A 72,089-nucleotide genomic window follows, 5' to 3' on the forward strand; every position below is an offset into this window, starting at 1 on the left:
AGGATTGCACTGCCAGTTTCCAAATAACAAAATATGATATACTGCATTCTAATACTGTTAAAAGAGCCCCATGGCGCAGAGTGGTAAAGCTGCAGTACTGCAGTTGGAGCCCTCTGCTCATGACCTGAGTTTGAAAGCTGGTTCAGGTAGCCGGCTCCAGGTTGACTCAGCCTTCCATCCTTCCGAGGTTGGTAAAATGAGTACCCAGCTTGCTAGGGGGGAAGTGTAGATGACTGGGGAAGGCAATGGCAAACCACCCCATAAAAAGTCTGCCATGAAAACATTGTGAAAGCAACGTCACCCCAGAGTCGAAAACAACTGGTGCTTGCACAGGGGACTACCTTTACCTTTTTAATACAGTTAAAGGACTTTTATTTTAACAGAAACTGCAGCAACTGTGATTTCCAAGGGAAATCAGGGTGGAATGCTTAAAAACAAACTCACTCCTGATGACCAGTTCCCAGCTGCATTACCCCTGATGGAGAAAGTTTTCAAACACCCTTTTTTCCCCCTCAGTGGTGGTAAAAGCAGGTTGGAGGGAGCAATTGTTGGTAAGAAAGGAACAGCATCACACAGGGCTAAATATTGCCTCAACCACAAGTTCCCCCGGAAATCACAGCCATAGCAGCTGCACCTGTTTCAGGCTTCAAGGCAAATGGCATATCCTGGCCTCTCCCACCAGCCAACTACCAATTTGGCCACCTCTGCCTCCTCCACTTAAACACCCAACTATCACAGAAATTATATTACGCACAAGGCAAGAAAGTTATAGCCCTTCTTCTGGAACTCTGAAAAATGTGAGAGGATCAGTTTGCCACTGATCAGCCTTACTTTCATCAACATATTTGGTGACAATAAAACTAGATTCCAGCCAGCTGGATGCAAGTCCAGTAACAACTCAGAGATCAACAAGGTGTGAACTTTCAAGAATCAAAGATCCCTTCATCAGATAGATAGCTCATACCCCCCCAATAAATCTTGTTCATCTTTATGCTGCTGCTGGACTTGAATCTACCTGTTCTACTCCAGACCAACATGACTAGCCTCTGAAACTAAGCACAAACAGAAAAATACTCTAAATAAAATGTTTAGTATAATAACAGCATGAATTTTATCATGCTGTTTTTTCCCCATCAGGAACTATTAAACCCACTAGGTAGAAGAGACTAACAACCTAGTGATTTCTTTCCCTTTCAGATTCATTTGAACTCCGTGTCTGCTTGTACATCGAATGTGCCACGTCAGCTGTAATTACTTTACCGGTGTGCTAGTTATGATCGATATAGCAGACAGCCAATGAACGTAACAAGTAGCACTTGACATTATAAACACTCTTGACATTCTAGCTTTGGCATTTAGCTCTTTTACATCTGTTCTCTGCAATGTAGTAATGAATTGAAACTTAGACATTTCTATTTATTCAGTATGGGGACATTAATATACCACAGTCTATTTCAGTATTTTTACAATTGACGAAAAAACTCACTGTAGAAAGGAAGGAGGCACAAAGGAATCAAATAAATAGATGCTGCATAGCCACAGTGTGTGTTCCATAGAAATAAAAGAGATTGTACTCTACGAGGAAAGCTTTGGAGTCTTCTAAGTACTTCTTGAGTTTTTTGCAAAACTCTGACAGACAGGCATGGTACTAGCTGTGTCACTCATCACTTGATTCAAATATATATGGCCTTTTAAAAAATTACCTAGAAAAATCAGCACTGAAAGCAAGAAATAGGAAAAAAGGTGGTTAACTAATAAAAAGGTTACAAGGGTGCATTTACAATTTATAGCTCATGGAATTATTTATATTAGTGTTTACATCTTAATCTGAAGCAGGTTTGTTTTCCCCTATGAACAAGAAGTTTTCAGCATGGAAACAGATTGTCAGTTGTTACAGCAGAATGAACAGTTGTAAGGTAAATGGGTGGTTAAAAGTGTCATTCAAAACTCTGAAACATACCTTTTACTGAGTAATTATTTTAGAACATAAAGTAACCTGGAAGATAAGGCTAGTGCTCTATCTACTCCAGCATCTTGTTTCACATAGTGGCCAACCATGGAGGGCATAGATGCCACCCCAATATTGCCTTTTATCAGTGACTTTCAGAGGTTTAGTACCTCTGGATGTGGAAGTTCTCTTTAGTCCTCATGGTTAGTAGCCATTGATGGACATATCCTTAAAGAATCTCCTTTAAAAACATCTGTGCTATTGGTTATTACTACACCCATTAGCAGTGAATTCCACAATTTAGTTATCCACTGAGCAAGGAAGCACTTCCTTTTGTCCGTTTTAAATCTGTTTCATCAACCTGTAATGTTCAGAAATCCATTTCATGTATATATTAGTTCCAGGATACTAGAATCTAGAGCAGTTCCAGTCCAGACTTTACTCAAGTCCCTAAATAAGCTAACTAGAGGAACTGCCTTGTGTTCTTTCATTAATTTCTTCTGAATAAAGTTATTGTATGTTGATTAAAAAGTCTATCAGCATCTTTCTGGATGATTGCGGCATCTTACAGTGGCAACAAAATACAAACTTACATTGAGCACTGAAGGGATTTTGAGAAACAAGCAGCCTACCTCAGAGAAAGAAGTCTCTTCACAATCAAGCACTGATTTAGGTACTCCCTCATAGAAAAAAAAATAAATCCAGTGTTTTCTTTTAAACAAGAAACAGACTGCCATGGCTCCACTTCCTATGTTCCTTTCTTTTGATGGCCATGATTCCCACACAATTCTAGGATTTCACTGGCCTAAATGGATCCAGAATCTACAAATCCTGTTCTGGGCTATGGATATAGTCTGTGATAACAGAAAGTATGAAGGAGCTAATGTAAACCAGCATGAGTGGTTAAGAGTAGCAGACTTTAATCTGGAGAACTGGATTTGATTCCCCACACCTCCACACGAAGCCTGCTGGGTGACCTTGAGCCAGCCACATTTCTCATAGAACTCTCTCAGCCCCACCTACCTTACAAGGTGCCTGTTGTGGGGAGAGAAAGGGAATGTGTTAACAAGCCACTTTCAGACTCCTAAAGGTAGAGAAAAGCAGGGTATAAAAACCTACTCTTCTTCTTTTTACATATCATACTATTCTCAAAGCCATGACACTACAGAGGAGTCCAGAAGACACAGATGCATTCCACTGTTGGTATTTGACACTGTGTAGATTAACTAAAACCTACCCTAAAATCTCTAAAATGTGTTGGAAATGCCAAGATAAACCAGATACTTTCTTCCACCTATGGTGGCTTTGTAAAAGGGTTAGTGTTTTTTGGAGGAAAATACATGAATTACTTCAAAAGATATTGAAAACAATACCATTTACTCCTGAACTGTATGGTACAGCAAGTAACTGAAAAAGAGAATCAACACTTAGTGATACATATGATTACTGCAGCCAGAATTCTTTACGCAACACACTGGAAGGAAAATAAGACACCTACAATGGATGAAATACTAAGACTTTAGATATAGCTGAATTAGATGTATTAATGGCTTTAATAAATGGGAAATCTAGACAAGAAGCCTTCCAGAAATGGAACAAGTTATATGATTGGTTGCAATTGAACTAAATGAGAACATAATTAAATGTACTGTTGCAATATTAGGATCAAATGATTGAACATATGGGAGATATAAGTGCAAACTCACAGATTAAGTTAACCATGGAATTTAGTCACCTCTTTCCTCTGAATGTATACATGTTTAAATATGTAATCACATATGGTTTATGAATATTTGTTTAATTTGTTCTTTTCATCCTGTTTGTATCTAAACAACTAATAAAGTTAAATATCCTAGAGAGGGGGACAGAAGACACAGATGCAGATCCCTGTCTGCAGCATGTAATTACAATGACCCAGAATGAACCGCGGAATGCTTTTCTTCATATGTTAGACAATTTCACACTTGATACCCAAGCCATCTTAAAGTCTTTTGTTTTATTTTTTTGCCATTTGACATGAATTGACAATCACCAACATGAACCTGCTACTATGAGGAACCAGGGTTCTTATTTCCCTGAGTCTATGGGTACAAATCAAAAATACGCAGAGCAGTTTAAAGATTACCTTATTACTTAGCATTCTAGCAAGTATTCTGGAAGGGCAATAATTTGGTTTCTAGAACAGTGGCATATATAATGACAGTTTAGCATATTTCTTAGTTATAGTAAAGCAGCTGAAGTAAGGTTTTGTTTAAAGGAGGGAAGGGCTGTCATGTTCAGGGTTTTTTTTTCATTTTTTATATTAATTCCAGGATACTAGAATCTGGAGCTATATTAGTCCAGGTTTCACACATGTCTCTAGATAAGCTAGCTCATAGCTAGAGTAACTGCTATGAAGGACTCTGGTAGGCCTTGTGTTCATTCATTTCTCCTGAATAAAGTTACCATATGCTGATTTAAAAGACCATCAAGCATTTTCTTGGATGATTGCAGCATCTTATACAATCTCACTGGCTGACCCCAAATTCTACTATTGGGAGAGAGGGAAACTTCATTACCACTTTCCCCACCTAATGCATGGCTTGATGAACCTCTATTTCAATGATGTACTTTTGTTAAAAAACAAACAAACCCTACAACATCGCTATTTTCAACTTCTATTTTTCCTGCCTCTCAGGAAGGATGCAAGGAAAAGTGAAGATATGGGAGTTACCAGGAGGAGGGAATGAGGAAACATTGTGGAGAATACAGAGAGAAGTGAGGTAACTTCCCATAAGTCCTTACAGGTTTTCCATAGCTTAACTGGGCCTGGCAAATGGCACCACACAACTAGGCCATAGCTTTCCTTGGGAGAGGCTGCTAGGGGGAGGGAAGAAGGGAAAGCTGAATACAGGGGTCAAATAAAGATAAACTGGAGGGTAGGTAGGAAGGAAAGCAGGAAAATGGGAGAGGGATGGGTGCTTTCAAAGAAGAAAAAAGGAAATCATATGGGAAGGGAAAATGAGACTCCCCTGCCCCACAAGACCTTGCAGGCCCCCATTTATTAGAACCTACTTTTCTACAAAAAAGTTATCCTCCCCAGCCATGCAGCAAGCTGGGTGTGGTGATGGAAAATGCCATCAAGTTGTCAATTTATGGACTCCTTGTGGGGTTTTCAAGGCAAGAGACATTCAGAGATGGTTTGCCACTGCCTGACTGCATCACAATTGAGGTCTTCCTCCTATCTGAACACTAGCCAGGGCTGGCCCTGATTAACTTCTGAGATCTTATATGATTGGGCTAGTCTGGGCTATCCAGGTCAAGGGACAGCAAGCTGGGTACAGCCATGAATTCAAGAAGTTCTGGAATCCTCCATTGGTGTTGAAAGGAGCCATACATACAAAGGAAGGGGAAAACAAAGTGTTGTGAACAAGCAGTGGTTTAGAATCTTTAAGGTTCCTGACACAAGCCCTGAATATAGTTAGCTACCACACAATTCTGAAAGGAGTCTCAAGTACAGTTGAATTTCTCCATTGTCATGCCAACTCAATCACTGGAGACCAGGTAATTAAATTCATTTCTTAGCACCTTCGTATTTTACTATCTCCTTTAGATTCATTACATTAATTATTGTTGCCTGTCATCTCAGCAATCTGTTTTCCATCTCCTCTGTCATATTTATTACACCACCAACAGTTAGCAGAGAGGATCTACACTAAAGAAGCCTGTCCTGTACCCATGGCTTTCTGGTCTTCCTATAGTGAGATTCCCAGTCTAAATCCAGTTAAAGTTAGTAATAAGCAGAGGTTTGGGATACATCCTTATCTGCCAAATACCTTGTTATTATGGCTTTTTTTTTCTCCCGTTGTAGCATATAACATGACAAAATTATGGTCCCCCACTTGCTGAAGACACAGGTTTTTAGAAGGCTCTGCAACACCATACTTTTTTGCCACTAACCTTAATACAATGCAAGTGTAGTGAAACATGTTTTATGCCCTAAACACACATATGTGATCACAATCCTTGCTAAGCACAGTTGTTCACCCTTCCATTGGATGTCTCAGCCATTCCGAAGTGCACAGCAGCATATACAGGCATCGTGTAATTTCATGGGAGAAAGAAATCTACAAGGCATTTTGGCTTCATTGAAGTACTCACATTTTTTAGCCTCTATATGGATGAAGTGATAAGAAACACAGCTATCCTAAAACTGGTAAATCTAGGCTATCATCTATTTCCTTAACAACAAAATCATAAAAGGCCTTGTAAAGCCCAAGAAGGCTGGAAATCAATATTTCCCCTTGGCTATCAGTCACTTCAGTGACCCACTACAACTTCATTTTAGAGTTCTTTTACATATTTCTCCCATGCACACCAACTGCAGAAGTAGGACTGAATAGCAAATTATCAAAGATTTCAGGTTTTTACGGCTGGTAACATCATTAGGGTTTGTAGAATCTTTCGGGCTCAAGTGCCGTGTTCTACTGGAGAAAGTTTTCCTTCCAGATGTTTCGTTCTCAGCTGCGGAGAACATCCTCAGTGGCGTTGCAGCCAGAGCAGGCGCTCTGACCTTCTTGGCTGCTGTGCATCGAGTGGGGCCAGGGCTGCTGGAGAGCTGCTATTTCTAGGCTGGAGGGGGTGTGGTGAAAGGGCAATTGGTTTGTGGATGTGCCCATTGTTTGGTGGGGCTTCCTGGAAGGGTAGTGATAAGGAAACTCCGCAGCTGAGAACGAAACGTCTGGAAGGAAAACTTTCTCCAGTAGAACACGGCACTTGAGCCTGAAAGATTCTACAAACCCTAATGAATAGCAAATTAATTGGCATGTCTGAATTCAATCAAATTGTGTTTCCTTAAAAAAACCCAACCTACAACAGTGTGTGCATTCTTCAGCAAATCTACATCAATCTGCATAAGAATTTTCTTTTCTGGAACAGAATCTCCTTCCACATTTATATTAAGGTTATCAGAAATAGTATGCACCAAAATGTCATACTACTATTGTATATAGTTTGTGATGCAAAAATTGGTATTATTGCCGTATTACAGTTTGTGATGCAGGCTTGGTAGTGTTTTAATATATTTGTGTTATTTCATTATGTTGTGAGCTGCTCTGAGAACTTTCAGTGTGAGGGGTAGGAGATAAACCACACATGCAAAGTAAATTGTGCCCCAGACAACTAAGCACTCCTGCCCTAACTCTTCTAGCAGTGCAGAACTCAAGCGGAGATGAATATCATTGCCAGAAAAATAAGGAAAGCAAAACATTCAGTGACTGGCAGAACAACCTGCGATCAGAGAGTACAATTTGTATTACTATGTATAGTGAAAATGTGCAAATACCATGAAACTAGCGACATCAGGAAATCCTCTGTATTCTCCCCCTTCCCCCAATAAATTCCCCTACCTGCTTATTTTTTCGAGATAAATCCCCTCTTTTCGGAGAAAGTTACCTTTCCTCCTTTAAAAAAAAATTCCATCATTAAATTGGGAAAAACTAACAAGCCTATTTTTTGTTATTCTTTCAGAGTATTCTGCAGCAGTTTTTCTCTGGGCAAGCATCCAGTCTAAGATTCATGATCAGAAATCCAATAAGAATTCTCAGACTGAGTTGCTGGGTGACATTGTACTCTTTCTTCCCAGCCTCGTTAGGAGCCTGTTTGAGAACTAGAGAAGCGAGAACCGGAACTTACTGAACTAGCCAGTCAGGCCAGACGTTCCCCTAAAAAACGGTATTTGGAATTCTCTGCTGTCTCTGATTGGACGCTTTGCATAAAGCGACGTCAGTAGCCACCTATCGGAACGTGGAACACGGAATACGGTCGTGTTAGATTGGGAGGGCGCTAAATTTGAATTGCACTACAAAGTTTCCGCCCGTCCTGCTCTGCGTGGAAAGAAGGAGCCTAGGCCTGTCTTCGATGGCGATGCGAGATGGCAGGGGAGCGGGAATATGTGGGCAAGAAAAGCGTGACGGGCGCCACCGACATTCACGGCGGAAAGAGGAGCTGGACGGGCGGCGCCGGTACAAATCCCGCGACTCTGAGAGCAGCTTCAGTTTCATGAACGAGATCCTCAAGAGAAGCTCCTATCTCTTTGACTTGTCCATCAACAGCATTGTGGAGAAGGTGAGCTCGGGGTGGTCGGAGCGAGGCTCATCTCTCAGTGAACGAAGGGGGAAACTGCAGACTCCGCCCTGAACGCCTTGGAGGAAGGAAGGCCGGGGGAAATGGGGGAGGGGACTCACACGGCTCCATGGAGGCTTAAGGGGTTTGAGGCCTTTCTGAGAAACGCGAAGATGGGAGGTCTCTTACAAATCCGATGCACCTCGGTCGTCTTTCGTTCTGTGGGCATCTGACGTACTCTTACTTAGAAGCGCATGCAGGAAATGCTGCTAATGAAAGGCTTATTATATGAGTAGAATCCTATTTTGAGCTGGTTTTTGTGCTTTTACTTTCTGACTAGATTGCTGCCCTTTTAAAGAGCTGGGTGACGTGCAATAGAGTCGTAGTGTCAAAGAATCATAAGAGTTGGAAGAGACCTCCAGCGTCGTCTAGTCCAGCCCCCTGCACAATGCAGAAGATTCACACATACCTCCCCCCACATACACATCCAGTGATCTCTGTTCCATGTCCAGAAGATGGCAAAAGATCTGCAGGAACCCTAGCCAAACTGGACTGGAGAAAATTGCTTCGTGACCTCAATAGATTATTGTCCCCCCTCCCCTTTGCAAAGGTTTGGGGAGGAAGGAACTGCACCTGATGAGTTTCGTCTCCTATACAGCTGTTAAGGATGTAGGAATTCCACAGTAAGGGGTAGGGGAAAGAGATCTGGAGGCATGATCATGGCTTGGTGTGTAGTTTTGCCTAGTTTGGCTCTTTGCAGCGCAAACTAGTATTATTCTAAGTAGACCTTACTACACAGGTGCTTTTGGTGTGAAGAAACCCATCAGGACTAGAATTTTTACTGAAGTTGTGGTTTCTGTGTAGTGTGTATCAGTATTCCCTCTAAGCTGAGTTAGTGTAAGCTAGCTTTTCTAGCTTCAGTTTTCTAACTTCCAGCTGACACATTTTTTTTCTTAGTTCAGGAGGGGAATGGCCCCAAACTAATTTATGTAGTAGCTCACAACTTTAATGCCAGTAGCTCACAAAGTAGAATTTTTGCTCACAAGACTCCATAGCTTAGAGGGAGCATTGGTGTGCATTATAGTTTGCCTCTGAAAAGCTTTATCTTGTCCTGAGCTCATGTGAAAACATCTCTATCTCTTAAACTAGTACAACTTTCCCTTTGAAGATGATAAGCTTGTCTCCATCGAATCACTGATGTATGATACGCCTGATGGTAAGATTTTTATTACTAACTTCTCGCATTTAATTTGCTTTTTAAACTTTACATACTGTGGGAATGTTAGGAAGTGTGTGTGCCACTACAGAAGGGTAGCCATATGGCTTTCTGGGTTATTCCCATGCTGGCCATTCTAAAAATCACATTCATCACATATCTGCATCTCTTTGCAGCAGCTGAGAAAAAAATGGAAGAGAAATCAAATTCAATATGAATTTGAAAAGAAATGCCAGAACAAGCTCTCTTTGGACATTTCATTCTGATTATCAAGGCTTAGTGTTCAGTTGAAAATTATCAACGGCTACAATTATCTACATAAGTGGTAGTTCTTGCCCCATTCCTAGAACTTCATTTTCATATTAGCAGACAGAGGAGTCCTCAACACCTTTGTAGCCACAGAGTTCCTTAGTGTTTCTGAAACTGAAAAACACTTCTTAGTAAATCATTATTATTCCTCTGTCAATCCTAAGCCTTTTGCGCCAACTTGGTTTACAATGTATAGTTTCTCCAGTAGTAGAAAAACAATTGCCCTTCTTTCTCTAAATTCTCTACTACATGAAGAGGAGGAGTTGGATTTATACCCTGCCCTTCACTTGTAGTCGTAGAGCAGCTTATACTCTTCTTCCCTTACTCTCCCTGCAACACACCTTGTGAGGTAGGTGGGGCTGAGAGAGTTCCAACAGAACTGTCTTGAGAGAACAGCTCTGAGGGAACTGTGACTGACTCAAGGACATCCAGATGGCTGCATGTGGAGGAGTGGGGAATCAAACCCGGTTCTCGCAATTAAGGGGCCACTACTCTTAACCAAACTGGTTCTCTGGACAAATTAAATGACCCACATCTAACAAAGCACCAGATTGTCTATGAAGCTATGAATATGCCAGCTACAAAACCACCTTGCCTAGTGAATGATATATAACCAGAATGAAAATTACTAACTTCAAGACTAAGCAGAGCTTTAAGACCTTAGGTTCCAGCCCAGTTCTTCCAGCAATGGAAGAGAAAACTAAGCTGTAGGGACAGAGTCCTTCTATGGCTGAGAGGGAAAACTGCTGCTGTCTGGTCCAGCAGTACAAAGTGGAAGAGCCTATTGTGGCCATTCTCAATATTTGACTGTCAGTATAGAATGGCAGTTCTACATATTGTTTACTGTGTAGGTGTGAGCAGGACCATGTTGTCAGACTACAGGATTTTCAGTCAGAAAGAACAGAAAAGTATATATAACAAAAATGCTTTTTTGATTCCTAGGTCAATGTGATTATCTACCTATCTAAAAAATAGTTCTCTAGACTCTGTCATACATTAGTTTGGCCAGGATATAGAAGTCTGAATGAGAGCATGTAGGTAGGAGCATGCTTTATTCTTTGCAACTGGAGAAGGGCTTTAGTTTACCTCTCATTGTAGTAGTATTCCCAAGTGTAGCCCTTTACATTTTATACTATTTCCCACATAAATGAATGTTGTATAACTTCAAACTGCAGTCCTGCATATATTTTGTCTGTTTCTTGCATAAATTTCAGTTGGAGTTATAGCTCTTTCCAGAGGACATCAAGGCCCTGTGGAATCTTATGCAATTCTGCAGGGCCTGTAAGGCAGAGATGTTCCACCAGACTTTTGATTGAGGACAGCAACAACTGGTATCTTTCCTTTCCTTCCTAGAGACCTAGTTTGGGGTAGTGGTTAAGTGTGCAGACTCTTATCTGGGAGAACCGGGTTTGATTCCCCACTCCTCCACTTGCACCTGCTGGAATGGCCTTGGGTTAGCCATATCTCTGGCAGAGGTTGTCCTTGAAAGGGCAGCTGCTATGAGAGCTCTTTCAGCCCCACCCACCTCACAGGGTGTCTGTTGTGGGGGGGAGGAGATATAAGAGATTGTAAGCTGCTCTGAGTCTCTGATTCAGAGAGAAGGGTGGGGTATAAATCTGCAATTCTTCTTCTTCTCCCCAGAATTTCTTTCTCCCTTCCCTTCCCACCCATATGCTGCAGAAATCTGGACAAAGAACAAAATCATCAGGACACCATTAGGGTGTTAGAAATCTATTGTTTTAATTTGTATTGTTGCATTTCTAATATCCACATTCTATTTTTATTTGTTGTCCAGAGCCTGGCTTAGGCTGGGATGGGGCAATTCAGTAAATCAAAATAATAATTGCTATAATAAAAATAGTTATTATAACAATAACAGTTAAGCTAAAATCAGTATGCTTAATCAAAATGTTTATTCTGAGAAACTTCTAAGCAGGGCTTTTTTTCTGGTAAAAGAGGTGCTGGAACACTCAAGAGGGAAATGAAGGAGAAACACATGGGTGACCCTCATGAACTTCTAAACATTTTTTGTGAATTTTATTTCTGTGAAGAGGTTCTGGTACTCCATTCTACTGCATTCTCCCAGAAAAAAGCCCTGCTTCTATGTATGTTTCATAATTATTCTTCTCTTATTCTAGGTCCAAAAGCTTGGGGTGAAGAGTCTGAAGAAGAAAACATAAGTGACTCAGATAAGGCATCCAAAAATGTTTGTTTTGTAATTTGTGCATTTTTATGTTTACAATGATCAGGCAATGTTATTTTCTGTTAATTGAACTGATTACAGTAAAGCTAGAAATTGTGGTTGAATACTTGTGTTGATTGCAGTAAGACTAAAAATATGATCCTGATTGAAGAATCTACTTTCTTTTCCTTGGTTTTTTTGTTAACCTCAAGTTTCGGTCCAGGTAAAATAGGTAGCAAAATGAGCTATCTAAAATGATCCAACAGTTATGTAGCCTAAACTATTATTCTGTCTAGTTAAATGTGTGTGTCTATATTAGGACTTTTTTGTAGCAGGAACTCATTTGCATATTAGGCCACACACCCCTGATGTAGCCAATCCTCCAAGAGCTTTCAGGGCTCTTCTTACAGGGCCTCCTGTAAGCTCCAGGAGAGAGAGAGATACTTAATGTTAAGTACTTTAGAGAGGCAAACAGCTGAAAGTTTAGCACGCAAATGCTTAATGATAAGTATTTTAAAGAGGCAAACATAGCAGAAAGTCTACCATTGTCCAATGTGTCTTTAGATGTGTCAAAATTATCAGAATCTGTGATGTTTTTAAATTTTATTCCTACAATAATTACTCTTGCTTTAATTTCTCCCCTCCCCTGAAACTTTAAGTTACCTGAGGAAGAACAGTCCATGAACTCATATGAAGAGAATCCATCTGGTACAGGTAAGGTGAGTTTGGAAGGTGAGAAGAACCTAATCTGCTTAGTTAAGGATTGCCACCTAAATTATATATGCACCTGCCAGCCTTTTCTTGAAAGAGAACAGCTTTAGAGCAAATGATTACAGTAACACTGGAGGGATGGTAGAAAGTGACTTTTTAATTGGGGGGGGGGTGTAATTGGTCTCTCAAATGATCCCCTACCTGTGAAGAATATACATGACTGACTTGTTTCATCTGTCGCTGTCTCTCTTTCTGAAAATTTTTATCTAGCTATATTTCGGCATGTTGTTTATTTATAACACTTCATCTCCCATTATTTTGGGTCCCCTTTGTCCTACACTGAGGGTAGGATAGAAAAAGCAACTGTTTTTAGTTCCAGCACTTCACCTTTGGGGACAATTATCTATTGGAGTCGTTAAAACACTTATTTAGAAGTGTAGCTTGTCCTAGAGATTAGTACAGTAATCCCCCAATGAGGGGCCATGGCACTTGACAGATGTTTTTCCTGGTGCCTACTTGATACTTGAGTCTTAATGATAAAATCCAAGGGTTTTCTGTATAACGGAAAAAAAATCAGAGAGATACTATCACCTGTTTACCTGGCAAATTGCTGAGCTCATCATGGGCATGCATCACAGCTGTGAGCCCCTGGCTTAGCCATAAACAAGACTTTTACACTGCTGGACATAGAAACTTCTTTCATGGGCACACAGGGATCAATACCTTCCCCTTTCCCATGAAACTGAAACCAAACAGCCCTTTTTCTCTGAAGCTGATCTAATATACCACCTTCCCTCCACCTCCTCAGGGGATTCACTAGAAGAACCCATGAAGCACCACTCTTGTCTGTGCAGGGCGTACTCACTGAAGCAGTTGTCTCTTTTGTAGGAAGATGCATGTCTTGGAACATTTTATGATTTAACTCTTTTGGCAGCCTTGTTGTTATGACACCTGCAACCTCTTCCTGGTTAGGAAGTCCTAGATTAGTAAAATAAACCCACAGACAGAAATGTAATTTCCTTTGGGAAAATACAATATTACATGAAATGCATTTTCTGAAAGCTTTGCAGGGGCTGTCCTCCCCAAATATATAAGGTTAAAACAATTAAGCATGGCTTATGAAAAACAATACCTTTGTTATGCTGACTGAATTTTTTTCTTTAATTTTGATTTGCAGATTTCAAAAACAATTCTGAGATGTTATCCATTAAAAAATATTTGGAAAATATGCACCTCAAGGTAACATTTCAACATAAATAGGTATTTAACTTATAATATACTGAATTTAAATATTTTGGTATAAAAAGAAAGAAACTAAACCCTTGCTTAGAGCCCAGGGAACTGGCAAAACCATTATATGAAATATAATTTATCAATACGCCAGAGTACTATTCTGTTGATTATTAAAGCTTTCACTAACACTCCACAAAAAATGTTGCCTTGCCGCTTCTGAGATTCAGTGTGTATGGTGGTTAGAATGTCAATCTAGCATAATCTCCATTCTGCTTTGGGAGCTTGCTAGGTAACTTTGGACCGGCCACATACTCAACCTACCTACCTCACATGGTTGTTTGGAGGATTGGGTTCCTAAAGGCAGGGTATAAATGAAGTAAATAAACAAAAAGAGTAGGTGAACAGTGCAATCTTAAAACAGATTTACACCCTTCTAAACCTACTGACTCTGTTGGTCTTTGAAAGTTGTAAATGTAGGATTGGCCTGGGAATGTTTGGAACACATTCACTAGTGTATATGTGTCCCTGGCCCAAAAAGCATCTGGCTGTCCTCAACCAGAACCAAGGCTTTCTCAGCCCTGGCTCCAGCCTGGAGGAATACTCTGCCAGCTGAGATCCAAGCCCTGTGGGATTTAATGCAGTTCCATAGGGCCTGTAAAATGGGAGTTGTTCCACCAGGAGGGGGAACAGGAAGGGGACCAATTGCTTAACCTGGTGCAGATGGTAGAATGCTAGTTTAGCTACATTTGTGCCTTGAGCCTCCACTGACAAGGAGGCATCCATGATCCCACCCAGACTCTTGATGGCCAGCACCAGTGTTAAAGGCACACTGTCAAGAGCCAGGAGATGGCACTAACCCTGCATCCCCCGGCCCAGCCACAGGAGCTCAGTCTTAGCTAGATTTAGTGTCAGCCGACTCTTGTTAATAATTTATTATCTATTAATTTTGGTTTGTTTTTTTTTCAAAAGGAAAATATTCATCTTGTCCGCCATTCTGGAGTTGAAATGGACATGCTAGTGAATGACAGTGCCTACACTGCAAATGCACAGGTTATAATAAATCTCTCCTTCACACTGGTCTAAAGTTCTATGAATGTTCCTGTTTGCCTGCACATGCCCAGTAGTTACAAGTCTCCCTACTTTTTTCAGTAGTGAGATATTACATGTTTGTGAATGCTCAATTGAGTCACAGTAACTTGAGCACAATAGCATGCCTCTCTTTATTTTTAAAATATTCCATCCCTTTGTGGGAGCCTACAAAAATATTAACCATATAATATTTGCGATGGAAACACCTTCAAAATCAGTACTAAAGCCACATACACAAATAGCAGTAGCAATTAAAAAACTAGATAAAAAGCAGAACCTGGATACAAATAATACTATTAAAAGCATAATAGTTCACCTGCCACTTAGATGTTGATAGTGAGGGTGCTTTGCAAAGAAGCTCCAAACCCTGAGTGCTGCCATGGAAAGCTCCTTTCCAAGTAATCACTTGCTTTGCCTTAGACGGCAGGGATATGTTGTAAAGGTCTTTGTGAAGATGAACAGATTGCTTATGGAGAAGGCAGCTATTCAGTGTTTGGTGCTTTAAAGATGTATATGCAGTTCCCCAAAGTAGAAGGTAATAAAGATATTTTAATGATTAGTTCAGTTTTATCACTGCACTTTGCACCATCTGAGTTCCTGTGCTTACAAGAAACTACTATATTTCTGAACTGGCTAAGGTTGCATTTAGTTCTCATTTATGCATCCTCCAGCCCCATTTTTAAATAAGTATAGTATTTGACAAATGTACTGGTTTGGCAAGTATCTGGTAGTAAAATATAAGTGTATTTCAAATTAAAGCATAATTTTTTTTGTTGGTCCTTTACAAATACTTAAGCTCTTCACTGTTTCCTTTGGTGGTTTTTGGCTTAGGTTTTAAAACAAAGATCAAAGAATGTCCGTGAAGAATCTTCTTTTCAAGAGCTGGTGAATGAATCCTTCCATGGTGAGCATCATGGCAAATCATAAATATTTTACTGCAAAAGTACTTAAAAAGGAGGTTAACAGCTCGTCTAATTACTAGATAAGGCTGACAGAGGTGTAACTATGCAATCTGATGAGGACAAATATTTTCAAATTGACTGACTGGCTACAACATATTGATAAAGTTCTCAGCTGCAATATCATCAGACCCAATTAATTAGTATTCTAAGTAAGTTCCTAGTTTTCACTGATTCATTAATGGTTAGTATAAGTGCAGGAAAATGTCTGCTTAGGATCCTGCAAACAGAAATCCAAACAACAAGAGTTAACCCTGTAACCCAATTTTATTAGTTATGGAATTCAAACATTAACAACTGTTGCTTTTTGCTTCTCAGTACACCAGTATTTTGGACCAGTTTTTTATTCTTTCAAGTGGATGCAAGCTTGATCTTATTCCCAATAAGTCCATGGCATGGCTTAATTCCTTTGCTTTGTGGAAGGTTGTATGTTATGTACTCCTAGAGCTTCTCCCATATTCCTTGTCCTTTCACATACACATAAGCATTTTTTAAATAATAATTGAAAAAAGAACTAGAAATATTCAGTACAATAAAACAATGTAGGATAAATGTTAATGGCTCCATTTAGTGTTGATATCTTTTCCTATCATTTTTATAGACTGATTTCTTTGTATATTTAGTTTGAGGCTTTGCTAACTGCATTGACGGACTGTCTGGGTGTGTGTGCACAGTGTCAAATGTCTGCTGGCAAGACGGTCCTATGATCCTTGTCAGACACACCCTGGCTAATGAGGTGAAATCTATTAGTACAAGTGGTTCCCAGCAAACAATCTAACTCTGTATTAGAGACATGTTAAATTCACCTAGAAGTGGGACTTTATTTACTTAAAAGGCTAATCATTTGGGAGTAGAAATGGGCCAGAATGTTCTGTTGACCCTTGATCCAGTTACTAGTTGATGCTTGCAATGTTGTAACTATCTAGTTGGCCCCTTTTCCTTCTGCTTATAAAAAAGTTCTGTGAACGCAGAACAGTATGTTTAGCAATGCTACACATGCCTTGACATGACACATTAAAGGATACAAAAATTATATAGTAAGATCCTAGTTTCAGTAAGCTTGACATAGTAGTATAGACCACAGTCCCTAATAATTTATTCAAAGTAACTTAGTGACTAATTTAGAACAGCAGAATTCTATTGCCTGCATAGAAGAACTGTCTTGAATAATTCAGTTTTGCATAGTTTGTGGAAAGCCAGGAGAGTGGGAACCTTCCTGACCTTAGGTGGACCAGTCCATAAAGTAGGAGCCACAATGGAAAAGGAACATGTGTAAGGGAAGTTTTGGTTTTACCCATCTGCAGGTAGACATGTGCAGCAGACCTTGCTCAGATATGTGAAACTGTCATGGCAGTGCATAGAGGGAGAGGCAGTCTCACAAATATGAGTGTCCAAGACCATGAAAGGCTTTTTATATAAGAGCCAGTTTGGTGTAGTGGTTTAGTGTGTGGACTCTTATTTGGGAGAACCGGGTTTGCTTCCCCACTCCTCTACATTCAACTGCTGGAAGTGACCTTGGGTCAGTCATCTCTGTCAGAGCTATTCTCTCAAGAGCAGTTTCTATCAGAGCTCTCTCAGCCCCACCCATCTCACAGTGTGTCTGTTGTGAGGAGTGGAACGGAAAGAAGATTGTAAGCTGCTCTGAGACTCCCTTGGGTAGTGAAGGGTGGGGTATAAATCCAGTCTCTTCTTTTTCTAATAGCCAATACATTAAATTGAGTCCAGTAACTGATCAGCAACCAGTGGGGTAATTGTAGAATATGCATGCTCCATCTAGCTCCCAGTAATAGCTGAGCTGTGGTGTTCTGCACCAACTAAAGCTTCTGAATTGATTTTGAGGGAAGATCCAAATACAGTGCATTACAATAGTCTGATCTGGATGCTACTGTGGCATAGATCCAGGTTGCTAGATCAACCATGCTACTGTGGCATAGATCCAGGTTGCTAGATCAACCATATTAAGGTAATGGGCTATCTTACAGTCTAGGCTGAATTGGGAGAAAGCCTTTTTTGCAACTACATTAACTGCTGTATTTTTACCATACTTCAACTGGATTTCCTATGCTGCCCAATCAGGAGCTATTTGTATCCTCAATCAGGGCCTGAACAGAAAGCCTTTCATTACTTGGTCATGACCTGGTGCAATATTTCCAGTTATATATAAGGTTGCAGGCTTCCTGCAAGTGCTAGCTACACTGTATTCCTGGCTTCTTAGAATAGAAGTAGGAAAGTAAGCAAGCCTCTACCCCACCGTTCTCTCTGTATTGATCCCCAAAGAGTTAGATTAAAACACTTATCAGTAATTGTGCTTATGCCCCCTCACCCTTTTACGGTTTAGTAAAGTAAACTCTCCAAGTGGTTTTTTAAATGATAATATTCTAGATAATTTAAAATGATTATGCTTACTGTCAATGCAATAAGAGATTGTTGTGATCAAGACAAATCATCAGGATGATGGGTGTTTAGTATTCTGCAATGATTGAAAGAAGCTTTGTCTCAGAGGAAGTTGTATTTTACATTCTTGGTAGATGAGCAATTTATACTCTCTTACTCCTAATAGCTGAATTGCATAGACTGACATTAATTTGAGCCAGTGTAGTGCAGAGAATGGACGGTTTATATGTACAAGATGTATGCTCAGATCCCTCTTGTCTATGAAGTGCTAAATGACCATGGGCAAGCAAGTAATAGGCTTTCAGTCTAGCTCAGCAGCCACATATGGCTCTTTCACACATATTGTGTGGCTCTCAAAGCCCCCACCGCCCCATCAGCTGCTTTGGAGAAGGCATTTTTTCTCTTTAAATCACTTTGCCAAGCCAGCCAGCAGCTTGGAGAATGCATTTAAAGTTGCTTTCTTTTCACCTTTATCTTCCCTCCCTTCCATCTATTTTCCTTCCTTCCTTGTCTTGTGGTTCTGAACATCTGATGTTCATGTCTTGTGGCTTTCAAACATATGATGTTTATTCTATGTGGCTCTGGCCACCCCTGTTCCATCTCGAATCTCAGAGCTGAAATTGAAATGAAGAAGCCAAGTCCCTGGCTTGGAACAAAGGGAGATCCTTGTGTGAGCAGAAGGGTCTGCTGTTTATAGTGTGTGCAGGGATGTGATTTCCACAGCCTTCTTCCTTGAGCTCTAGGAGCATCCCCTCCCCCCGAAGAGGTTTGATATGAAATACCTACAGAAGATGGTATGCTTTGTCACTATGAAGTGGTTAGAAGTTATTCTGTATTTTATTATACTTTGGTAGATACAGGACTCTTTCTAGCAGGAGCTCCTTTGCATATTAGGCCATGCCCCCCTGATGTAATCAGTCCTCCAAGAGCTTAGAGGGCTCTTCGTACAGGGCCTACTGTAAGCTCCAGGATGATTGGCTACATCAGGGGAGCATGGCCTAATATGCAGAAGAGCTCCTGCTAGAAAAAGAGCCCTGGGTAGATATATCAAGATAATATGCCATGGTTTTATGTATTGTTACTAATCCTTCATTTGGTCTGGTAGGTTATCATGCTGTGGTTCCAAGGAAGCAAGGGCATAATGAGCATTCTGAATCTACGTCTTTCCAGTTATACAACTCTACTGGTATGGATTCAGCAGATGAGATAGTTGCATCTGGAAATCTTTCCCTATGGAAGAGTGAAAAAACTGGCTGTGATAGCTTTTTGGAAACTTATGAGTCTGCAGATGAACATTGTTCTTGGAATAATATTACCATAGCTGACTTGTATCCAGAAATGGTTATGAATCTTAGCCGGCTTATGCATAAAATGCCCCATAAAGCCTTTTCGCATTATCATATCAAACGGTATGGATACTGGCGCCCCCAAAAAACAAAGTTTAACACAGCTATTGAGAGAGTGAGGAAATGCAAGCCGTTAAAACACAATTGTGTCCTGGCAATTACAAAAGAAAATGAGAAGTGTAAATTGCCCATGGAGAGAGGTGGAAGTAATAGACTTTTAGGACATGGCAACAATCAAATGCATCATACATTGCTCAGTGAATCTAGTGCAACATCTCCTGCATACCATAATGCAGATGAAATAAAAATGGACTCTTCTGATACTGAAGATTACTCCTATGTTGAGAGAGCTGGACAAAATGGTACAGGGGCTACCATTTTTCCTAACTATCTTTCTGGAAGAAAAATATTTCATCTTAAAAGTCCATCTTGGATCCCTTCATCTTCAGAGCGTGCAAGAAAGGGTCAGCATTTTGAAGAGCATTCTGCTGATTGGCCTGATGATCCAGGAAGAACATTTGATCTGACAGAAGGAGATGAAACTGGGGTAGCAAAGATTACATCATTCAAGGCTCCATCGTACTTAAACTTACCTTTGAATAGTACCACAAATCTACATTTGCAAGCAAACAAATCTTCTCCAGTGAAATCTCCATGTAGGTTATTCAGAAATCATGAGATGAAAATTTCCCCTAGAACTGGTTTGCTTCAGCGAAGTCAGTCTTTTTCACAGTTTCTTGTTGATCACAGTCGCATTAAAGTTCAGCAAAAATCTGAAGATGCATTTGAAAAGATGTACAAAGAACTTTGTTGTCCACAGTTGCAGAAATCGTTTAAATCTTCAAACACATACACAAACCCAACACAGTCTGGTGACAAGTTTTTAAAATCTAAATTGATTGCCTGGACAGGGTTTCATCAGAAACATAACAAGTCTGGAAATATGTATGTTAGATCATGTTCTAAAGAATTTCCAAAGATCTCTATATTTCTGAGAGCTGCAAGATTAAAGAAATATGAAGGAGTGCAGGTATCAGACACTGTAAATGCCCTAGTCAATTCTCCTGTACGAACTCTATCTACAGTTGCCAGAACTAAAAGAACAGCAAATTTTTCTAATGAAGATTTTCTGTCTTCCCCTGTAAAAAGACTAAAAAATATATCTGAGAGTCTTTCTTCTAGAGTACACCAGAAACTACCTGACTGGGAGAATATTAATCTTGATAAAAATGGCATGACTCTCACATTGCATTCTCCTACTTCAAGCAATTGGCTTTCAAAAAAAGTAGTAAGTAAACTATGATCTCTGAATTATACAAAAAGTATTTCAACTTGAATCCTTCCTTACAGACTTGTGTTCTTTCAGTGACTGAGAAAGTGACTGACTATTTGAGTCTTCATCTATTACCATGGCTTAACTACTCTGCATGTTTACCTATATAAGCCTCACTGAACACAGCAATTGAATCTTGGCTGCTAGTAGCTGAGTGGATGTTCCTTTTACATTCATATGTTGGCTTGCAGTTAAATAACTAAATAGAATTTACTGCAGCACAGGAGAAAATAATATTTTTTATTTTACCCACATCTTTTGGCAAAATATTATTATGAATATTGCATATAAAAATGAAAAAAAGGTATATTGATAAGAGAACAAAAGCTCGCTGACCTCTGAATTTATAGTAATGCCTCACTTTAATACTTGATACTCAATTTTCAGAATTCTGGATTCCGTGTTTCTTCAAATCATACCTTTGTGGTTGGACCAAGCACTTACATGCATGGTAGGTTTTTAAAAACATTTATTTTTGTGATATTCAGTAAGTATCCTCTATGAAGCAAGTCAGATAGTTCTCTGCAGTTTTGACAGAGAAGACATTTTTCCATCATCTTAACTCAGTCATATCTTGATGGCTTTTAAAATGGCCAGTCAGTAAACCTTAGTTTTGAAGTATTTGGATGTGTTTGAGAGGAGGAGTAACATAACAATAACATCAAATTATTTCCCAGGGCAGGAACTGCGAGTGATTATTCTGTGCTTTTTCCCAGATCCTTCCTTCCTTTCTCTCTCTTTCTTTCTGTTCATTTCATACATAATGAATACTTTAAGAAAAACTAGATTTGGATAGCAGGCCAGTGAATACTGATTTTTAAATATTTTTATGTGTATTGATGAAACTGGAAAAACTAAATTTAATTTTCATTAATATTGTTCATCTTTAATAGTTTGATCCATTCATTTTATATTATATTCATTTTATGTTTTAAAATATACTAAACTATTAAATTGTTAGAAGTCATCGCATATGATTGTATAAACTTATACTGTGTAATCTGCTTCAAATCTTAATCAGACTAAATACGTTCTATAAATTAAAAAGAGCTTTAACCTGAACCTGGTATTCAGTTTGACATTTTCAAAGAAATTTGAACTTCTTCAAGGTAGCAAATTGTTGAACAATAAAAGTGAATCAACAAACACAAGTGAATTTCCAGTTTCAGAAACTGTAAGTTGTGTTTGAGCCACACAAATGAAGCAGCTCCCTGTCTTTTCGTCTAGCTGATTGATCTGAGTGTAGTTTATGCAATTTAATATAGTGAATCAAGTTTAAAAAAATCATTTTCAGCACAGGCGTAGTGGGGTTTCAAAGATGATAGCAACAAGCCAACAGTTTTTTTGAGTGCTCAGGAGGTTCATCAACAGCTCTTTCTGTTCAGGCATTGGCATAGCACTACGTCAATTACCAGGTATACATACTAGAATGGCAAGGAAAATAGAACCCCCTATGGAGTTGCTTAGTGTATTTTAAAAAGAGAAGACACAACTTGTACATATAGTTCATCATATCAAAGAGAAACAGAAATTCTGTGTTTGTGTTTAACCTGGTAGGTACCAAGGGAGAGAGATGGCAAGTGCGACAGCAAGGGAGAACATAAGAGAAGCCATGCTAGATCAGGCCAATGGCCCATCCAGTCCAACACTGTGTCACACAGTGGCCAAAAAGACTTGGTGCCATCAGGAGGTCCATAAGTGGGTCCAAGACCCTAAAAACCCTCCCACTGTCCCCCCCTCGAAGCACCAAGAATTCAGAGCATCACTACCCCAGACAGAGAGTTACATCAATAGACTGTGGATAATAGCCGCTGATGGATGTCTGCTCCATATGTTTATCCAATCCCCTCTTGAAGCGATCTATGCTTGCAGCCACCACCACCTCCTGTGGCAGTGAATTCCATGTATTAATCATCCTTTGGGTGAAGAAGTACTTCCTTTTATCATTTCTAACCTGACTGCTCAGCAATTTTGTTGAGTGTCCATGAGTTCTTGTATTGTGAGAAAGGGAGAAAAGTACTTTTTTTCTCTACCTTCTCTATCCCAAGCATAATCTTGTAAACCTCGATTATGTCACCCCCTCAGTTGACATTTCTCTAAACTAAAGAACCCTAAGCATTTTAACCATTCTTCATAGGGAAAGTGTTCCAACCCTTTAATCATTCTAGTTGCCCTTTTCTGAACTTTTTCCAATGCTTTAATATCCTTTTTGAGGTTTGGTGACCAGAATTGTACACACTACTCCAAATGAGGCCTCACCATAGATTTATACAAGGGCATCATGATACTGGCTGATTTGTTTTCAATTTCCTTCCTAATAATCTCCAGCATAGCCTTTTTTATTGCAGATGCACACTGTCTTTACATTTTCAGTGAATCATCTACCATGACCCCAAGATGTCTCTGTTGGTCAATCACCAACAGTTCACACCCCATCAACTTGTATTTATTGTTAGGACTTTTGGCCTCAATGTGCATTACTTTGCACTTGGCCACGTTGAACCTCATTTGCCACGTTGACACCCACTCGCCCAGCCTCGACAGATCCTTTTGGAGTGCCTCACAATCCTCTGGTTCTCTTCACTCTGAACAATTTAGTGTCATATGTAAACTTAGTCACTTCACTGCTTACCCAACTCCAAATATGAATGTTTTGTAAGAGTGCTATAAAGTTCATATTTGTGTTTGGCATTAGTTTATATCATTACAGTGTAGAAGTCTTTTTGAGTAGATATCCATAAGATGACAGCATCTTAAGCTTGTTTTGAGGTTCTAGCAGAGGAGTGCAGCTGTTGTATACCCTTGACTGAAGAACAGTACACTCCTATCTGGGTTTGCCCCCCTAGATCGGAATAAAGAGTCAGACACAAAGTTTTTGGTATAATTATGGGCCACTTTATTCATCATAATACTCCCAATGGCAAGGGCACCCAAAAGCGCGGCCTGGTCAGGGCTAGGGGTCTCAGCAGACCGCTCTCCTGCCATTAACGGGCGAGAGACCCAGCCCCCAGCCAGAGTTGTGAGACACAGCTCCCGCCAGGCCAGCCCAGCAGGGAGGTCCGCATCAGAGGGCCCAACCACCAGACGCGCGTTTCAAAGGAAGGCACCCTTTAGTCGAGCCTCCTGGACGGTCTGCATTTTCCACAACCCGGGTCACCCAACCCAAGGTTGCCTATGCCAGACCCCAAAAACTCCCCAAAAGGGGGGGGGGGGGTTGCTTCGTGGTCCTCCCCTGCTGCAAAATACCCAAACCCAGTAAAACCTGCCACCACTAAGGCGAAGTCTCTACTTAGGGCTTAGCACCCACCGGGAGGTCCAAAGCCACCTGCAACCCTTGCCGTAAATCTCTCAAGAAAAGCATATTACCCTTTTCTGAGAGATGTTCCTCCCTATAAAGGTCAGGAAACTCAGAAGAGATATCCAGATGGGGCAAAAAGTGACCCAACCCACCTTCAAGAGCCTTCCTAATTTCCTTGTTGGCTTTGTAGCGAGCCCTCTCAATAGCAGCAGGGTCCCAAGCACTATGCCACACAAGGCGAGGAATCATGGCGGAACACACTATTGTGGTTTCCGGCCATCACTCCTTGATATACTGAAAATCATCACAGGCCTGCCAGACTAACACCTTGCCTTTAATTAGCCCGAGAATATTTAAAACCTGCGGAAGCAGGCCTAAGCCACCCTGACATAACAAAGGCAGCAGGCCTGGCCACTGAAGGCCCCAGCGCCCCCACCACTCAATACAAACATGATGGCTGAGCCCCAGCTGAGAGCCGACCGAGGTTCTCTGTGCCTGATGTGCCGCCCCAAACACATGACTGTGGCCACAGACGAGAACTCGGCTCCTCTGGCCAGGAACAACAGCATCTAAAAAGAAAAAAAAAGTCAAACAAGAACAGAAACATAACCAATAACAAATCCAGTAACCAGCTAACCTAGGGACTGAGCAGAGGTCGAACATAATATTTGTAAGCCGAAGAACGCCAATGGCCCAAACGCTGAATGGAGGAAGCAGGATACCCCAGGGCAGCAGCAGTAGAAGCTGCACCAATCCTAAAAGAGTGGGTACCAAACTGCACCCCCGATAACCCCAGCTTATCTAAAGCCCGAGACGTCACAGCCCAAAACTGGTGCTTAGCAAGAGGACTACCATTGCTGTGACAAAACAAGAACCCCTCACCAGGCCCCTGAACTGCCAAATAAGCAGCCACAGCAGAAACCGGGCACAACTCCAACTCAGAGCAGGCACCCAATTCCAGCACCTTTCCTTTTTGACCCTGATCAGTCTTAGACCGACGGATGGTAATGATAACCTTACCCACCCCCAACCTCAGGTCACTTAATAACAAAGCCTTACCAGAAACAACGTTTCTGGACCCTGCCACAAGCTCACTGACTCTAAGAGCCCCGAAAATGGCAATTAAGAACGCAGCATGAAACAAAGCGGCCTCAAACATTGAAGCACACACTGAGCCCCAAACGCCCTTCAGGCCCCTCAGAATCAAAGGGGAAATAGGCTTCCGTGTATCGGGCCGAGAACCAACTTCCCTGGCCCACCCTTCCAGCATCTTTCAAAGACGAAAATCAGCTGTGTCTTCCCTATAACCCAGCGCCTTGCTAGCAAACGTCAACCCAGCCAGGCACCCCCTAATAGATCGCATGGCCAGTCCCTTACCATGTAGGGAAACACAGCAGTGGAGCAGCTGCTCCACCAGGAGGGGCCAAACATTGCGATACCCTACCTCAGCCCTAAAGTCCTCAAACTGCCGCACAGCACGCTCATAAGACTTCCTGGTGCTGGGCGCAATGGCTAGACCTATCGCTCTGCAGGCTTCGGCTCTCCAATCAGCCATAACTCCTGGGGCATTGGCGCCGGTTATTGATCGGCATCCGGGGCCAACTGATGAAACCTCTCCATCTGTTTGCGAGAGAGAGCGTCAGCTACCCCATTATTTACCCCCAGGACATGCTTGGCCAAAAAAAATATGTTCAGCCGCAGACAACGCAGAGTGAAGGCCCTCACCAACCTCATAACCCGCTGCGATTTGGATGAAAGGGAATTAATGACATGGACTACAGCCATATTATTGCACCAAAAATGAACTGTGCAGTTGGCCATATCCTTCCCCCACAGCCAAACCGCAACTAAAATAGGAAAGAACTCTAGAAACGTAAGGTCCCGGTTCACACCTACCTGTACCCAGGAGTCCGGCCAACCATCCGCGCACCAATGTCCGTGGAAATAGACTCCAAAACCCAAGGACCCAGCAGCATCAGACATGACCTGGAGCTCGACCTCAAGCCTCATGTCCTCTCTACAAAACGAGACCCCAATGAAGGACTCCAAAAACTCCCACCAAACTCGCAAATCATCCCTCATGCTGCTGGTAACCCGCGTTCTATGCTGAGGCAAACGGAGGCCTGCCATAGCCTCACATAGCCTACGAAGGAAGGCCCTCCCTGGAGCAACCACTTTGCAAGCGAAATTAAGATGGCCAGCTAGTTGCTGCAACTCAAGCAGGGTGGCCTTCCGCTTATTAAGAAAAGAATGAATCCTACTCCTTAAATCTGTTATTTTTTGCAAAGGGATCCTAGACAACTGCACTGGAGTATCCAGCTCGATCCCCAAAAAGATCAGTTTCTGAGCTAGACCCTCCGTTTTCTCCTCGGCCAAAGGGACCCCAGGTTCCACAGCCAGCTCCATAAAACCAGACAGCTGCAGAGCACAACGCCCTGTCCCCACAGGACCCACAAAAAGGTAGTCGTCTAAATAATGAACTACATCCTGCAAACCCACATTTTTGCGCACAGCCCATTCCAAGAATGTGCTGAAACACTCAAAAGCTGAACACGATATAGAGCAGCCCATTGGCAATGCTCTGTCCATGTAAATTTGGCCCTCAAAGGCAAAGCCCAAGAGCTCAAAATCCGCTGGATGAACTGGCAACAGACGAAACGCAGATTTAATATCGCATTTCGCCAACTCTGCCCCCACCCCACAAACCTCCAGGACTTCATGCCATTTTGGTATCCTATAAACACAAGCTTTCTGGCTTTGGGACCTCCCTTTCTCCTCTTATCCAGAGGGATGTTCACCCAAGCCTTTGAGCCAAATATCCTTAGGTGATCCAGGGATGGCTTCCTCCCATACAAAACCCTGTAGGGTATATCGTCTATAGCCTCTGTCCATAAACGGTTGGAAATATAACAGGACACCTTTAAGGCTTCACCCCAGTATGCCTGCCTTAGCCCACTATCTTGCAACAAAGCATGGCAAATACCCTGGAGTACTCCACCTCTCCGTTCCACAATCCCATTTTCCCACGGAGAGGAAACATTGGCCACCCTGTGCTCTACACACATACGGTACTGTGTTAAGAACAAGTCTGGGAAACAAGCCAACAAAAGATAAGGCAAGTGCTCAGTCTGGGCAGAGAGCTAACTGAGGAGATATGGTCAGTCTGGGCAGAGTGCCAACTGATAACAATGTGCTTGCAGGTTAATTGGCAAGCGGAGAAAAATGTGTGTGTGTCCAGGAAGAATGGAAGTAACTGAACTGTAATGTATATATGGGCACTAATGTATCAATGTACTGATGAAGAAATAATCAATATGTGTATGCAATGTTGTGATGGATGGATGTCAGCACCGCTATAACCTGAGGAGGGGTGTCACTATTATGTGTAAACAGACAGCTTATAGCATGTGCTGCAAAACAGAAAGTAGATCTGAAGGCTTAGATGATCTACCTGACAGCAGGTGGCTGGCTGCCAGAAGTCTTACATCAGCCAGCAGAGTCAGCATGACACAGCAAGTTGCTGATTGGCTGTCCCATGTATAAATGTACAGAGCAACAGTGGTGATTGTGGGTTTATGGAGTTGGAGTTGCAGCGGAGCATATTGTCAGTCAGGAGAGTGAGTTGGTGTAAATAAATGTATATAGTGGTTTTACAGCTACTGTGTACAGCCTTCATTCTTGCGTCGCTAAGCATCACCCTCTGGGTCTCTCTACGCGCATCGACAGGCCTGCCCTGCAGGTGAAGCCTGCCCCCACGGCCAAGCAGACCCTGTAAAGGCCTGCGGAAACTCACCAGTCTTACCAGTAAATCCTGTAGGCACCAAAGATCCAGTTGCTCCGTACGACGGGCCCATCCGAACCACTGAGATCAGGAAAGAGTGCACCAGACCTGCCCTCAAGCATAGACAATCTGGTCAATATGTTAGCTTGGATTGCCCTTTTGGTTGCCCTTTCTCCCACAACCGAGGCAAACCAGATGCTTCCTCCAGTGCTCTAATCCTCTGAACAATATTTGCATTAACCACCTCGTTGCCTTCATCATCAGACAACGAGAGTAGGGGTGGAGGTTTCTTGGCAGGGGCCTTAGAGGCCTTTGGTGCAGGCTGTTTGCCTTTTGACTTACCTGCTCCTTTTTTACCTGCCATCCTGCCCCATAAATAACTACACCACTTAACGGGCCCCTAATCCTGATAAGGCAGACCCACAAAATGGCTGCCCCAGAGGGCCTACTTAAAATGGCCGCCTTCCCCTGAAGGAAGGAGACCCAAAATGGCTGCTTACCACTAGGAGGAAATTTATTTTTAAAAAATGGCTGCCGCCTTATGAGGCTGCAAGAGCCTCAAACCTCACAAAAAACACGGCTCCCAAGGGGTGAAAAAAACAAAAACAACCCCCAAACTACCAAGGCTCCCACCAGAAAAAAGGTACAGCCCCCACACACCACACAGCTCTCCAGGGAAAAGGATAAAATAGCCCCCAAAAGTACCACACGGCTCACCAAGGGGAACACCCAAGAAACGACCCCCAAAATACCTCCCTTTAAAAAGCTTAAGGACTCTCCAACCGGCACAGCTCCCTCAGGGAATAAAGACAGCCCCCTGACTCAAGGCAGGAGCCTCATCAGCTCCCGCGGCGAAAGGAATCCCAACCAGGCCAATAAACAGCCCCCAAACCAGCCGGCTAAAAGCAATCCCCCCGGGATACAGCCTGTCACACTGAAGGATGCAGTCCCCGAAAGCCTTCTGGACTCCTCGCCACCCCGACGCTCCTCTTCAGCCCGCACACGACGCCAGGACCCGAAACACCGAAGACCAACGCACCCCGCAGGCCTCTCCAACGGAGCGTCCAAACACGCTCCCTGCCAGGCCCAACACAAAAAACAGACTGCTGAGAAGAGCAGAGGCTTGGCCGTTAACAGCACCAAGCTCCGCCCCCTCCATTTCGCGCCCAAACGGGCCAACAGAAATCCTCTCTTCCCTCACCAAGGAAGCAAACATTGCTATTGCAGCCTAGCTGCAAGCAATCCATAGGGTTAGGGACTATCCTATCTGGGATAGTTATCCTCTTCCACTGAGCATGCAGCTTTGGGAGGGAAGCACATGGAGTGGTGAAGGAGGTAGGGTTGACTTATCCTGAGTCATAGAAGGGAAAAGAAGATGATAATTGCAAAAGTGCTTCTCTGCAAGCCATAGAGCAAGTACCAGTGCTATACAAGCAAAATGTCTGTAAAGAGACACTGTGGCAGCTTGCTAAACAGAACATTTCTAATAATTATCCCTCTTGATTTCTTTTCAATCTTTATGATGATCAAAAGATCATCTTAATCAGCTCCTTTCTAAAACAGAAACTTTTAAAGCTTCCTTTGTAACCATGAAAGTCACATTCAACTCTATAAATGGAAGCTGTGAACAAAGATCTCCAAGAAAAATCTATATTGTTGTCTGCCACTACTAATTAAATACTTAAATGTATATACTTCTGCAAAGGTAAAAAAATTACACTGGTTTTCCCACTGATAGTACTAAAGCTTGAGGCACTAAACAAGGTTGTATACTTGTCCCTTTCCATTTCACTTTCTCTATGAATGCTGTAATTATGGCAATCCAGTAACAGATATTTTTCCCTCTGCTGTTAGTCTTTATGGTACTACGGTATTCTATTATGTGATTACTACATATTCTGAACAGACACATACTAACTGTTGCTATAATACAAATAGATTGGTTTGAATACTAAGACCTCTTGTAAATAGAGGGAGTTCATGGAACAGCTCCCCCCCCCCCCTCCTCATAGGCACCTCTGTCCAAAAGCTGATTCTTAAGGTTAGGGCCCTTTGAAAGAGTAGAATACGCATGAAAATCTGTAGTATGAAGGGATAATTGGAAGAAATCCTTATGTTTATAGAACAACTTATATAAAAGGAGAGTGAGGGTAATGATTTCCACCGGTTTCCTCAGTTTCCATCCCAATCTGCCCTATCAGGGCAGAGTCCCTGAAGAGGACAGAGATTCCATTAACACCTTTTGTTCAAGGACACAAAGTAATTGAACCAAACACTGCATAACTGCAGTATATAAGTTCTGTTGATTTATATAGAAAGCACGGTTGTAACTTTTCTTTTTGAAGTCAATGCGTATTAAAGTTATTTAATCATTTTGATTGATTAAGTAATGCTAAATGATCCTAAGGAGAACTAACTCTAGGAGTTAGAGTGAAATTGCCCCTCTAGGACTTAGTTCTCTGCAGAAGCATTTAGCACTAAGATCCCTTAGGGACTGTGCCTGATTAGAATGACTGCAGTTATTTTGGATGCAAGCCTTGTGGATTAGTGGAATTTAAGATAAGATAGTAAGAACTATGCCAGGTTTGTAATGCTTCACTTAAAGATAATTGATTTACCCAGGTTTGATTTTATGTAAAGTGAGTTTCAACTAGTTGATTGTTGGAGGGTCACAGATTCAGCTTTTACAAGTTAAATGTAAATCTGAATGTTTGTTTGTAACATTCCCTTTTAAACTATTAAATCATTTTTATCCATCCTGTTGAGACATAAAGAGTACAACTTGGCTTACATTAGTCCTCTGTGCATTTTGTGTTGTCTCTCTTATCCTTTATTTAGAAAATGTACATGCTTCCTTTCCAGAGATCTGCTTGAGGCTGTTCACAAAGTAAAACATGATAAAACCATTAAAATTAACACACCATTAGAAACCAGCCATTGAACGCAACTGGAGCATAAACACAGTGTAAAACATTTAGAGTCTAAATTGATCCATGCAAAAAAAGTCCTCATGCGAGTAGACTGTAAAAAAAAAAATTAAAAGCTGACTCCCCTAGTTAAAAAGCAGTATTCTAGCCTGATGCCTAAAAGAGAGCATTGCAGGTTCTAGAAAGCCTCAGGGGGAGAAAGCATTCCACAGGTAGTATACTACCATTCAAAAACCCTGTCCCTGGTTCCTGCCTTTAAAGGAAGGGGCACACATACACCCTCATCTTTAGAGAAGATGCCCAGGGGCTGAGATTGTGATGAAGATCTTAATTGGTGATCTGGACAGAATGGGAGAAGATAGCCCTAAACCATTTAGGGCAGGGGAGTCAAACTAATTTGTTATGAGGGCTGGATCTGGCATACATGAAACCTTGTTGGGCTGGGCCATGTGTGTCATACAATGTAATGTCAGGTAGCAGAAATATAAAAGGGCACAGGCAAACACAGTTAATATTTTTTAAAAAACTTAAAATATGCTTAAAAGATTAGTACTCTTGCAATATTTTGTTTATTTAACAATATCTGATAACTGACACCTCTTACTCTGAATTATTGCATCAAAATCTAGAGACAATGTCTGTGCCGTAGCAATCTTGAGTGTGCTGTTCAGGTGTTGTTCAGATGTGTGTCCGTAAGTTGCAAACCTACTTTTGATTTATTGACATTAATTACAGAAATTTCATGGTCAATGCTTTGAGCCTAAGACTGAGGGGAAAATAATGAAGTGGCTGGTCAGTGTGAGCTTTTGTACATGTTGCTTCATGTGCTGGTCAGACAATGGAGAAAATAGAGGCTTTGCTGTGTAGCTGCTGTGCGATTGAGCAAGCCTGACAAAGCAAGCTGCCATGCAGAAGGATGTCACAATGTATACAGCACCACGGAGGAGAGACTAAGCTTCTCTTTCTCTCTTGCTTCCATGCAGAAGGAAGCAAGAGAGAAAGAGAAGTAAACAGATGACAGTGAGTTTCTTGGGGGCCTGATCCAGCCCTCAGGCTGTACGTTAGACATCTCTGATTTAGGGCCTTGAAGGTGAGAACTACTGCTATGAATCATGCCCAGAAACCGACAGAAAGCCAGTGCAGATCTTTCTGCATAGGGGTGTATAGCAGGGATGGCCAAACCATGGCCAGTGCAGATCTTTCTGTGTAGGACGTATAGCAGGGATGACCAAACATGGTTCTTTCACAAATATTGCATGACTGTCGAAGCCCCACTGCCCTGTCGGCTGGCTTGGAGAATGCATTTAAAGTTAAAATTGTTTTCTTTCCACCTCTCCCTCCTTCCCCCATCTATTTTCCTTCCTTCCTTGTAGCTCTCAAACATCTGACGTTTATTCTATGTGGCTCTTATATTAAACAAGTTTGGCCAACCCTGGTGTATACATTCTTTGCATTTAGCTCTGACAGTAGATTGGCTGCAGTATTTTGAACCAACTAGAGTTGCGTACAAAGTTCCTAGTGGGGTACCTCTTTATTCACATCTACTGTTTTCACAGAATCCGGGATTGCAGATGACTATGAATATATTCCCAAGTTGTTGCAGAGTTGTGATGATCTCAAAAGAATACAAAACTGTTCAAGAGGGTAAGCGACATCTAAATATATTGTAGTATCCATTTGATGTTTTCCTTTATTTAAGAATTTAAGGGTGGAGGAATATTAAATAGCACATCTATAAATTGCAGTTGGATAGAAGCAGTAAGTTGAGGAAGGCTCAAGCCAGGTTCTCAAAAAGAAGGGGTGGGGTTGAGCAGGAATGCACAGGAACGCAGTTCCGGCTGGCTTGGTGTCAGGGGGTATGACCTAATATGCAAATAAGTTCCTGATGAGCTTTTTCTACAAAAAAAGCCCTGCCAATAAGTATTTGCAGTAGGTGTGCTAAAAAAAAAAACGGAAGGTGGTGGTAGTAGGATGAGCATGTGAAGAGGTAGAAAAGAAACTTACTGTGTGATAAAAATGTCATGGAAATATGTACTCAGCATCCTATAAAATGTCAAGAAACTAGATATGATTTAATAGCAGTTTTTACATTCTCTTGGTGTTTACAACCTCTTGGAAGTTCTGGGGCAGTAAACTTCTGAATATTAGTGTCAGGAAGGAAAACATCAGGGGAAGGCCTGAGCCCCTATGCAGTTGTTGGACCTCCAGAAGGCTGGCCACTGTGTGATGCTGGACTAGATTGACCACTGGTCCGATACAGCAAGGCTGCTCCTATGTTCTTATAAACTTGAGGGCATTGCTGCAATTGGGCTTCCAAAGGGGAGCAAGTGTGATTGATCACTGCCACATTCTACAGTTTATTGTTAATGATCTTCTTTACTGCTGTTATATTTATTAAGTGCCAGCTTCATAGATCATAGAAACACTTTTGATACTGTGGGCAAAATTGGGAAAACTATCTATGGATGAATACTTTTATATCTTATTTGTCAATTTTATGACCATCCACCAGCCAATTAGGTGTGGCCCTTCAGGATGACTGACTGATGCATTTTGGCCCCTCTGTTATTCGGTTTATATATTAATGATCTTAATTCTTTTTTTGTACAAGAGGATTGCCACTCGCCTTATCTCACAATGGTGAAGTTGCCAGTTCTGTATGTAGATGACGCTGGCTTGGTGTCTAGATCCAGAATGGGTCTGCATAAACTTATCTCTCTCTTTTCTAAAAACTACTGTAGGGAAGGTTTGATAAGTAACATAGCAAAGTCTAAGGTAGTTATCTTTAGTAGAAAACAGAAAGTAAGGGATTGCAAATGGACTGTGACTGGTCTGCCTATGCAACAGGTTGCTCAGCTTAAATACTTGGAAGTATTGTTTAGTGCTAATATTTCGTGGAGAACTCATGTGGCATTGGCAATAAGATCTGCAAACAGGATTGGGAAAGCAATTGCCAGATTCTTTTATACCTCAAGGGGAAAATATGTCCCTTCAGCCCTCAGAGTATTTAACTCTATGTAGCTGGCCATATGTTATATACAGCTGTTGTATGGATAGAGGCTGTTACTGAGGATATTGATCAACCACTGATTAACGTCCTTTGTGGTATACTACAGGGCCCCAAATGTGTGGCCAATATTGTTCTAAGAGCTGAAGTGAGTGAAGTCTCTTACGAAGTTAGCGGATGGAGCAGGTCTTTAATTTAAGGATCCTGCAGTCAGATCCAGAGCTAAGGCTGCTTGGTCTTATTAAATTAGACAATTGTAAGAGGAACTTGGATCAATTAATTATTGATAAAGCTAATATGTCTAGGAATTTCAATAGAATTGTTGGGGAGAGTTAAATTTCCATGAGCTAAAACATCTGATTGAAATTCATTGGAAACATCTGGATTATAAAAATATGACGATATGCTCAAGAAGAGTTTGCTCAGCCTTCACGATTGGCATTCCCCTACCAGTTAGCATCCCAATGTATTTTTGCAATTTAACATATCCTAAGTATAGATGTGTCTTTGTGTTGGTGTGTCCTAGTGCTTACTAGTCTTGACAAGTAGATACACTAGTATTCTGTATTGAGAGAGAACATGTAATTGCGACCTTAATCACATTGAATCCATTGACCACATACTTTTAAGTTGCCCTAAATTTTTAAAACTTAGACAAGAACTGATGTTCTCCCTACTTTATAAGGACTCTGCTTCTCCAACTTCTGAGACTGCTAGGCTACTGAGCAATGTAGGTGGTCACATATAGGATCACTAGACTTTTGGGTACCATAGAAACATGAGAACGTTCTTTAAAAACTGCATAAACCCTACCATATTCTACTGGGGAGATTCCATTGTGTGGATAGCTTTCCATTAGTTGTTGAAACATAAACTCTCAGTGACTGTTCGGGATCACTGGGTTGAAAGAAAGAACAGTCGTAGAAAAGAAACACCTTGAGGACATGACAATCTATGGAAGAAGGCGTTGTTTCTGAATCTGGTCCTCAGATTCAGTTAATTTTTACCATGAGTCATTAAGCAGTAGAAATCACTGTGAGGGGTAGGAGGTGTCTGTTATGGAGAATGTGATGTTTTTAACATGCAAGTATTGAAATGAATGCCTTGGTAGTCAGCTGCAGCTTATTTTGATATCTCAATGCTGTGCATATCACTATTGGTCCAAGATGGCCTGATAGCTTCACTCGATGACGATAACACTGCTTCTGCTTATTTGGGAATTTCTTCATGGCAGAATCCCAAAAGATAAAAGGTTGGTTTGAAGGCAGGACATAAGAGATGATTATGTCATCAGCCTTATTGCATCACACAACCCAGTATCCTGTTTCTCAGTGACCAGCCAGATACTCTCACAATGCCCACAAGTAGGGTGTAAAGTCAGCCTTTCCCTGCTGTTGCATTCCAACAATTGCTGTTAGTGGTTTATTCAATTATTAACCCCCTTTTCCCCCCCAAACACATGGCTCAGGACTGTTAAAAGAGTTGCCTTACTTAGGTGGAAGAATTAGTTTTACTTTGGTATCACATCAAAATGGCCATTGTTGTTTTATATACAATTATGTTGATCTACTGCAGCCAAAATTACTCTTACTGAGCAACAAGAATCCTGGACTCTCAAGGCATATAGTATCTGCGTTTGCTCTGACTGCAGCTAGAATTTGTCGAGGCTCTAGGGTTGTATCTTAATGTAGCCGTAATAGTTCTAAAATTATTAGTTTTGATGTTCTGCTTGAACACTTGCTTATGGTAGTCTTTGTATGTGATATGCAATGGATTTAATTTTTGTATGGATATGACCTGGATAGCCCAGGCTAGCTTGATCTTGTCAGATCTCAGAAGCGAAACAGGCTCAGACCAAGTTAGTATTTGTATGGGAGGCTACCAAGGAATACTAGGGTTGCCAACCAGAAGTAAACCACATCTCTTGTATTGTTAACCTACAGGGTCACCATAAGTCAGCTGTGACTTAATGGCAAAAAGGCGGAGGGGTGGGTATGAAATGCCATGCCGGTTCATTAATGCATGATTAATGTCTGAGGTATTCAGGAGAAATGTTTTATTCTGGTCTCCACTGTGAAATTGTTTTTAGCTGCTGTTGTATTTTGAGATGATCTGAACAAATGTTCTCTTATATGCTCTTATAGCATGTGTTTAATATCTATTCTTCATTTCTAGGGTTTCCAAAAAGCTCAACTATAATGAAGAGAGAGTGAGAGATGCATATATGGAAGAATTTGTACGCAAAAAATACCAAGGATCATTTTCAGAAGAATGTGGAGATAAAATTTCATGATAGAGGAGGAAGATATTAAAGTTACAGCCTTCCTTTTGGAAACACACTTCTGGAACCCAGTTTGCTTCTAACAGATCCAAGAGACCATTTTCTTGAAGATGCATCAGATCTGAGGACTATTGCATATATGAAGCAAATGTCATTTTTGAGGACTTAAAAATGTATTCTTAATGTGCGTTTAACACCATGTTTAATGTATATACTACTACTCTGCTTTGGGAATGAGCCATTGTTGAAAATAAATGATTTGGAAAAATCTAAATCATTGCTTAGCAAATTTGGTCTTAATGTCCTAAATGCACATATCTAGTGCTTGGCACTTTTATATTATATTGCGTAATAAACCTTTTTATATGGCTGTGTTCTAGAAGCTACTCAATTATTACAAAAAAAATGACCAAATGATGCATAATATATGGTTTTGTTAAATACATTGTAAGTGTCCATATTGGTTTATATAAGGGCAATGGCATGCCTTGATGATATATAACAGTGAGTTTTAAACTTTTGCTTTCAAAATTTCTAGCAAGATTAAGACATCAAGGAAATGTCTAAAAGGTGCAACTCAGGCCATGTTTGTTTGGCTTTAAATAACTGTATTTTAAAAGAAGCTACAAGGTGTTTAATATTGGGCAGTGTCTGATTCCAGAATTCTAATTATGAAATGGTTATTTACCTAGGAATCTTCCAGAGAAAGTTCAATAGTACCTCTGCCAAAAACTTTGAGACCATAGTGTTAGGAGACACAGTATTCTATGACTCATTTGGCTTTTAATCAAATCAGTCTTCATGTTATTTACCCTAATAAATTAGAAGGACTTACAATGTTATAAAAATCCATGAATATACAGAAATTTCCCATTTTTTCAATGATATTTGATTCTGACATTTCTGTAATCCCTTGTTCATCAATATGGTAGATCAAGTTTGGCATTGGTTTCAACTTAATATTTGTCAACATTGCTTGTGGTATTTATTGTTAAGAAGTTTGGGTTTGTACTTTGAAAGGTTTGTTAAAACTTCCCTCTTTGTTAATAAGTGCATTTATTTTGGGTATGAACAGGAAGGGAAAAGCCATAAGGATTTTCTCAAACTGAGCATAGAGGACGACAGCTAGCAGATGTAGAAAGTCTTATTTGTTTGTAAATGCTGGTTATGTTCTTTTAAAAGTGCTTTAAACTTCTGTAGACTCTTTTCCTTGTTTGCCTCTATTTTGCAACCCTGTTTCCTACTTTTTCTACAGAGAAAACAGCAAACAAGCTTACTAGTATACATTACTAGTGTGCTTTACTTGTGTGCCTTGACTAACTGTCTATGGGGGTGGCATTACACATCCTTTTTTAACTTTGTAGTGCACATCATCCAGCATAAGAATACTGGACAAGATTGGGACATTGAATTCTTGGCCACTGCTTTTACTCTTGAATTGTTTTCCTCTTCCCAAAGCAGGGTCTCTGGACCATGTCTGTAACATCTACTTTAAAAGAAAAAATGTGGGTGTTGGTACTTGCCCTTTTCCTTCTGGATTCATATTGTACTCTTGGATTGCAAAAGGGAAGTAACTGAGCTGTGCAAATGTGGGGTGGAGACAAAATGAGTCTTCTATCCTTTGGTTATCTTAATGAGCTATAAATACAGGAAGTCCCCACTCCTATTTTTCCTTTCTAAGTCCATGAAGTTGCTCTTGACCAACCCTACTATATTTATGGACCCCTTCTATAATACGTGAACAGTTTTTACATGTGAGGCAGAGCTGTATTTGAAGTATACTGATATATCCTGGGGAGTGTGTGGAGAGCAGTGAATGTCACTTTATTGCAATTTATCTTTTAGATAAATGGTAGGGAGCTATTTAATGTTGGCACTGATAGTAGGGGTCTCTACCTATCTATTGCATTCGTTAACAATTGTGTTGCAGGTAGTTAGCAAGCTTCCCTTGAAGTCCCATACTAGTACTTGGCTTCAAGTAATGGCCTTAGTCAACAGCCTTAGTCAACAGGGTACAATGTTGTCCTGTCCTGACCTTTTGGTAGTATATATATTTGGCACAGTAAAGCCTGCCAAATGGCTTGATACTAGCCTCGCATATTTGTGCTGCTACAGATCAAATATGAATTTTCTGATCACTAACAATATTTGGATTGCCAAACATTCAAAACTGTGGCTTGATATAATCTTAAAAGCATACTTATACCCCTTTCTTCTGTCACCTCCCACTCAAAAAAAAAGCAAGACCTTCAATAGCCTAACCACTCTTTCTATAACTTATCCTTCCCCTCTGACCCACAATATGTGCTACTAGTCTTTTCAAGGAAACCACATCACACCAGCTGTTGTGGGGGCAGTGTTCCTAACTTGAAGGATTAAATAATAACAAGATTAACCTTAAAACCCAAGGTTCCTCCTTACCTCCATTTGGTAGATTCTCAGTGCCCCTTATAACCAATGTTCCCTCTAAGCTGCAGAGTCTTGTGAGCAAAAACTCTATACTGTGAGCTACTGGTATTAAAGTTGTGAGCTACTGCATAAATTATTGTGCTCTGGGGCCATCCTTCCTGAGCTAAGGCAAAAATATGTGAAATGGAGGGTAAAAATCTGTGAGCTAGCTCATGCTAATTCAGCTTAGAGGGAATACTGCTTATAACTTCTGCAGTGCAGTTTCTGTCCTGCCAATCAGAAGAATTTGAAACTTTTTTTGTGAGTCAGATGTCATGGTTACTGACACATTTCTTGTTATCCTTGTATGGGACGTGTCTTTACTCTGTCCCATGTAGTTCCTCTTAGAAAAATGACGAAGGCCATAGTTCAGTTGTAGACCTTGTGTTTACTTGACCATGAAGACTACCTGGGGCTCAGTCTCCAGGGCCTCAGGTTTAAGAGTGGAAAATATTTCTGCCTAGGGCTTTGGAGATGTCTAAATAATGTGGTTAGGTATTGTATTTTGGTTACTTCAACAGCCATGTTTAAAAGGCAATCTAAGTATTGGCCTTACCTCTGGCAAGACAGTGTATCCATTATTACTGCAGTGCAATCATTCAGTAATGCAGAATAGTAAGCTGGATGCAAAATGAAACTAGTGTTTTACACATACTTAATATAGTACTGTTTTCTATAACGCTCCTCCACAAGTGAGAGTCTACTGTTGTAAATATACCCTGGGTGATAGCAGTGTTGGTCTTAAGCAGTAGAATAAAGTTTGAGTCCAGTGGCACCTTTAAGACCAATAAAGTTTTATTCAAGGTATGAGCTTTCATGTGCAAGCTCATTTCTAAAGATAAAATGAAATGGAAGAAAACCAAACTTAGACAGGGCTCAACAGCAAATTAGCATATAACATGAAGGCATTTTGAGACAAAACAGGAACGACAAGCCAAGTGTTACAGGTTTAACAGCTGTATGGATCCAATTAAGGGGGAACAACAGTTAAAAAATATGCCCAAATAGAAGGTAAGTGTAAGAGAATCTTCTAATTGTGGAAAGCTGAGATTCCTTTATGATACCCGATTCGTCTCCCCTCAACTGTGCAACACCATTTTTTTCTTTTAGTTGGGGTGGGGTGCAGTATATTTCAGGTTGCATTGCATTACATTACAATCACTACATGTTCTAGATAATATACCAGTATATTGTAGTAGTTGGGCAGGTTCATAAGGGATGAGGTGGTCCTTCAGTTGTGTTGGTCCTAAACTGTATAGGACTTTGAAGGTCAGCACCTGGAAATGAACTGAGCTATTGTAGATGGGCCAAGAGTGGGCTGGACCACAAACTGAACCATAAACTTAATACCTTTTAAACCCCTGCTTTCTGCTCCCTGCCGCTCAGCTGTTTTTCATTCAGAGCCATTTAAATTAAACCTGCTTTCTGTTTGCTATGAACTGCCATAAAATTCATGGAAGTTCATGGCAGCTTTTCAGTTTGCGAACCGCTTAATGAACCACAAACTAGTCAAAATTTGTGATGAACTTTAGTTTATGAGCTGGTTCATGCCCATCCCTAATCCCTAAAATCCACTCCAGTCAACATCCTTGCTGCAGCATCCTGTACCAACTGAAATCTCTGAACTCTTCTCAAGGGCATCATATTTAAAAACAATTCCTTCTATCAAGGCAAGATAAAAGTTAAAAGATTAAAACAACTTAGCGTTAGTAGGAGCAAAGAGACAAGCGTCTACCTTCCTCCAAGTCTGCGCAGAACCCCGCATCATCATATAGAGCAACTCATTAGTTATGAGGGCTGCATCTGACATAAAAGACTGTCAGGCTGGACCATGTGTGTAACTATTTAAGATTAGGCAGCAGATATATAAATGTTATAAAGGACACAGTCAAACACAAAGCGTTTTTTAAAAGAAAAACTTAAAACATGCTTAAAACTACTCATTGGTCTTAAAAGGTGTTTTCTTTGTATTTCTCCCATGGGATCCAGGGAACTGGGCAAAGTAAGCTCTGGCTCTTTCCCTCCTTTCCCAGGGGACCAGGAGGGAGAGAAGCCTCAGCCAATAGAAGGAAAAGAAGCTTGGCTCAGAAGCTCTGCTGTGCGATTGAGAAAGCCTGGCAAAGCAAGCTCTGCAATTCCCCCCCTTCCCCAAGGGAGGAGCCTCAGCCAATGGAGAAAATAGAGGTAGCTCCTGTGTGACTGCTCAAGCCTTGCAAAGCAAGCTGTTATGCAGAAGGAAGCAAGAGAGGGAGACAGAAGCAGATGACAGCCAGTTCCTTGGGGGCCTGATTCGTAGCCCTCTGGAGCCACATGTTTGACACCCCTGATTTATAGAGTGCATTGCAGTAATCTAATCTAGATGTAACCAGGGCATGCCCCACAGTGGTCAGATATTTTCTGCCCAGGAAAGGATGCAGCTGGCTGACTAATTGAAGCTGATATAAGGTAAGTCTAGCCACAGCTGCCATCCACTTCTCAGCAGTAGGCCTAGATCCAAGAGCCCTCCCACAAACTATGGACTTGTTACTTCATGGGGAATGCAACTCCATCCAGAACAAGTGACACTTTCTGCCCACCAGTAGTACTTCCATCTTGTCAGGATTAAGTTTCAGTCTATTAGCCAGCATCTAATAAACTGAATCCCCAGGCACCAGAACCAGGCTTCTAGAGCCTCCCTAGAAATGCAATATAGAACCAAGTGTCATCCACCTACTGCTGACAGCCCAGTCTAATCTCTGGCTGACCTAAACTAGTGGTTTCATGTAGGTATTAAAGAACACAGGAGACAAGATTAAATTTTGTTGGATCCCATAGACCAGAGGTGGCCCAAACGTTCTTAATGTGAGAGCCACATAGAATAAACATCAGATGTTTGAGAGCCATGAATGTGAGATGTTTGAGAGCCGGAAGGAAGGAAGGAAAATAGATGGGGAAAGGAGAGAGAGGTGGAAGGAAAGCAACTTTAAATACATTCTCCAAGCCACCAGATGGCTTGGTTTAGAGAACTGATTTAAAGAGACAAATGCCTTCTCCAAGCAGGCCGATGGGGCATTGGGGCATTGGCACTTCAAGAGCCACACAATACGTGTGACAGAGCCACATGTGGCTCCCAAACCACAGTTTTGCCACTCCTGCCATAGGCCCAAGGCCTATGAGCAGCAGTCCCCCAGCACCACCTTCTGAAACCTACCTTCAAGGTAGGACCAGAACCACAGAAGAATGTTGCTTCCCAATCCCAGCAGTCCAGAAGGATACCGCAATCAGTAGTATCAAAAGTCATTGAAAGGTTCCAGAGAATCAGATTAGAAAGGGTCTTAATATGTATCTGGGGATCAATAAGCAATATAGAATACAATTTAAAATTGTGTAAAGCCAGCCATTACAACTCAAAATTGTGTAAAGCCAGTAGTAATCACTCAAATGTCCAACTATATCTGGCAATTTATTTTTATACTTATTTGCCATTTTTTTCTCTTTTTTTATACACAACTGAATCTAGAGGCATAAAACATTATACTTCTGAAGTAATGGAACAACCAGAACAACTCAGCAGGAAGCTAAACATATGTGGATGTTAAATTTGCTAGCTGTACAAATGGCAATTAAATGGACTAAAGCAGTTACATTTATTCTCTAATTATTCATAAATATAGGGTGGTGTTGCTATATATTACAATGTGAAAAGACACAGGATGGATTAGTAAAATGTATATGAAAAGTCAGCAACATTTTTAATCTTTCCACTTTTTAACTAGTAATGCCACCAAACAAGGTGCACAAAGGCCAAATTGATTGAGGGACCTCTGCAGTTCTAGTTCAGTTGCTACAGCTAAACAGAGAAGGGTCTTTGGAAAAAGCCACAGAGTGCATCCCCAGGTTCGTATACTTGGGGCCCACTGCTAAAATAGTGTGCTGAAGAAGCAGCAGCATCCCTACCAGTGCACACTGTGTGACTCAGTCTCTGTAATACAAAAAAACGATTGCATAGAGGTTCAGTTATTGCAATTCCTTCTCTTTGATTTCTTCTGTTATTAAGAAGGGGGGGGGGGGGATGCTGCCTGCAGACTGCAGACACTTGCCCAAACAGTTAGGTCAACAGCAATTATTAATAGATACCAGTATTCCTCCTCCACTATACTTCACCATATCAGGCCTGTAGTCTGGCTGGGATTTTCTTCAAATTTATTTGTGATTGTATATTCTAATTTCCCCCCCCGATCAATCAGGGCCACTAAGGTGGCTAACATTTAAAACAGGGGTGTCAAACATGCAGCCCAGGGGACAAATCAGGCCCTCAGAGGGCTTCTATCAGCACCCCCCCCACACCGCAGCAATTAGCTGTCATCTGCTTCCTTCTCCTTCTCTCTTGCTTCCTTCTGCATCACAACTTGCTTTGCCAGGCTCTCTCAATCACACAGCAGAGCTACTGAGCCAAGCCTCTCCTCCTTCTATTGGTTGAGGCTCCTCCCTCTCATCCCCTGGGGAAGGAAGGAAAGAGCCAGAGCTTCCTTTGCCCAGTTCCCTGGATCTCAAGGGAGAAATACAAAGAAAGCACCTTTAAGACCAATGAGTGCTAATATTTTATGCATGTTTTATTTTAAGGTTTTTTAAAAAAAATATTTCATAGTGTTTGCCCATGTCTATAAAGTTTATATCTCTGCTAGGTACCTAATCTTAAACAGGTAAACACATTGCCCAGCTCGACATGGCCCAACAAGTTCTCATTTATGTTAGACCCAGCCCTCATAACAAATGAGTTTGACACCCCTGATTTAAAAACAGATGATTAAAACCAGTTAAAAGCAAACAATGAAATGCATATGTAAAAACACACAAACAATTAAAATCAGCAACCAAGGCCATTTCAGTTCTACTAAGTGGCCTGAAATCAGATTGGAATCCTTGAAATTCTCTGGGTACCACTCATTCAGTCACTATGCTCAGAGGAGGATATTTGAGACTAGTCAGTAAGTATTCAACCCTTTTACACCTGGGGATATGTGTAAAGTGCCATAAAGTTGCAGCTGACTTGCAGCAACCCCAGCAAGGGGCTTCCAAGGCAAGTGAGGAGAAGCAGAGGTAGTTTGCCATTGCCTTTCTCTGCAGTCTTCCTTGGTTGTCTCTTTTCTAAGTACCAGCTCTTCTTAGCTTCTGAGATCTGTTGAGATCAGGCTATACCATGACACCTTCCCTCCTGGTAGGGGCCAGGAAATGTGTTTGCAGGCACACTGATCTTGCAGTTGTAATTTAATTTAAATGTACTTTTAAGCTCTAATCCAAATGCATCCTTTACTACTGAACTGTAATTGCTGTTACTGGCTATTTATTTACACATAGTAAAATTATATATTTCATCAACTGCAATAATTTGGCTTAACCATGTCCCAGCTGAAATTTGGCACTTGTAGTGTTAATTGAACCAAACAAACTTAAGGGATCATAACTGGCAGGAAGAGTCTTCAGAAACTTTGTTTTCAATGCTCAGCTGTTCACTATTGAGATAAATACAGGTGTCTGAGGGTATGGAGCAGTTTCTGGTAAGCTGGTCTTCATCTGATTCTAATGGAGGATATTTCTTTTTTCGAAGGTTTTTGTGTTTTCTTTTGACACTGTGATCAAGGGAAGCATAGCACATCTGACGCTCAGCTGCTGGCTGAAAATAAATTTATTTGCATTAATAATCTGGAGTTGATTGTGTTCTTGATCATCAGGGTAAAAAAAAAAGCCTGAGGCATTAAAAATCCCTCAGTTGTAATAAAGTACCATACTTAGCCACTGTTCATTTGTCCCATTTACATGTGACATAGCTGCACTGTGCCCATTTACTAAGTTTAACTCCGTTTAATAGAACTGAATATCAAACAAGATGAAATGCTAGGACATCTGTATCTGGATCTTTCCAGATGTGTTAACAAGATCAATTGCAGTTTTGAGCCAGACCACTCGCCTATCAAGATCAGTACCATCTACTGTGAATGGCAACAGCTCTCCAGGGTCTTTTCAATCACCCGCTACCCGGTCCTTTTTAACTGCAAATGCTGGGGACTGATCCCGGGATCTGCATGCAAAGCAGATGCTCTGCCTCCTTGAAACTATGCATGACTCTGATTCAGACAAGGAATGTGTTGAAGGCAAGAGATTTGATCCTTAATCCTCATATGGTTTCACCTAGGGAAAGCAACACGTGCACACTGTTATTGGTCTTAGAAGAAAAAAATAAGGTAAAACAGGCCACCTTTTTTTCTGCTTTCAGGTTTAATAACAATATCAATTTTGATGGGTGAAGCCATGCAGGATGGAAAGATTAAAGCCTCTTCCCCCCCCCCTCCCCATTGGGTCACAAACTGGACTGACTGCAGCTTTTCTAAAAAGCTGTGAAATATGATCAAGGATCTCCCAGGGACTTGTGTAATTTGTTTCTCAGTGTCCCAGGAGCAATAACAGCAAGCAATGCCATAGGAATTCAGACCTTTTCTCAGATTTCTTTGCTATGAAAAGTATCTAATCTTGAGGTAGGAGAATGGAAGAATGGAAGTCCTTCGGCTACACACACATTATTTGCTCCCTAAAATGGAATTATTGTTCAGGATAAAAGCTTAGACAAATTAAGGAATTAAGTCCTTAAAGGACATTTAGATTTAGTGCATTCTGCCCATAAACACTGAAGTTTGATTGTTCAAATGTCATTATTTTCAATGGCACTTTGATGTGTTTAGTATATCCTTCTGTGTGCAGGAGGTTCTTCTTCCCAACCCCTCTCTTGTTTTCCTCATGCTCAATTGTAGATTCTCTCTTTAACTCAACTAGCTGGCTAATTAGCTCCAGGGCAGTATGCTTTCAATCCCTGTATTTAAATACATGCAAGACACACTGATTTAAAATGTCCAAGTATGAAAAACACACTCTGTTGTATCAATAATAATACCTGCACTTCATTGTTGGATGTCTGAGAATGGGCGTTCATTTGTTCATAGTAACTTTCATCTGGAGATCAAAATTTAAAAAGTGAATGATGCTGCATGTGATTAAAAGTCCTGACCTAAAGAGGTGATTCAAAGTTATTTGGCATGGCATTGCTAAATATGTGATACAGTAGACATAGAGTACGGCCCCGGACTATAACAATATTATGATGGAACATGCTCAATATGGCATAGTTAAAACTTAAAAAAAAAATTGCGTACATAAAAGACAACTGTGCTCCTTACAGCCTTCTGGCTCCTCTTGAAAGCAAGATACACATAAGACAAAATTTATTTAAAACATTTATTTGCAACCTTCCTTCTGCTTGGAGCTCAAGGCATCTCCATAAAATACAATACATAAAAATAAATAAAACCAAAATATAAAAGCACAGTTTAGAACTGCTAAATACTTCCATTGCCCCCATAAATGAAATAATAAGAGTTGTTATAATAAAAGCAAATGCTTAAGCACAACTTACTTAGAATATCTTGTTGATGGTGAGTGAGGTTATCATAAACAGGGCATTCTTCAGTATAAAATTCTCTGTGGCTATGAAAGAAAATTTTAAAAACTAGATTGAGGTGGATAGCCATGTTGGTCTGAAGCAACAGAGCAAAGTTTGAGTCCAGTGGCACCTTTAAGACCAACAAAATTTTATTCTGGGTATAAGCTTTTGCATGCATGCACATGTCTTCAGATCCCTGAAGAAGCATGCATGCACATGGAAGCATATCCCCAGAATAAAACTTTGTTGGTCTTAAAGGTGTCACTGGACTCAGGCTTAGTTTTAAAAGTTGTTACTCATACAGGGGGCTTATGTTTACAACACAATCTTAACTCAAGGTATACCCTCCTAAGATTGTTCACCTCAGTGGACTCGTGTGTGATTTTATTTAGGATTGTACTAATAGCCTATTATTCACTAAAAATATTTTGAATAAAGCAGCAATTTTAAATGTTTTTTTTTAAAAAATAGAAAGTCACATTAGCAGTGGACTAAGCAGAGTTACACCATCTTAAGTACATTGACTATCAATGGAAGGTAATTCTACTTCTGATTGCATAGCAAAGTAATTTCATCAAAGATAGTACTTTCTATGATTCCAGCAGAAATCATCTAAAGGGAGGGCGGGGAATCTGCTGCTTTTACAAACATTGTTTGGTTCATAGTCAACTATGCTGATATAATAAACTATAATAGTTTGTATGTTCTTTGCCCACAATGTTATTCCCAAGAGTCTGCTGACCATCAAGTACACTGCAGGGAGCAGAGTGTGAGATCTATAGTGGGAGGGAGCACTGACATAAATACTGCCCCCCCCCCCCCCGTTAAGAAAGCTTAAATGCTCTTAAGCCTTCAGAATTTTATATAGGCTGATTACAAATCAAAGATTTCTTTAATCGAGTTACAGTCCTGGAAAATGCTAACCATGTTTTTAGAACATTATTAGTCATAGTCATATATAACAGGTGGTCTTCATCTGATTCTAATGGAAGATATTTCTTTGTTTCAAAGGTTTTTGTTAGGGTTTGTAGAATCTTTCGGGCTCAAAGGTTTTTGTGTTAGACACTGTGATCAAGGGAAGCATAACACATTTAATGCTCAACTGTTGGCTGAAAATAAATTTATTTGCATTAATAAACCGGAGTTGATTGTTCCACCTTCTTATTTTTGGATTAAAAACTAATTGTTATCTAACAGAGAAAATAGCAGACAGAGCAGTTTGTCTATCCAGACATAAAGCAAGATTGTTAACTGACTAATGAACTGAGTTAAAATATAAACTATGATAACATTTGCCCTACCTTGGACTGTATTCTGGAACATCTTTGTATGCTTTATCTGCAAAAATATGAACAATTCAGAAACACTTTCACATAGACTTCCCAATCCCCAGGTCCCAGTGGGGGATCCCCTGGTTTTACAAGCTTCCCCACACCTCCAGCCAGCCGGCCGGTGGGGAGAAGCCCCGCTCCCACAGGCCCCACCTACCTCTAGAGCTCCGAAAGGTTTAAAAACCTGCAAACAGGTCCCATTTTAAAATGTGTGCGTGTTTCTGTTGTTTGTGTGCCTTTAAAGTTGAGCAGAAAGCTGGAAACAAGAAGCACTTAATGGGGCAGCAGCTTCCGTTTGTTTTGCTTTCATTTTCAGAACAAGTAACCAGACCCAGTAAGTGTGTGCGTGTGTGTGTGTGAAAGAGAGGGAGGATTGCCAATCCCCAGGTGGGGGCAGGGGATTCCCTGGTTTGGAGGCCCTCCCCCCACTTTAGAAAGCAGAGGGGGAGGGAAATGTCTACTGGGCACTCTATTATTCCCTATGGAGAACGATTCCCATAGGGAATGATGGAGAATTGATCCTTGGGGGTCTGGGGCTCTAGGAGGGATGTTCTTTGAGGTAGAGGCACCACATTTGCTGCATAGCATCTGATGTCTTTCCTCAAAACACCATCCAAGTTTCAAAAGGATTGGACTGGGGGGGGCAATTCTATGAGCCCCCAAAGAAAGCACCCCTATCCTTCATTATTTCTAATGGAGGGAAGGCAGTGAAAAGGTGTGCAGTCCCTTTCAATGTGATGGTCAGAACTCCCTTTGGAGTTCAGTTGTACTTGTTCCAACCTTGCTCATGGCTCCACCCCAATGTCTCCTGGCCCCACCCCCAAAGTCCCCAGATATTTCTTGAATTGGACTTCGCAACCCTACTTTCACATAAGGTTGCCTGGTGCATTTATGATCAAAACCAGGCATTTTTTGATTTGTACCTCAGTATCTCTATTTTTTTCAATCACTATACTACATCAAAGAGATGTTTAACTATTTCTTCAGCTTCCTTCTGCTCAATCATTAAATATAATTTCAAAGGTTAATTCTAATATAGTTTACTGCTTCCCAATTCAGACCATTGGTTTATCTAATCCAGTACTATTCACTGTGATCTCTCACACCTGATTTCAGTGTTCTGTTAAACTGTCCTTTAAAGAAACAGAACACTGTGTATGCAAAGAGTGTGCTATATGTCCCTTGCCTTATATTTCTACTATATTATATATATCTGCTGATGTATATCATTTAAATTTTAAACCGATGAATCTAAAAACTGATAACATTTTTATACCCAGTTATAGGGTTGCTAATCCACAGTTGGGTTAATATATCACAACCAAAATTATAGTAACCGAATAACAAGGAATATATTGGAAAAATGCAATTCATACAAATAACAGAAACAGTACAAAAATAATCAATTGGAGTCGGAACAACAATTCCCAAAAGTACATCAAAATACATCAACGGAGTCCCAATGAACAGGAAGTCGACTTGATTATTCCTGCTTTGAATTTTCTTCCAGCAAGGGGTGCTCCATAACAGAATATCATGACCAAAGGCAACAAGCTCAGAAAAATATGAATGTGTTCATAATTAGCAAGTGTGCTGCAAAAACATCACAAAAATCTTTTTCAGTGTGTCAATAAACTGCACTTCAAATTCCCAATGGTCAAAAGGGACTGAAAGTTTCCAACAAATTTCAAAACAGCACTACACTCCAAACAGGCTCAAGGAAGAAAATTCGAAGCAAGAGTAATCAAGTCAACTTCTCATTCATCGGGACTTCGTTGATATATTTTGATGAACTGTACTTTTGGGAATTGTTGTTCATACTCCAATTGATAATTTTGTACTGTTTATCATTTGTATTAATTGCATTTTCCAATATATTCCTAGTTATTCGGTTACTATAACTTTGGTTGTGATACATTAATCCTAATAGTGACCTATCTCCCGTTACCACAATCCCCAGTTGGGGGCAGGGGATCCCCTGGTTTGGAGGCTCTCCTCCCGCTTCACGGTCATCAGAAAACAGTGGGGGGAGAGAGAAATGTCTGCTGGACACTCAATTATTCCCTATAGAGACTGATTCCCATAGGGTACTAATGGAGAATTGATCTGCAGGTATCTGGGGCTCAGCTGTATTATGAGGTAGAAGCACCAATTTTTCACATAGCATCCGGTGCCTTGTCTCAAAGCATCCTCCAAGTTTCAAAATGACTGGACCAGGGGATCCAATTCTATGAGCTCCAAAAGAAGGTGCCCCTGTCCTTCATTATTTCCAATGGAGGGAAGGCATTTAAAAGGTGCACAGTTCCTTTAAATGTGATGGCCAAAACTCCCTTTGGAGTTCAATTATGCTTGTCACAACCTTGATCCTGGCTCCACCCCCAATGTCTCCTGGCTCCACCCTCAAAGTCTCTGGGTATTTCTTGAACTGGACCTGGCAATCCTACTCGTAGTGCTTTGAGAGCTGTATAATATAGCAAGATTGAAATACTCTGAATATGTAACTCAATTTATCTTTGCTTGTATATTCATTAACACTGACAGAAAATGCCAGAGAATTATTGTGATTTTATCCTTGAGTGACACTGATGTTTGGGATGATACATGTTTTAGATATTATATTAAATTACTGAAGTTACTATTCCATTAGTAAAATATGATTTTATAAAAATCCAGTTAAGGACAATGTATACTGTGCTGTGCAAACTCATTTTCCTTTATTACATTTTCTAACAATCACACTCAAAGATCAAACATGCAATCTCTCTTACCTCGTTTCTTTTCTTGCATGTAATATGAAATATTTTTCACCAAGGAAATAATCATAACTGCCGTTATGAAAGCAAAACCTATCCAAACATAGGTACACTCTGAATTTCCCATTTCTGTAACAGAAACATTCATGCATATTTTTAAGAAATGAGCATTTTTATTCCAAAGACTTCAGTTCAATACACATTTAAGCATGTGTTGGTCCCACTGAAATAATCAGGCTTTCTCTGTGTTAAATGCTATTAAGTTGCTTCCAATTTATGGTAGCCCTATGAATTACATCAGACTTTAGCTGAACTTAATAATGGCTTTGATTACATTCTTAACCAATCCAGTGATGGCCATGAATTTTGCAAACTAGTGGTTCAGATTCTGGTTCTCATCAACATGACTCTCTGTTCAGTTCAATAGGATCCAGATGACAACTGGGATGCTGATATGCAATTTTATCTGGTACCCATCCACATCACTTACAGAGGTGGACTCCATAGATGGATTATGCTGTACAGAGGTACAACTTAGTGACTACCAAATACCCAAGAGTGGAAGCCCATCTTTCTTGTGAGGTGAGGCTGCCATTGGAGATTTTAAAAAGGAAGGAAGGAAGGAAGGAAGGAAGGAAGGAAGGAAGGAAGGAAGGAAGGAAGGAAGGAAGGAAGGAAGGAAGGAAGGAAGGAAGGAAGGAAGGAAGGAAGGAAGACAGACTAGTGATTTCAGCCTAAGCAACAGAAATGTCTGTAACAAAGGCTGCAATCCTAAAAACACTTACCTGGAATAAGCCCCTTTGACAAAAAGGCACTAACTTCTGAATAAATATGCCTAGGATTGTACTGCAAATCACTAAGCCCAAGTGTCTATGAACGTAACTGTCTGTATTAAACTGTTAGCATCAGAAACCTATAACTTGAATAGGTAGATTTATCTTCCATTTAAGAGCCTTTCACGTCTTTATAATAAGCCCTTAAGTAATAATTTCCTTTAGCTACCCCTTTCCATCTTTAGCCATCATAACACACATACAGCTGGGGTTGCTAAAAAAATTAAAGAATTAAAATTTAAAGATTTTCTTCTTCTTCTTGTACAGATGGCAGCAGCTGGGGCAGTAATTTCCAGAGAGAAAACAGTAGCGGAAAATGGGGTGGAGGAGCTTTTAAAAAACCATCCTATGCAACTCCTTCCTTCCTCCTGAAATTACCAAATCCAAGCTGTTTTTTCACCCCTTCCAAGAAAAAAGAAATATGGAATATAAAAGCAGCTTGAGGGTGGGGTGAGGGATTGGGGGTAAGGGAGGTATTTAAAAATTCTTTCACCACTCTTGGTGATCTAAAGTTGGCAACTGGCAAGGAAACAATGCCCTACCCCTTTTCTTATTTACTTATGAAATGTTGAACTTTTTATATGTGGAGTAAAACACTGCTAGGTTTCCAAAATTTAGGTAGGAGAGAAATATTTTGAGAAATAAATTAAACAAAATATATGTATTTATTACAAGGTGCACTGAAATTAAATTTCAAATACATTGGTACAATCCGCCCTGGAAATGGTGAATATTTGAAGTCCTGAGTCTATATAACCTGATGTATTTTGATATTTCTAGGTTAAAAGCCTTGAACCAATAAAAGAGGACCAATAATTCAAGATATCCTGGTTGACAACCTTGAACCACATTAATACCAAATCAAACACATTATGGCCTGCAAGACCTTCCTCAGTGGTCAAATTAATCTCCAGGGCCACGGTCAGACGTACATAAAATCCTGACATGGCCATGGATGCACAGATCTGGCTTTCTTGAATGCTGCTGTTTTCAGTGATAGAACACAGATTGTTCATTAGCAAAATAATGGAATTTGTGCCTATTGAAATGTATACTTACACATTTTGCAGAGGCAATTAAATTTTATTTTCATATTTTTTTATTTTAAAATGGTGCACTTCATTTCTCAGTATTATTTTCAAGTATCCACTGATATAGCAGTGACTTTTCTAAGGACAAAGATGAAGAAATTTCCATCTACAAAGATGACTTTTAAATTGGTTTTCTAATAACACATGCATTACAAAAACTCCCCTCGAGTTTTTGCTGGATGAAATTATACAAAACATCTCTCAAAACAGTTTATAGAACTTTAAAGCACCTTCCCATTTCTTTCCTAGCTATTAATTCGTATCACATTAATTTTGCTTACAAGCCAAGTGCAAAAAATGTTTCTCTAACACAGAAACAGAACTGACTGTAGAGGATAAAAACCAGCCCAGCAATGGAAACTGTCTGTACACCTGAAATGCTATCTTGCAGGTAGAGGTTCCTTGCTGGTTCACAAATCATTTCCCAACTCTCCTCTCCTTTGCCAATTAATAAAAAAACAGACCTTAAATATGTATGAAGCCCTGTTCACCCTTTAGGGTGAATGTCTATACATCCCATATGAATGGACAGATGTATCCACCTCTGTAAGAAACAGCCAATAGCCAGTACCTGGGTAAATATATGGGAGGTTTAAATTACACATTCAGCTGTACAGGAATCGAATGAAACACGACAGTTATTCAATATAGAAAAATCAGATGTATGCATGTATTTATTTAATGTATTCTGCCTTTTCCCCTAAGGTTGTTACTCTCCAGGTGGGGGCCGGAGTTCCCTGGAATTACAACAGATCTCTAGACGACAAATATCTGTTCTCCTCAAGGAAACAGCAGCTTCAGAAAGTCAACTGTACGGAATTATATCCCTGCTGAGCTCCCTCCCCTTCCAAGACTCTGCCCTCTCCAGGTACTTCCATCAGAGTGCTAGAAATTTCCCAAGTCAGAACTGGCAACATTTTCTCGCCAGTGGTGACTGACTCAAAACAGCTAGTATTGTTCTTCTCTCCTGTCTTCTAGCCTCACAACAATACTGTGAAGTGGGTTAGCCTCTGAGTGTGTAACTGACCAAGGTTACAAAAAAAAAAACAATGTTAGAACCTGGGTCTCCCAGATCCAAGGTCAAACAGTCTAGCTACTGCACACACATTGGGTGCATTCACACTACACTAAATAATGCATTTTGTAACTGGGTTTTTGCTGTTTTCACACAGTAAACATCCAGTTGCAAAATGCATTATTTAGTGTACTGTGAACGCACCCATTTTCTGCACCCAGCCAGTTTGGTGTAGTGGTTAAGTGTGTGGACTTTTATCTGGGAGAACTGGGATTGATTCCCTACTCCTCCACTTGCAGCTGCTGGAATGGCCTTGGGTTAGCCATAGCTCTCACAGAGTTGTCCTTGAAAGGGCAGCTTTGTGAGAATTCTCTCAGTCCCACCTACTTCACAGGGTGTCTGTGGTGGGGGGAGGAGGTAAAGGAGATTGCGAGCCACTCTGAGACCCTGAGATTAAGAGCGGAGGGTGGGATATAAATCCAATATCTTCTTCAAACTGTAGAGTTTACAAGGCTACTGCCAGTCCTATAGGAATGTTGACTAGTAGTGTTGGTTGGTGATGTTAGGTTGGTAGCAAGACAAACTACTCTCTAAAAAACTAATAATTTATAAAGCATACAAGCAGAAATCATATAAGGTTGGATCTTGTGGATCCATTCCACTAATGGTGGAGCCTTCTCAGGCACAAGGAGCTTTCTTCCAGCAGAAGAGGCCATTGCATCTAGGGAAGGTTCTTTGAGTGAGAGGGAGGCTCTTCACATATTCTATAAAACTACTGACACACTCCATCCAGGGATTCTGTGATCATACCAACAGGCAATCACAAACCTGGCAGAGGAGATATCAATGTGTTTGTTGATCCTGAATAATAATACTTTATCTTGCTGAAACTGATGGGAGAGTTTTTGGAGCAAGATATTTTTTAAAAATGCACTGTTAGTGTCTTCTGCAAAGGTACTAAAAGTTCCTACCAAGGTTCATTTTCTGTGTTTGTTTCCACATACTTTAAGGCATATATTTTATATTTTCTTTATTATGTTTCATGTTTATCACATGCTGCTTAAGGTTCAGACACATTGAACCCTATCCTTCTCAATTTTTGTTTTAATCATAATAACCATGGAAACCAACAGTTAAAACCAGATTTGTATTGCCATAGGCTGAACCAATCATAAATAGTTAATAGTATGTAAATACACATGCCTGTGTTTTGAACAATCCATGCTGCTGAATTGATAATTACCTCTCTGTTTTCTACATTCCCCTTTTCAGACAATTGTGATATAGCCTAGCTGTTGGGATAAATACTATACCTGAATGCTAAACCTGATGCTAGAAAAGACTGAGAACTGTCTGTGCCATCCCAAGCAGAGTTACACCTATTTAGGTCCACAGAAGTCAGATGGGTTAGGAGACTGTAATCCTACTTCAGATGGCACTGTCTCTTAGTATCCAGATGGATATTCCTCCAACTAGGGTGTCAGGAGGAGTAGTGGTACTAAATTCCATTCTTGGGCACTTATACCCTATAAAACTGCACATAAGGAAGATTTTTGAAAGGCTTCTTTCACATGGTGTTGGAAAATTAGACACAGCTTACATAATTACAAACTTAACATATATCTGTAATCAGTTTCCATTGTCATCTTTGTCTATATTTTTAAAATACGAGCAGGGAAATGTCATGTCAGAAACATCCCTAACTGTTCATCGCGGGAATAGCACAGGACTTCAAACCTGGTACTTTATTAGTGGCTATTTGAACATCAGCCTATTTCATTTCCTCCATTTTACATTCAGGTGGATAGCTATATTGGTCTGAAGCAATAAAAAAGTTTGAGTTTAGAGGCACCTTTAATACTCATGCAAACGAAAGCTCACACCCAGAATGAAACTTTGTTGGTCTTAAAGGTAGCACTGGCCTTTTTGTATTTCCTCCATTTTACAATCATTTTAAAACCCTCTCACTATTTATGGAAAGACCATTTTGCCACATCATCTAAAGGAAAACATGTGAATACTATTGGGTGCTCTATGCAGTGTGTCTTTTGTTCTAAGGCTTGTCTGATAATTGAAGGGAGGAGGACATAAACAGAAGCAAGGAGATGGTGTTGCTCCTCCATTTACAGAAAGAACAGACTAAAAGGAGGTTTACTCAAGTAGCAGATGGACAATTAACAAATAGAAGAGGAGAAGATGAGAGATATTCCAGAGCGATATTCCACCGCCTCGCTGGTGTCGGAGTTGGGGGGTTGGCCTTACAATGGCTTTCCTCCTTCCTCGAGGATCGGGGACAAAGGGTGGCAATCGGGGGAGAATTCTCCCAGAGAGTTACATTACATTGTGGGGTGCCTCAGGGAGCAGTTCTATCCCCGATGCTATTTAATATCTATATGCGCCCCCTTGCCCAGATTGCCAGGAGGTATGGGCTTGGGTGTCACCAATATACAGATAACACCCAGCTCCATCTGCTTATGGATGGCCGGCCTGGATGCGTCCCAGGGAATTTGGACCTGGCACTGCAGGCTGTGGCAACTTGGTTAAGACTGAGTGGGCTGAAACTGAATCCAGCAAAGACAGAGGTCCTTTGCTTGGGTCGGGGCGCTCTGGGAGGAGAAATATCTCTCCCGGGTCAAGAGCCTGGGAGTTCTACTGGAGCCTTCATTATCAATGGAGGCCCAGATAGCAGCCACAGCCAAATCAGCCTTTTTTCACCTGAGGCGGGCGAGGCAGCTAGCTCCCTTCCTGGAGCGTCGGGACCTGGCAACAGTGATCCACACAACGGTCACCTCGAGATTAGATTACTGTAATGCCCTCTACATGGGGCTGCCTCTGTGCCAAACCCGGAAGCTGCAGCTAGTGCAGAACGCGGCTGCCAGATTACTGCTGGGGCTCCCAAAGTGGGAGCACATACAGCTGGGACTGCGTGAACTGCACTGGCTACCAGTCACTTACCGGATTCGTTACAAAGTGCTGGTCATTACCTTTAAAGCCCTATATGGCCGAGGACCTGCCTACCTTAAGGACCGTCTCTCCCCACATGAACCCCAGAGAGCTCTGAGGTCAGCAGGGAAGAACCTGCTGACTATCCCCGGGCCAAAAGAGATAAAACTTCAAAGTACCCATAACCGGGCTTTCTCTGTTATGGCCCCACAGTTATGGAACCAACTTCCAGAAGAAATGCGGGCCCTGCGGGACTTGGAGCAATTCCGCAGGGCCTGCAAGACCATTCTTTTTCTAATGGCCTTCACAGACTAGACCTGCTAAGTAAGTTCGCCATCTAGGTAATAGCACAATATAATTTTACTGTTTTAGAATTTTAATAGTTTTTAATTAATTGTGATTTAAAATGTTCTTTTGTATTATGTATACTGAACTCTGTTGTTAGCCGCCCTGAGCCTGCTTCGGCGGGGAGGGCGGGATATAAATAAAAGGTATTATTATTATTATTATTATTAGCATTGAGGAATACTATGACTGATAGCTTCTCAGGACTCATACTAGGAAAGATAACATTCAGAGGTACTTCTGTTCATGACAGCAGGGTAGGGGAAAAAACTGGGGGTGTGGGGGAGAGAGATATCATATAAAGTAGTGTGAACAGCAGACACTAATCCCATTGGAAATCACAGAGGACTGCATGAAAAAGGCCTGTGTGTTAGGATTAAGAGAGAGGAGGGGTAGAAGGCTTAGGTGTTCTGAACCTCTCAGGAACTAGAGCACTCTGAATTACAAAGGTATGGAGGTATGTTTTTTTCCTTAGTCCAAACCAAGCCAGTCAAGGAATAAACTGCAGACTTAATTCTACCATTACCGAGGAGACCCTCCCCCCCCACCCCACCCCCGCAAATATCCCAATTAACAAACAACATAAACAAAGTGCAGTACCACTGACCCTTACCAAAGACAAATCCACTTAGTAACTGTTACTGTGTTAATAACTGTTACTGTATTAGTAACTGAATAATCTTGAACCAGGGCTTGAATTCAGCAGGAGTTCACAGGAGCGCAGATCCTGAACCTCCAGCCAGGGTCTGCATACGGCAGTTCTCTCCCAACTGCACATAGATCCCAGGGCATATACAAATGAGATATGCTACTGAGGTCCTGCACCTTTTTTCTACAAAATGACCCCTGAAGTAAACTAAACAGTCACCTTTATGCCCTTTCAAGACAGATTTGAATATCTGAAAACTGTTCTTTATATGGCAGTTAATTAGAACCATTAACTGTGTTCTAAATATTCACAGTGCATGCTCTAAATGGAAAAAGGCACAGGATAAAAATAAAAATCCCTTAAATAATGTAGTAATACAAACTACATGTTTCCTTCCTGACAAATCTTTTTAAAAATTAATTGTTTATTAATTTTCCGAAATGAAAATAACAATATGGAAACAGCACAATGTAATATAAGTGCAGCAAAGTTGCAAATACAGCTTGAAGACTGGTAGGCAATGTTGTAAGAAAGATGAAACAACTTAATAAATAGCTATAACAAACTCTTAGGAACTGCATTCTTCAACTTGTCAGCGTTTTCCATAAAGTCAAGAAAAGGAAACCATCTTTCCAAGAGATGATTGAAAAGTCTTAGTGAAAGACCCCCTTCTCCCTTCAGTAGAGATTATCTAATGTTTTTTATATTGATAATAATGCCTAATTATCAGGGTTATTATTAATATAAAATTTGACTTTGCAGGAAGACAGCCTCTATATGCACACACAGAATTGCTAAAGATACATACCTTTCTTTTCTATTTTTTGCTGAAAGAACAAATAGGACAAGATGAGGTTCAAGGCTGACAGTGTCACAGGCTTTGAGGACTTGTGCTTCTTGACCCAACTATGAGTTGATCTGGGAACTTAAACTGCAGTTTAAATGTTTGCAGTTACAAACAGGAAACAGTGCAGACGAAGCTTCGGTAACCACTATGGGATTGAAGCTGAGACATTCTTCTTTTTTGTTCTTTGTAAGGAAGAAAAGATGAATTTGAAGAGTTATGTTTTTAAAATATGACAGTGAAAGTCATCTGTGATCCAAACTCTCTTGTATGAAGCTTTTCACTGCCAATTCAGATACATGATTACGAACAGAAAAGAAAAGATGTATGATAAAGCCCAACCTTCTTCTCATGTTAGGAATTAGGTCTCAGGAGGATTTTTGTAATCTCATTCAGATTGCACATTTTTGAGAGTTGCAACTCTTTGTTTAGGCAGCAATGGAATACCTTGGGATCTTATTATTATTTACTATCAAAGTCCCCATCATTATGATGAAAGGGTGGGGGGGTGGTAGAACAGGAAAAGTACAATGCATTGTAAAATATCCCAAAGCAGGAGCACATAGTGCATCTCTGCACATAAAGGTGAACAGGAGCCAGTTATTTAATTTATTTACACCTGAGCACATGAAGCCGTCTTGTACTGAATCAGACCATTGGTCCCTCAAGATCTACTTAGTATAATATACAGTACTGCCTGCTCAGTTTTTCTACTCAGATTGGCAGCAGCTCTCCAGGGTCTCAGCTGGATTTCTTTCACATCATCTATACTAGGGCCAGCCCTAAACTGTCTGGCACCCTGGCTAGGTTGACTTCTGGTGCCCCCCCCTGACAACATCACCAAGTCACATGGGGGGCACCCAACTGGCACCCTAGAAGGCCAGTGCCCTAGGCAATTGCCTAGTTTTCCTATTGGCAGGGCCAGCTCAGTCTATACTACCTGCTCCTTTTAACTGGAGATGCTAGTGATTGAACCTGGGACCTTCTGCATACCAAACAGATGTGCTGCCACTGAGTTATGACCCCCTCGGGCCACAGTCCGTCCCAATAACTTCATTATTAATTTCATTTAGTCCCCGATTACTTCATTTGTATTCTGTTTTTTACACTGAGACCCAAAATGGATTATTGCAGAGTATTGTATTGTTTACAGAGTATTGTATTGCTTGTGGAACATATTATGCTGGTTAATTGCATTGTTTTAGTGTACTGTAATCTAAAGGCATTTCCAGTAATTCCTAGAGGTGCATGATGTTACTTCCCAGTTTTCCTAGAAGTGGTTCTGTTTCCCTCCCATTCATGTCCCTGGCGCTCTCAATATTCTGCTAGTTGCTAGACTGTTCAAACAAAAACAACAAAGCAATTGTGTGGCCAAACAAATCACTTAATATCTTGAACAAATTTACTTCCATAACCTTCTATACAAAAGTATCTTATGCAATACAAAGTGCCACAAGGCAACACTTAAATAATCTCAAATATATTCACCGCTCCGTTCATTTTTGGAACTATCATGGTTTGACCACACCGCAGTGGTTTTTTACAAGACTCTTTGGACTTTCAGATTATTTATGTGTTGCCTTGTGGCACTTTGTATTGCATAAGATACTTTTGTATAGAAGGTTATGGAAGTAAATTTGTTCACGATATTAAGTGATTTGTTTGGCCACACAGTTGCTTTGCTGCTTTGGTTTGAATTTTCTACTGTGTTCTGCTTTATTATTGTTCACATTTAGTTGCTAGACTGTGCCTGAAAACCCTACATATAGCAAACAAACAAGCAAAATGGATAACAATAAAATCCAATATTTCACTAAAACAGCTTAATACAGGGGTGTCAAACTCATTTGTTATGAGGGCCGGATCTAACATAATTGAGACCTTGTTGGGCCGGGCCATGTCGGGCCAGGCCATATATGTACCTATTTAAGATTAGGTAGCAGAGATATACACTTTATAAAAGACACAGACAAACACAATTAAATATTTTTTTTAAAAAAAAACCTTTCAAAATGCTTAAATCATTAGCACTTGTTGGTTTTAAGGGTGCTTTCATTGTATTTCTCCCATGGGATTCAAAGTACTGGGCAGAGGAAGCTCTGGCTCTTTCCTTCCTTCCCCAGGGGACCAGGAGGGGGAGGAGCCTCAGCCAATGGAGAAAATAGAGGCTATGCTTTATAGCTCTTGTGCAATTGAGCAAGCCTGGCAAAGCAAGCTGTAATGCAGATGGATGCAAGAGAGAGGGAGAAGGAAGCAGATGAACATCAGTTGCTCGAGGGTCTGATAGGAGCCATCCGAGGGCCTGATTCAGCTTCCAGACCGCATATTTGACACCCCTAGCTTAATACATAAAACAAACAATCCAATAACTAAAAAAAATCACAGACCATTTACACAAGGTTACCAGCTTGGGAAAGCCCTACAGATAGCAATGCACAACTAAAATGGACTACATAGGCTGTTTTAAAGGGTCCTACCGCTACAGCCTGTCACAGCATGCCAACTTGAGCCACCTCAGGAAATCCATATTTCACCTGAAAGAATTAAAACATGGGGTTATATCACACTGCTATGACTAACACATAGATCATAGAAGCAGAAACTTTAACAACAGGAACTATGTCTGAAACTATGTCTGAAAGTCACTTTGCACAAACACCAATATTTGGACTCATGCCAAATATTGGACTGGCACATTGGTGACATGTGTCTCTTCAGAACACTGATAGAATCCACATCAACAATCTATATACAAACACCCAATTCCACTCCCACAACTGGAAATGCAAGGCAATATTTCCTACATGCATAAGAGGGAGAACTTGTGACTCAAAAATTAACAGCTGCAAATGCCTTCCATGGCCACAGTCACACTCACCATTAAATCCATCCCTAACCCCACTATTATACCCCGCAGCTTTTTTACAACGAATTTCCTGATCAGACATCCCTCCATCTTTCAGTTCTAAGCAGCGTTGGTCCTGTCATTGGTTGATCAGAGGTCTCAACCGGACCTCATTTTTTGAGATGGCATTCCGCACTCACGCAAGCAGAGTACCATGGGATATTGTGCTTGGTTTTTTTGTTTTTTTTAAAAAAGGTGCCAGAATAGATGGGCGATCTGCCCCCCCCCCCCATTTAAACACCTGGTCAGGGAGGGGAAGCCCAGGAGTTTTCTTTGCTGTCTCTCCTCCTGGTGGGGAGACAGCAAAGGTGTGTGATCTTCCTCCCCCCCCCTTTAAACACCCCGCCGTGGTGTTTAAATGGGGGGGAGCACGGCAACTCTCTTTGCTGTCTCTCCGCCTGGTGGGGAGACGGCAAAGGTGGGTCATCATCCTCCACCTCCATTTAAACAGGACAGGGTAAAAGCCGGAATGGGCCGGAACAGGCATCAAACAACGTAGACTGTCACAAAAAAATGAACACCCCGCCAGGGTGTTTAAATGGGGGGAGCACAGGAATTCTCTTTGCTGTCTCTCTGCCTGGCGGGGAGAAGGCAAAGGTGGCCGATCTGCCTCCCCCCCCCCCCATTTAGGAAAGGTCCCCTGTGCAAGCACCAGTCGTTTTCGACTCTGGGGTGACTCTGCTTTCACAAAGTTTTCACGGCAGACCTTTTATGGGGTGGTTTGCCATTGCCTTCCCCGGTCATTACATTCCCCCCCCCCCAGCAAGCTGGGTACATATTTTACCGACCTCGGAAGGTTGGAAGGCTGAGTCAACAATTGCTGGCGCAATGATATCATTTGGAGTGGGCTCTTGTAAGGAAGCAGATGTGTGCTTGCGACGAGTCAGCTACAATGGAGCGTTCAAACAAAGAAAGTACATGTGGGAGTCGTCAGAGCATTCTTATTCCAGATTTAATGTAGTATCAAAAAAGTCCACGTCTGAGTCGTGGCAGTTCGGGACACGAACGAGCCAACGACCATTGCCATATGCTGATGTTTGGACAACCGCATAAAATCCGACATGCATCCGGCTTTCATCCATCCCCATCTCATCAGTTTATGTGCATCTGACCTCGGCTCATGTTTCTTTTCTACATATGCGCTGCAATGATAGCTGTGGCTTTGTTGACTGTCGAGCTATGCATACAGGTAAACGTTTACCATGGTGAAGGCAACAAATGCAGCCACCTTGTGGGTGAACACTAGGCATTCAACTCCATTTTATTGAATATGGTATAACAGTTCTTTAAAAGCTAAATTATCTTTCAGTTGGATCTAATCACAGTTCCTCAAACACAGTTGTGTTTGTCTGTGTCCTTTATAAAGTTTATATGTCTGCTACCTAATCTTAAATAGGAACACACATGGCCCGGCCTGACATGGCCTGGCCCGATAAGGTTTATGTTAAATCTGGCCCTAATAGCAAATTAGTTTGACACCCCTGATTCTAAGGACAGCACAAGTCTACTCAAATGAGTATATGAAACATCTGCATTGTTCTTGGTGTAATGGTTTGGTGTAATGGTTAAGTGCATGGACTCTTATCTGGGAGAAACAGGTTTGATTCTCCACTCCCCCACTTGCACCTGCTGGAATGGCCTTGGGTTAGCCATAGCTCTGGCAGTTGTCCTTGAAAAGGCAGCTGCTGTGAGAGCCCTTTCAGCCCCACCCACCTCACAGGGTGTCTGTTGTGGGGGGGGGAGAAGATATGGGAGATTGTAAGCCGCTCTGAGTCTCTGATTCAGGGAGAAGGATGGGGTGTAAATTCTTCTACTTCTTCTCTCAGAATCTGAATGATAGACTGAATGAATCTGGGTGATAGACTCAGCATCAAGGTATTTTTTAATGGTTGAGGAATTACTTTGTATGAAGAGCATTTAAATGTATGAGCTTTAACCTGTGGTTTAGATAAAAATATATCACCTCAGTGAGCTGGTAGTTTCTTATACTTTTTAATAATAGCTACGTCACCCCAGAGTCAGAAATGACTGGTGCTTGCACAGGGGACTATCTTTACCTTTTTACCAACAGAAAAGGTATTCTTTTATGTTTTTTCTCCGTATTTAGAAATTAAGAGGGTTATTTTTATAGCAGGAACTCCTTTGCATATTAGGCCACACACCCCTGATGTAGCCAGTCATCCAATAGCTTACAGGGCTCTTAGTACAGGGTCTACTGTAAGCTCCAGGAGGATTGACTACATCAGGGGTATGTAGGGTTCCCAAGTCCAACCCCAAAAATATCTGGGGACTTTGGGGGTGGAGCCAGGAGACTTTGGGGGTGGAGCCAGGAGACACTGGGGTGGGGCTAGGGGGGAGGGGGGAAATGGCGAGCCGCCCTGTCTCGGAGCGTGCGACGCCGCTGCGCAGCTGACGCCTCTTCTCTGCTCACCGTGGCTGCTCCTCCGAGATGGGCTCAGGCTGAGCCCATCTCGGAGGAGCAGCCACGGCGAGCAGAGAAGAGGCCGCCGCGCCACTGCCGCCTCGCCCGCTCGGCCTCTGGGGTAGAAGCGGAGGGGGGGTGGAGGCGGGCAGGGGGCGTGGCGAGCCACGAGTCCGGGTCCTAGAAGGGCCCGGATTCGCGGCTCGCCATGCTCCTGCCCTGCCTCGCCCTCCCCTGCGCTGCTGCCGCCTCTTGGCTGCTCCTCTGAGATGGGCTCAGCCTGGGCTCATCTCGGAGGAGCAGCTGTGGTGGGAGGGGAGGGGGCAGCAGCGGTGCAGTGCGGCGGCCTCGCCGGCTCCGGGATGTGGAGGCTGGCCATGCTCCCCGGCGCCGTTTCCACCCCCTCCCCCCACTTCCATTTTTTTGGGGAGCGGGGGAAGAGGGTGGAAATCCTGGGGTTCCCTGCCAGGGCGGGAGGGTTGGAAAGCCTAGGGGTATGCAGCCTAATATGTAAAGGAGTTCCTGCTACAAAAAAGCTCTGGAATTTAATAGTCACATACAGATATTTCATTTAATTTTAGTAAAGATAAATCATAAATCAATAACTTGCCAAAATATGGGTTGCCCTTGTCATCGGTATGAGGGAAATTCAAGGGTTCCCCACAGATGCCTATTCATTGTAATTCAAACAAACAAATCCTACCCAATAGAAAATCTAGTGAAAAATCCATTGAGGAACAACAGTTTATCTAGTCAAGCTTCGGGCATTTCAGTTTAGAAAACTAGACTACCAGAAGGAGGACATTTGTAAAATTACGCATGGTGTGTAGGAAGTGGTTAGAAATAACTAGTTTTTCTTCTTCTCCTCCATGTCAGTACTAGAGGTCAGAAGCACCCAATGAAGTTGAGGGATCATAGTTCAGAACCTATAAAATACATCTTCACACAGTACATAGTTAACTTGTAGACCTCTTGGCTTCATGATGCTGTGACAGCTACTAAAGTAAATGGCATTAAAACATAATTGACAAATGTATGGGGGATATGTTCATGGCTATTAGCTATGACAGCTAAATGAAATCTCCATACCTCTGAGAATCAGTTGCTGGGAAGACACAGTTGCTGTGTCCTTGCTTGTGAGCTTTCAAAGGAAACTAGTTGGATAGTATTAAAAACAGGATACTGGACTAGATGGGACTATCTGATCTAGCAGGGCTCTTGGCTTCTCAAGTACTTACAAAAATGGCAAGTGCCGTATTAGAAGAGGCATTCATCTTTCTGTTATAAACACAGGAGAGAATGTCTCATCTAAGATTATGATTGCTGTGATATATGTAAATCACCTGATAACAATGGAAGTATGCTTTCCAATTTAATTGAGTAACCTTCTAAAAAAAATTAATTGGGTAAGATTTTGGTTGAGATACTCCTAGATATCAGCTATCATCTTAAATGCATTTGTATTGCATATAGCTATACTTGAAGGTAAAACAATGTGTGAGTCAAAACATTAAACTTACTGTCACCTGCTCTGAAAGATTTTCTTATTATAAACAGCATCACAGACTTCCTGTGGAGAAACCACTATGTTTTTTCCAGAGCTCTGAACAATGCTTTCAGGCTTCTAAGTAATTTTGTACACACACATTTTCCATTGAGATAAATCTCTTTTGTCACACAAGACTTTGGTTGGATTACAGAGGCAACTAAGACCAACAAACAGATTTTACACTATATCAGACAGACAACCCAGATAATGCAATACCTACTTTTGAAGCAGGGGTGTCCTCAACAGGTAATAAAGAGGATATTCACTGGTCCATATCTTAACGGCTACCTCTGCTCTGCAAACAGCCTTGTATCTGCTGTGAATCTTAGGATCAAACTACAAAGTCAGGCTCCCAGTAGAGTTGCCACCTAACCTGTGGTCACTGGGTTCCCAGATCCAGGTTGGAAAACACATGGAGATCTGGTGATGGAGCCTGCGGAGGACAGGGATGGATACATGGCCATAGAGTCCACCCTCCAAAGTATCCCTTTCCTCCAAGAGAACTGACCTCTGTAGTCTGGAGATGAGCTGTAATTCTGAGGGAACCCCGAGTCCCACCTGGAGGATGGGTGTGCTGCAGCCATACCACTGCCCCAGGGGATGGCTGTTAAAATAAAGAAGAGCTTAAATGGGCTCATAACACTGCCATGTGGAGAGAAAGGCTCTCCACCCTGCCTTCCCCCACCCCACAGCCATTTTTCCATGAGGAAAAAGTGATGAGGGCATTATTTTCCTGATTTCATTGTTCCACATGCGCAGAATACTCCACATGGGAACCTGGATCCAATTATTCAAAAACCTGAATAAATGGCTGGTCCTTAAGCACCTCTTTCTTGGCATCATTCTGTAATCTAAAAATTGTGATAAGAGGCCTACTTCACAGAGCTATTACAAAGATTATTCATAATAATCATGGAACAGTAGTTCATGTGTAGAACTGGTTTTCCATTACGTTTCACATCAATACTTTGTCAAAGCTTTACATTCAGGGGAAAAAACTCCTTTCCAAAAAGAGCACAAAGTTCTGCAATCTCCCCCAAGGTCACAATATTCAATGTTCCATTTCTACTTTTTGCATTTTGGATGTATTATATGAAAGACTGTTCAGTGACATATTTGTAGGGTGTAGATTCAAATTCACTAGAACATGGACAGAGTGCTAAGTAGAATTGCACTAGCTATAGTCATAGAATCTGCCTTAATATGGAGGTCTTAGCATGGAGCCCTAAAGAGAACAAAGAAAGAAAAATCATTGCATATCATAAATCACATTTCCCTAGCAAGAGAATGTTATCAGAGTTCTGTTAGCATCCTTTGATAAGGAAAGCTGTTCTCCCTGCCTCAGAAAGGATCCCCTAGCCTGAAGAAGCCATCATGCCCACGCAGTAGAGATTGTACTTACTGACATTCTCTGGAACCAAGCCCTTTGCACATTTTTAAAGGAACACCTAACCACAAAGTTCCATGCAGATGCTAGATGCCAGGAAGACGGGAGATTGGGAGTAGAGAAAAAAGAACCCCCTAGGGAATTACCCCATCCTGAGAGAGATGGGTTTCTTTAAACCAATGAGATAACACAAATTGCCAGAAGTGAGAACTTTGTAGCCAATCAACTGAATTTCCTTTGTTTACAGGAAGGTATAAAATGATTATGTTTTGTAAAGGAAGGTCAAAGGAGAACAGAGGAAGGGGGTGAAGAGATTGTTTGCTCCTTCCCACATTAATGTGAAAAAAACAATAAAAGATCTGCACATTCTCTTTTTGCACCTCTATAGTGGAGTCCTTTGTTTGGGAAAAAGGGAACTCTGCCTAAATACAACATATTTAAAACATTTGTAAAATATAAATAAGTACATTTTAAGTTGTATTTGAGACTTTATCACACAGAAGCTTCACACCTATTATCTTTTGCCACGCAGCTGGATGGCATAGAAATATACTGGGGGATATAGAGAGCAATAGGAATTACACAGAGGACATGATGTTGTTACTGGTCACAATGAGACATTATACCAGGCTACAGTCTAGCATTTGCCCTAAATTCTATGGTTATGCATACATATCCCCTCTCTGATAAGTCTTCCACTGAGCTGGCAACCCTACACCAAACATCATACGACATCAGACTTCTGGGCTAGTGAGCAGCCATCTGGGAACATTCTGCTTGATAAACTGGGGCATTAGTTTTCATATTAAAAAGCTTTGGCTTTCAAGTGGTCATACTTCAATAAAATTATTACTATTGTACACTAGGCTGTACAATAAATTAAGGGGAGGAAACCTGACTGCAATCTTACAACACAAAGATTTATCACACTATGGGGCTGTCCAGACACACAGTATAATCAGTTGTTGCTGCTGTTTCATACCGGATTAAAAGTGGCTGATCAGACAGCAACATCTGCCTCCCGTATTATTATTATTACTTTCAATTTATATCCCGCCCTCTCTGCGAGCGGACTCAGGGCGGCTTACAACATCATAAAATACAATCAATCGAATAAAACATATAAAACCATAAGTAGCCCCCCCAATCCTTCTCGGAACCAGAGTATTTTGTTACCTGCTCCATTGCGGGGTTTTTTGAGTTCTCTGGTTTCAGCTCATAGTTTCCCTGTCTGGATAGTTCTCGACCAACTTCCAGATGTCTGAAGGCTGTCCCGGAGCAAAAGGAGCCTCAGACATCCAGTTTACAGTCGCCATTTTTTTTTACTACTTAGCGATATGCGCATAACTTCATGACCACATAATGTTTTAACCTATGCGCATGTGCGCATAAAAGTGCCGGAAAAAGAACTGCATGGTGCCATTGTGTGGACGGCGGAAGACAGTTCCACCGCGGAGTGATTCGAATTGCAGCATGGCAGTCTGATCGATAATATCTGGAACAAAGATATTCGGAGCAGAACCACGTCAGTTTAACACAAACTCAACACGCTGTGTGAACAGGGCATATAAGTTGTCTTCTTGAGCCTCAGGGCTGATCCACATGTTTTGTCCTTTACTACAAGTACTTAAGTATTTTAGATGACCTATAATGCATGAATATGCCCTTCACACGTCTTCTTTGAGTGCCAAATATGTCAAGTCTGAAGCAGTCTCCTTCAGTAGTTATAATGTAGCAATCACATGGTATTTAGTGGTTTTTACATGCCAATTTTAACACTCAGTGTCTCAGTTTGAAGGCTCTTGGAATGACTGACACAAAGCCTTTATCACCTCATTTGTTTTATTCAAAGACCATTCCCCATGAATTGCATCTATCCAGGAATCCAAACTCAGCTCACAAAATCAGTGTTGAACAAGCTTCATTGTTGACCCAGTCTGACCAAACCCTTTTACATAGAGATCCACCACAGTCTTTCCAGCAAAAATCCTAGAGATAAAACATTTTGACAGAACTATCGCTTGGCACCCAGATATAAAAGGATGGGTTCCAAAAGCAACACATCTGCCTACACAGAGTGGATAACAGAGTTGAGTGCCTTCAGTAAGCAATTAACAAACCAACCTGTAGTGATGCCACAGTAAATAGACACACAGATAATTATTGTTGTTGTCTTTGAATAAACATTATACTGCTTGTGAACAGTGACTGATGTTTTGTAACTTCCATGTTACAATAATGGTTAACAATATATTTTTGTGCAACATCCTTAAATGTGATGTTTTAATTCACTTTCTATGTGACTCTAGGATAATAAAAAACATCAAGCTGTGTTGACAAGCAGTGTTGATATTCAAGGTTGGTGACAAAGGAGTTTCATGTATAGGATGTCTTTTATGCAGAAATACTAGAAAGGGCTTTACAAGATGCAATCAAGATCTCATTTCTATTATATGCCTGGATTGTTTCATTCAGCGCTGACCTGGTACTCCTTTCAATGTAAAAATAGCAAGAGTTTCACAGCAGCAATGTAGTGTACATTCAAAACAACACAGTTTGAAGCTAGAACGAGAGTACATTCTGATGAATTTAATTAGGAATGCTGAGATTTGGCTAGATAGCAGAAGAAAGTTCAATTCCGTGAGATGCTGGGAGTTCTTGAACAGAGCTCTCAGTATTTTTCTTGAAAAATCAGTATAAAGGGGACATATTCAGAACAGGACCACAGTGCAAAGTAAAGAGATTTAAACCTTTGCCATTTTTCCAGCCTAAAATGGTCTAGGGCAGGTGTGTCGAACTCATTTGTTATGAGAGTTGGATCTGACATAGCTGAGACCTTGCTGGGCCAGGCCATGTCAGGTTGGGCTGAGCCATGTCGGGCCAGGCCATGTGTGTATCTATTTAAGATTAGGTAGTGGAGATATAAATTTTATAAAGAACACAGGCAAATATATATTTTTTAAAAACAACAAAAACTTAAAAACATGCTTAAAACGTTAGCACTAATTGGTATTAAAGATGCTTTCTTTTTATTTTCTGGGCAAAGGAAACTCTGGCTCTTTCCTTCCTTCCCCAGGGGACTGGGGGAGGGAGGGGCCTCAGCCAATAGAAGGAAGAAAGGCTTGGCTCGGTGGCTGCGCTGTACAATTGAGAGAGCCTTGCAAAGCAAGCTGTTCCTCTCTCCCTTCCTCCCCAAAGGAGGAGCCTCAACCAATGGACAAAATAGAGGTTTTGCTCTGTAGCTCCTGTCCAATTGAACAAGCCTTGTTAAACAAGCTGTAATGCAGGAGGAAGCAAGATATAGGGAGAAGGAAGCAGATGACAGTCAGTTGCTTGGGGGCCTGATAGAAGCCCTCCGGGGGCCTGATTCAGCTCCCAAACTGCATGTTTGACACCCCTGGTTTAAGGCATGTGCTATATGACCTAATGAGACGTATATTTAATCAATGACATTAATAACAATACCTGAGGAAATTTAAGACCCAGAAAACAGCATGGTAGTACAGTCGTAACTGGGTCTCCTCATGCCATAGTCCTTATTCTAAGCGACCCCCCCCCCCCGGGTCTGACTTTCTCAAGCAAATGAAAAATTGAGGGCTCTATAGGGCAAGTGAGGCTTTAGAATCCATATATTTGTGACAGAAATGGGGCTGCGTTTTTTTTCTGCGAGGCTGTTTTCTTACCTCTTAATTTTTCAGTTAACTGGTGATAGTAGATTAACCCATATGAAAATTAGAGTATATGTTTTTTCAAAAGATCCTTCTCTTTGCACTGCCTCACTTCCTAAAATCTCATAGGGTAGTGGAACCTTGGCCATTTCCACATGTTGTCTGCCCTGGATTCAATGGTTTTGGGAAGTGGGATGTTGTCCTCCTTCCCCATGGCATTGTGCATCTTGCAGGGCTTCCCTGGCTTTTCTATGATCTTTCTCAATCCTGGTTTGAGCTGAACCTTTAATAAAAATCACAGTAAAATCTGGATTGTTGCTGTGCGCATGAAAAAAATTAGGATTTTCCTTCCCACATGACAATCATTTCCCCCATCCCTAATTAAGTTTGCCAGGATCAATTAATCACTCTGCAGAGCTACTGAGACAAGCCTCTCTTCCTTTTTTTTTTGCTTCGACTTTTTTATTTTAAATAAATATTTTTTTTTTATGTTTTATTGACTTTAGTACAATTGGCCATTACAGCATATGGATGTTGAAATTACAAAGCCTCTCTTCCTTCTAATGAATGGCTGAGGCTCCTCTCCTTCCTCGTGCTCCTGGGAAGGAAAGAAAGGGCCAGTTTCCTTTGCCAGTCCCCACCATAAGGAGAACGACAAAAAGTGCTTTTAAGACTAGCAATGTTTTAGTTTAGGTATGAACATTTTGCCTTGCTGCAAGAGAGAGAGAGAGAGAGAGAGAGTTTTGTTGGGCTTGTTATGGTTGTAACTGGGTTCCCCTCCTCTTTTTTGCTGTACTCATGCTCTCCAGTCTTTCTTAATAGGAAAGCATGTGAACTATTTAGAAGAGAAATATCAGCATTAGGCTGAGTGTGTTCCACCCCAGGTTTACCGAGCAAATTTTCCTTAATTTTTCTTTCACAATTTCCTTTTATTAGGGGTCTTGAATTTAGACTTCCCAGACAGTAGCCTGACACTGACCACTGTACATGGCTGTCTCTCTGTTCTTGTTGTTTTTTGGGGGGGAAGTTGTATCTTTTTTCTAGTTGTAGTCATTTTTATGGAGACACTTTTGTATACAGCACATAGCCCTCAGTCTGTGCCATGGTGCCTTCACATGTTCTTGACTAGTACGTGAAGCAACTTCTGTACAAAAGCTCACAATGCCCAGCTGCTTCATGTTCCTCTGGATCTTAGGCTCAAAGCATTGACCATGAGATGTCTGTAATGAATGTCAATTAAGGAAAAGTAGGTTTGCAACTTACAGATGTGCACACCTGAACAGCACCTATTCGAGACTGGTACAGCACAGACATTGTCTGCAGTTTTTGATACAATAATTCATAGCAAGAGGTGACATTTATCAGAGGCTGTAAAACAAAATATTGCAAGCATGCTAATATTTTAAGCATGTTTTATTTTAAGTAAAAAAATCTTTAATTGTGTCTGTGCCCTTTATAAAGTTTATATGTCCGCCACCTGGCATTACATTTTATGATGCATATGGCCCGGCCCTACAAGGCCTCATTTATGTCAAATCCAGCCCTCATAATAAATTAGTTTGACACCCCTGGAACCATTTCTAAAGATGGGGGTGACATTTGCTACCTTCCAGTCCTCAGGAACGGAGGCAGATTTCAATGAAAGATTACATATTTTTGTCAGGAGATCCACAAGTTCACCTTTGAGTTCTTTCAGAACTCTTGGATGTATGCCATCCAGGCCTGGTGACTTATTAGTTTTTAATTTGTCTATCAGTTATAGGACCTCCTCTCTTGTCACCACAATCTGACTCAGGTCCTTCAACACCCTTTCCAGAATTAGCGGTTCTGGAGTGGGCAAACACTGCTCATCTTTCACAGTGAAGATGGAGGCAAAAAATGCATTCAGCTTCTCAGCCATTTCCCTATCCTCCTTCAGTAATCCTTTTACTCCTTGGTCATCCAAGGGTCCCACTGTTTTCCTGCTTCTAATATATTTGAAGAAATGTTGTTACATTTAGGCAGGGCCAGCTCTTCCACTATGCAAACTAGGCACTTGCCTAGGGTGCCAGCCCTGGAGGGACACCAAATTGGCCACCCCCACCTTTTGGTTAAAAAAAATCCTTCCCCTCCCTGCCCCGATCGCTGCTGCTTCTCCCCACCTCCTTTCCGGCCTTCTCTGCCTGGATCGCCATTGCTTCTCCTCGCTTCCTTTCCTGCCCTCCCCATCCCGATCCGCTGCGTCTCCTCACCTCTTTTTCCACCCTCCCCACACTGATCGCCGCTTCGTCTCTCCATCTCCTTTCCTGCCCTCCCAGTCCCGATCGCCACTGCATCTCC

General features: G+C 41.2%; 2 protein-coding genes across 2 annotated transcripts; one reads left to right on the plus strand and one right to left on the minus strand.

Moving 5' to 3' along the window:
* Positions 1–7,727: 7,727 nt before the first annotated feature.
* Positions 7,728–37,322, plus strand: LOC132568568 (uncharacterized). Its single transcript, XM_060234536.1, has 11 exons — positions 7,728–8,053; positions 9,200–9,266; positions 11,714–11,781; positions 12,417–12,471; positions 13,646–13,707; positions 14,671–14,751; positions 15,622–15,694; positions 19,249–20,777; positions 21,210–21,273; positions 32,385–32,472; positions 36,011–37,322. The coding sequence occupies exons 1-11, from the start codon at positions 7,847–7,849 to the stop codon at positions 36,126–36,128; spliced, it is 2,412 nt and encodes an 803-aa protein (XP_060090519.1). The 5' UTR covers positions 7,728–7,846; the 3' UTR covers positions 36,129–37,322.
* Positions 37,323–43,865: 6,543 nt separating this feature from the next.
* On the minus strand, positions 43,866–58,000 carry LOC132568972 (T-cell receptor-associated transmembrane adapter 1). The gene is made up of 6 exons (XM_060235158.1): positions 57,804–58,000; positions 50,135–50,248; positions 47,337–47,373; positions 46,009–46,079; positions 45,490–45,548; positions 43,866–44,217 (listed from the first exon to the last, which is right to left on the minus strand). The coding sequence occupies exons 2-6, from the start codon at positions 50,244–50,246 to the stop codon at positions 44,002–44,004; spliced, it is 495 nt and encodes a 164-aa protein (XP_060091141.1). The 5' UTR covers positions 50,247–50,248; positions 57,804–58,000; the 3' UTR covers positions 43,866–44,001.
* Positions 58,001–72,089: the final 14,089 nt, after the last annotated feature.

This window comes from Heteronotia binoei, chromosome 3 (genome assembly GCF_032191835.1).
Source record: "Heteronotia binoei isolate CCM8104 ecotype False Entrance Well chromosome 3, APGP_CSIRO_Hbin_v1, whole genome shotgun sequence".
NCBI classification, from domain to species: Eukaryota; Metazoa; Chordata; class Lepidosauria; order Squamata; family Gekkonidae; genus Heteronotia; species Heteronotia binoei.

Bases quoted from the DNA above. Each gene is read 5' to 3' on its own strand.
- LOC132568568 (XM_060234536.1), top strand. From the start codon at position 7,847: ATGGCGATGCGAGATGGCAGGGGAGCGGGAATATGTGGGCAAGAAAAG. The intron at 14,752-15,621 runs GTTATAATAAAT...TTTTTGGCTTAG, and splicing joins CCTACACTGCAAATGCACAG to GTTTTAAAACAAAGATCAAA. The intron at 15,695-19,248 runs GTGAGCATCATG...TTGGTCTGGTAG, and splicing joins GGTGAATGAATCCTTCCATG to GTTATCATGCTGTGGTTCCA.
- LOC132568972 (XM_060235158.1), bottom strand. From the start codon at position 50,246: ATGGGAAATTCAGAGTGTACCTATGTTTGGATAGGTTTTGCTTTCATA. The intron at 47,374-50,134 runs GTAAGAGAGATT...ATATTTTTGCAG, and splicing joins CATGCAAGAAAAGAAACGAG to ATAAAGCATACAAAGATGTT. The intron at 44,218-45,489 runs GTATTATTATTG...ATTTATTTTCAG, and splicing joins CATCCAACAATGAAGTGCAG to CCAGCAGCTGAGCGTCAGAT.